The 72,089-nt window shown below is 44.7% G+C and overlaps 3 long non-coding RNA genes across 8 annotated transcripts in view; 1 reads left to right on the top strand and 2 right to left on the bottom strand.

Moving 5' to 3' along the window:
- Window positions 1-11,802: 11,802 nt before the first annotated feature.
- LOC120968070 (uncharacterized) lies at window positions 11,803-15,257 on the bottom strand. The gene is made up of 3 exons (XR_006666260.2): window positions 15,053-15,257; window positions 12,767-13,396; window positions 11,803-12,682 (listed from the first exon to the last, which is right to left on the bottom strand). It is a non-coding gene; the product is annotated as an uncharacterized lncRNA (long non-coding RNA).
- Window positions 15,258-27,996: 12,739 nt separating this feature from the next.
- LOC109735007 (uncharacterized) lies at window positions 27,997-49,955 on the top strand. Of its 6 annotated transcripts, XR_012189524.1 has the most exons (8): window positions 27,997-28,446; window positions 30,457-30,584; window positions 36,682-36,805; window positions 37,949-38,037; window positions 40,880-41,003; window positions 45,963-46,086; window positions 49,069-49,225; window positions 49,401-49,955. It is a non-coding gene; the product is annotated as an uncharacterized lncRNA (long non-coding RNA). The 6 variants fall into 6 exon arrangements; XR_012189526.1 differs by lacking the exon at window positions 37,949-38,037 and having other exon boundaries at window positions 49,159-49,225; XR_002226015.3 differs by lacking the exon at window positions 37,949-38,037.
- Window positions 49,956-69,683: 19,728 nt separating this feature from the next.
- Window positions 69,684-72,089, bottom strand: part of LOC123494712 (uncharacterized) — a 7,876-nt gene continuing 5,470 nt past the window's right edge. The window contains exon 3 of the long non-coding RNA XR_006666259.2: window positions 69,684-70,210. This is a non-coding gene — a long non-coding RNA (uncharacterized lncRNA). The remainder of the gene's footprint in view (window positions 70,211-72,089) is intronic.

Below are 72,089 nucleotides of genomic sequence, written 5' to 3'. Positions count from 1 at the left end.
GTCAGCAAACACTATTCTGGATAATGTTGAATTAAATTAATTAAATAAAATTCTAAAATTGATTTAAAACTTTAGAAAATCATATAAAATAAACCGTAGCTCGGATGGAAAAACTTTGTACATGAAAGTTGCTCAGAACGACGAGGCGAATCCGGATACGCAACCCGTTCGTCAGCCACGCGTCCCTAGCATAGTGAACCTGCAACATTTCACCTCCGGTTCATCTGTGCGAAAACGCGAAACACCGGGAATACTTTCCCGGATGTTTCCCCCCTTCGCCGGTATCACCTACTACCGCGATTGGGCACACCTAGCATCATGCTTTGTCATGTCATGCATCGCCATGCATTTGTTTGCATTGTATTTATTGTTTCTTCCCCCTCTTCTCCCGTTAGACACCGAGACTGACGCCGATGCTGCTGCCCCGTTCGACTACGGTGTTGACGACCCCTCCTTCTCGGCTGAGCTTCCAGGCAAGCCCCCCCCCCTTGATCACCAGATATCGCCTATTCTTCTCTATACTGCTTGCATTAGAGTAGTGTAGCATGTTGCTGCTTTCCGTTAATCCTATCCTGATGCATAGCCTGTTCTTGCTATTAACGTTGTTACCCTTACCTGCAATCCTACATGCTTAGTATAGGATGCTAGTATTCCATCTGTGGCCCTACATTCTTGTCCGTCTGCCATGCTATACTATCGGGCCGTGATCACTCGGGAGGTGATCACGGGTATATACTTATATACTATACATGATACCTGTGGTGACTAAAGTCGGGTCGGCTCATAGGAGTACCCGTGAGTGGATCTTTGTGGCGGAGCGACAGGGCAGGTTGAGACCACCTAGGCGAGAGGTGGGCCTGGCCCTGGTCGGCGTTCGCGGTTACTTTAAAATAACACGCTTAACGACTTTTTGGTATTTGATCTGAGTCTGGCCATTTGGTCTATACGCACTAACCAACTACGTGGGAACAGTTATGGGCACTCAGCGTCGTGGTATCAGCCGAAGCCTTCGTGACGTCAGCGACTGAGCGGCGCGCGCCGGGTTGGACTGGAACGCCTGCTAGGCTAGGTCTGCTTCCGGCCGTGTACGCAACGTGCAGGTGAGCAATGGGCGATGGGCCCAGACCCTTGCGCGCATAGGATTTAGACCGGCGTGTTGACCTCTCTGTTGTGCCTAGGTGGGGCTGCGACGTGTTGATCTTCCGCGGCCGGGCATGACCCAGAAAAGTGTGTCCGGCCAAATGGGATCGAGCGTGTTGGGTTATGTGGTGCACCCCTGCAGGGAAGTTTATCTATTCGAATAGCCGTGTCCCTCGGTAAAAGGACGACCCGGAGTTGTACCTTGACCTTATGACAACTAGAACCGGATACTTAATAAAACATACCCTTCCAAGTGCCAGATACAACCCGGTGATCGCTCTCTCACAGGTCGACGAGGAGAGGATCGTCTGGTAGGATTATGCTATGCGATGATACTTGGTTAACTTACCATCTACTCTCTTCTACATGCTGCAAGATGGAGATGGCCAGAAGCATAGTCTTCGACAGGATTAGTTATCCCCCTCTTATTCTGGCATTCTGCAGTTCAGTCCACCAATATGGCCCTTTACACATGTACCCATGCATATGTAGTGTAGCTCCTTGCTTGCGAGTACTTTGGATGAGTACTCATGGTTGCTTTTCTCCCTCTTTTCCCCCTTTCCCTTCTACTTGGTTGTCGCAACCAGATGCCGGAGCCCAGGAGCCATACGCCACCGTCGACGACAACTCCTACTACACTGGAGGTGCCTACTACTACGTTCAGGCCGCTGACGACGACCAGGAGTAGTTTAGGAGGATCCCAGGCAGGAGGTCTGCGCCTCTTTCGATCTGTATCCCAGTTTGTGCTAGCCATCTTATGGCAACTTGTTTAACTTATGTCTGTACTCAGATATTGTTGCTTCCACTGACTCGTCTATGATCGAGCACCTGTATTCGAGCCCTCGAGGCCCCTGGCTTGTATTATGATGCTTGTATGACTTATTTATATTTTTAGAGTTGTGTTGTGATATCTTCCCGTGAGTCTCTGATCTTGATCGTACACGTTTGCGTGCATGATTAGTGTATGATTGAATCGGGGGCGTCACAAGTTGGTATCAGAGCCGACTGCCTGTAGGAATCCCCCTTCCAAACTCCTTGGCCGAAGTTGAGTCTAGACATTGCAAAACTTTTACTAACATGGTTGTGTGTCTTACGGACCCACGTCGCCATTGGGTGGTATTAGGATCTTTTACTCCTCGTCTATACTCTAGGACTCTGATCTCTCTCATATTCGGGTTAAACGATCTTGCTAACTCTAACTCTAGGTTCTCATAAATACTTTCTCCCGGAGAGCCCCTCGGTACGAACGATCGCTTGCTTCACGAGAAGATTCCGAAGACACCCTACGATGTTCTCTCGAGACTATGTGCCATCGCTTTTACAATTCCCTACCACCGATGTATCCTTATGGATAACTACCTACATTTGTCATTCATACATTCAACCCTAGTTGATCTTGTTATTACAAGATACACCGAAATTCTCTCTATTGTTCCGAGAATGCTTTGTGCCTACTGCCTTGCAGTTCTTTGCCACCTGAATACCCCTATGAGTAATTTCTCGCACTTATCGAGTATCCATTCATCCCCAGATGATTCATGTATTTCACAAAATTCTTCGAAATACCATTCGGTCTTCCGAAAATCCTGAGCAGCCTATTGCTCTTGAAATTCTTGCTTGCTTGCGTTATGGTTAATACCATAAATCTCGTAATCTTATTGGCATCCTCGTCATTTTCATTTTGAGTCTGTTGATTCAATATGTTGCGAATGCTCGCAATCCTCAACCAGATCCTAGGATTCATCCTTCCGTCTTAGACGTCATTTTAAACATGAGCTGGATCTCGACCAATCAAATTGTCGTCGATTGTACCCCTAAGCCGACTCAACTTATCCATCCTTAATCAGAGCGTTTGCTTCTGATCCCTTGAATTGGAAATCTTAATTCCTTTGCATTTGAGCTTTGAATTAGTCAATTGTTTCTTTAATCTGATGCCCTTTCGTTCCTTCTTCCTCTGATAGAGTACCGATACTCGCATCAGCTCCGTTGTAGACCACACGACCCCCTTGTTGGATTATTATCCGACAGTGTCCTTCCTATTCAATAACCTTGTGAGCCTTTCCATGGGTATATAATGCCTTTGGTAATTTGTATCCTCTACTTTGATAACCATACTGTACTTTCGAGCTTGTACTATTTACTCCGAAGTTTGTGGTATATGTTCCTAAGATGCCCCGATGGGTTGAACCAGCGCCTTCCCTAATCTGTGTGAACCCGAAAGATTTCACGGGTCAAACTTATCTGGTATTGCACCAGGTAAAACTTTCAACAACTAATGTCATTTTCTAAATATGAGAGGTGAATGGAAGGTTATGCATTGAGGAAGTGGGAGTCGACCTTGAACCTTTGTGTTCATGCCCATGGACACGATGTAGATCCTAACATGAAAGCTTCTTGTAATAATAACTATTTCCTTGAGATAATATGCTTTGGTATCGGTGAATTGATCCTTTGAAATTGTGCTTCCAACCATATGTTCTTCTTTGATCCCATTTCTCGCGCAAGTTTAAGCACTTGTCTTCTGTGGATCAATACCCCGGTCCAACCTCTACTTTGATCTGTCGTCGAGTATTACCCCCTGGTATCTCGAGATTATTACGAAACTGCATAACTTCTTATGAGTTCTTCATCAAGTACTACATTCTCACCGATTCAATTTTTCACGGGCTCTGAGTTATTAAACACTCAAAGACACCGATAACTGAATCGAGTTCGCGTTGCGATTCAGCAAGTATTAGAACTCTTCATTTCTTACAAATTTAATACTCGATCACATCATTCCTAGCCTAATTGGCTATACCATTATCGTGCCAAATTTTAACTGTGCTACCTGGTCCTTCTTCCCGGAGCACAAATTTTTGACGATGAGCTAAGCTTACATCGATCTTCCTCGTCATATCAGTTCGCCTTGAACAACAAGCTTGATTTCAAGTTTGTGTCCTACCCATGGTTCCAATAACCTTTCGCTTCATCATTCCTTTAACTTGATGTCATCGCCTATCAATTACATTTTCTTGAAATCTGTCGACAAATGTGTCTTGAACCTCATCAGCATTCTGAGCTCTTCTAGGATATCAGTCGAATTCTTGATGAGAAATACCATCCTTGCCCTTGATGATTTGTATTATCATCGGCCACTTTATTGCCTTCCCACCAACACAAGCTTGTTCGTGTCTGGTGTTATACCTTGAGTTCCTTGCTATCCAGCAATTGTTCTTATTTACCTTGGAACATTACCATCTCTTATGTCATCAATGTTGTGGGAATTACACCACCTCTTAAGAATTCGTGATACAGTGATGCTTCTCGCCATCACCATTCTTTTCTTGGTCCCCGTGTTGTGAACTCTGTTGTGCAAATTTAATATCTCTAGCAACCCTATTGCTTCAGAGTTATTGTACAATAATTCCAATTTAGTGTGTTGGTTGCTCAATCGCCATTCTGACGTTGGGCGTGCAACCCAGCCCATATTTCGGGTGCACCTTTCAACCCATGTTTAATTGTGTATGTTTTCCTCCAGCATACATCATTAAGTCATTTGATCTGGCTAATGTTATCTCCTTGTTCACATAGTTGTGGAAATCCATCCTTTTTGGAAATGTCAATGGATTGTCGCTGAGTCAATCAGTCACCTCCTCACCTCTCCTTGATTTAATGATGAACTCTTGTTTCGGAACTCGCTTCCATGGTTTAATTCCCGAGAATATTACAATGTCACCTCGACAATTTGTGTTGCGCCTTTCTTCTCAGGCATCCTGAGTCTGAGGTATCCTGACGCCCATCGGATCTGAACCTCGGTCAGATGTGATGGTTTGGACATATTTCCAAGAGTTATAACATTGGTCTTTAACCCGATAAGGTGATGTCATCCTAACACACCTGCGCGGAGGGCCTATTGTTATAGTTCTTCCTTTTAGCAATGTTAACCATTCTTCCATGAGGAATTGAAAGACTTATTCTATAAGTTGTTCATGATGAATCCATTGAGTATCCAAAGTCCGACCTTTGCTTGAAGAACATGTCGATGCTATCCCGAAGCATGTCTGTGGTACTCTGATTATCAACATGAATATTGAAGCCCAATGCTAAATGTTTCTTGCTCAATTATCCAAACACCGTTGTTTGGGTAATGTCATGAACTTCCTCTCCCCTTACCTAAATGGTTTTCTACATTAAATCCTGTCATGGATATCATGCTCTGTTTGTCCTTGGGAAGGATATACCGCAGAAATATGTGTGTATACACATTTTCCTTTCCATTGTTCTGTTTAAACCTGATAATCACTTTTCCTTTCCATTGGTTTGTGTAAACCTTCTTGTGATCTATATAATATCAGCAGTAATATTTCCCTGCTTATGTAAACACCTCGTTGTACCACTCTGTCAGTAAGACCCTGTTACTTTTGTTGATGACATTTCGGTAACCACCGATGGACGAGAACTTTGCCTATTGGTCCGCCTCGTTTCAACGAGCAGGAAATGGTTCTCTTTGTCCCTCGCCCTTGGTATCGATGTTGTTGCCGACATAACTGACAGGCTATCCTCTGACTTGCCTTGCTTACATGATCGTGCAAGATGTCAACACCGTTTCTACCTTTAACCCACATGGTGGGCCCATAACCCACAGTTTCATAGGATCGTAACCTGACTCTTCTGTACATCCCAGTTACCGAAATTATTCCTCGCACTTGGCTTCGTAGGTAATTCACGAGCCACCTTCCTTGAGATGATCTATTCTAGTTTTAGCCGCAATACTTATTCCGATGCTCTGAAACCCTTTCACCTTTTGATTAGGCATCAAACGATTGCCTACCCGTTCGAAACTTCTCATGGTACCTTCTTATTTTGCTCTCGATATTTTCTTAAGTTTCAATTCGAGAGTTACTTTCCGCCACCTTGCCTGCTGTTATCTACCAGATAAGCAACATTTTAGCGGTCCATTTTTCCGAAGTTACCCCTTGTCGTACGTATGATGGAGTTTCCGAAGAAAGAATGCCGACTTCACCATGATGACCTGAAGCAGAGAAATAAAGACATCAACGAAAGGGATTAACTTCTTCAAGAAGAGCAGCCAAGACCGAGAAGATCCGTTAGCATTTCGTAACCAGACTTTTCCCCCTTACTCTACCTCTTAAATCTCGGGACGAGATTTCTTGTAGTGGAGGAGAATTGTGACGCCCGGATAGTTAAGCTATAGTAAACCTCTACTAATGAGGCCACGTCACCACGATTACTGTTGTTAGTTTCACGATGATTCAATCTCGTTCGAATTCAAATTCAAAATCAAGTCAAACGATAAAAGTTTTCAAATATTAAAACTAAAATGTTCGGAGTGAGCCAAATAATACATAGGTAATTGTGGTGGAGAAACCACACCTTTATAAAATGTTTAAACACTCTAAAATGAATAAAATAGTAGCAATAATAATTATTTAAATGCTTTTAAAATGATAAACAATTTCAAAACTATTTTATTTCAGTGCTAAGTTGTTTGTGGCTGTGGCATAATTTGTAACATCTATTTGGGTGCCACTTTAGTATTTTACCAAAACTAAAAATAAAAGAAAACTAAAAAGAAACAAAAGAGAAATAAAAACAGAAACCCACCTCGCCAACTAGGCCACAACCCAGCCGGCCGGCCCACCGGCCCAACTGCACCCCTGGCCTATATGGCCTGTCGACGCTCAAAACCCTAACCTCTCCCCTCCCCGATCCCCTCTCACTCCCCATCGCCCCTTGGATCTGGACGGCGCCCATCCCGTCGCCTCGCACGATCCCCCCCACTCCTCCCGCACGAAACCCCCCCCCCCCCACTCCTCGCTCTCTTCCCCCCTCGATCTGGATCGAGACCGGGGGGCTCGCCCTTCGCTCGGTGCCAAAGCCTCTCGCCGGCGCCGCCCGAAGACCACCCCGACGTCGTGCCGCCTCCCCGCCGGCCTGCCTCCTCAACGCACGTCGTCCCCGTCCCCCACCTCGCGCCCCGTTGCCATGTACCCTACGGCCTCGATGTGAGCGCCTCCCCATGCTCCCTCTCCTCCTCCTCCCCCTGCCCCGTTGGACATCATGGCCCGGCCACGCCCTGGCCGTGCGCGCGCACGCGCTCGCGCACCATCCCCCGCTCACGCCCGGCGCATCCCACGGGCGCCCCACCCGACGCTCCCTGGCCTCCACGCCCGCCCGCGGCGCGCATCGCCGCCCCTGACCGCGTCCACCCCCTGCTGCTGCTCCTCTGCCGCCCGCGGGCCTGCTCGTCGTCGGCCCCGCACTCCGTCCCCTTGCCCTGCAGCACCTGCACGCCCCGCTCTCCCACCGCCCACCGCTAGGCGCAACTCCGGCCGGCCGGCTCACTGCGCCCGCTGGTCGCAGCCAGATGCGCCCCGCCCCGCGCGCCCCTAGGCGAGCGCCGTGACGGGCGCCCACGCACCCGCATCCACCGCTCGATGCCCGCTAAGGCCCCCAGGGCCCTATGACAAACGGGGCCCAGCCTAGAACGGTTTTATAAAAAAGGAATTTAAAAAATAAACAATAATAATAAATAAAATAATAGTTAATTAAGTAATTAAAGAGTTAATTAACTTAATTAATTCTGTATTAGTTTAAACTAATCATTTTAGTTAACTAATTGAGCTTAACTAATTAAACTAAACCCTGATTAACCTAAACGGTGTATGACAGGTGGGTCCCACTGGACCCACACGTCAGTTTGACCAGTCAACACCTCTGTTGACTGCTGACGTCATGATGACGTCAGCAAACACTATTCTGGATAATGTTGAATTAAATTAATTAAATAAATTCTAAAATTGATTTAAAACTTTAGAAAATCATATAAAATAAACCGTAGCTCGGATGGAAAAACTTTGTACATGAAAGTTGCTCAGAACGACGAGGCGAATCCGGATACGCAGTCCGTTCGTCAGCCACGCGTCCTTAGCATAGTGAACCTGCAACATTTCACCTCCGGTTCATCTGTGCGAAAACGCGAAACACCGGGAATACTTTCCCGGATGTTTCCCCCCTTCGCCGGTATCACCTACTACCGCGAGTGGGCACACCTAGCATCACGCTTTGTCATGTCATGCATCGTCATGCATTTGTTTGCATTGTATTTATTGTTTCTTCCCCCTCTTCTCCCGTTAGACACCGAGACTGACGCCACTGCTGCTGCCCCGTTTGACTACGGTGTTGACGACCCCTCCTTCTCGGCTGAGCTTCCAGGCAAGCCCCCCCCCTGATCACCAGATATCGCCTATTCTTCTCTATACTGCTTGCATTAGAGTAGTGTAGCATGTTATTGCTTTCCGTTAATCCTATCCTGATGCATAGCATGTTCTTGCTATTATCGTTGTTACCCTTACCTGCAATCCTACATGCTTAGTATAGGATGCTAGTATTCCATCTGTGGCCCTACATTCTTGTCCGTCTGCCATGCTATACTATCGGGTCGTGATCACTCGGGAGGTGATCACGGGTATATACTTATATACTATACATGATACCTTTGGTGACTAAAGTCGGGTCGCCTCGTAGGAGTACCCGCGAGTGGATCTTTGTGGCGGAGCGACAGAGCAGGTTGAGACCACCTAGGCGAGAGGTGGGCCTGGCCCTGGTCGGCGTTCGCGGTTACTTTAAAATAACATGCTTAACGAGTTCTTGGTATTTGATCTGAGTCTGGCCATTTGGTCTATACGCACTAACCAACTACGTGGGAACAGTTATGGGCACTCGGCGTCGTGGTATCAGCCGAAGCCTTCGTGACGTCAGCGACTGAGCGGCGCGCGCCGGATTGGACTGGAACGCCTGCTAGGCTAGGTCTGCTTCCGGCCGCGTACGCAACATGCAGGTGAGAAATGGGAGATGGGCCCAGACCCCTGCGCGCTTAGGATTTAGACCGGCGTGCTGACCTCTCTGTTGTGCCAAGGTGGGGCTGCGACGTGTTGATCTTCCGCGGCCGGGCATGACCCAGAAAAGTGTGTCCGGCCAAATGGGATCGAGCGTGTTGGGTTATGTGGTGCACCCCTGCAGGGAAGTTTATCTATTCGAATAGCCGTGTCCCTCGGTAAAAGGACGACCAGAGTTGTACCTTGACCTTATGACAACTAGAATCGGATACTTAATGAAACACACCCTTCCAAGTGCGAGATACAACCCGGTGATCGCTCTCTCACAGGTCGACGAGGAGAGGATCGTCGGGTAGGATTATGCTATGCGATGATACTTGGTTAACTTACCATCTACTCTCTTCTACATGCTGCAAGATGGAGGTGGCCAGAAGCGTAGTCTTCGACAGGATTAGCTATCCCCCTCTTATTCTGGCATTCTGCAGTTCAGTCCACCGATATGGCCCTTTACACATATACCCATGCATATGTAGTGTAGCTCCTTGCTTGCGAGTACTTTGGATGAGTACTCACGGTTGCTTTTCTCCCTCTTTTCCCCCTTTCCCTTCTACCTGGTTGTCGCAACCAGATGCCGGAGCCCAGGAGCCAGACGCCACCGTCGACGATGACTCCTACTACACTGGAGGTGCCTACTACTACGTTCAGGCCGCTGACGACGACCAGGAGTAGTTTAGGAGGATCCCAGGCTGGAGGCCTGCGCCTCTTTCGATCTGTATCCCGGTTTGTGCTAGCCATCTTATGGCAACTTGTTTAACTTATGTCTATACTCAGATATTGTTGCTTCCGCTGACTCGTCTATGATCGAGCACTTGTATTCGAGCCCTCGAGGCCCCTGGCTTGTATTATGATGCTTGTATGACTTATTTATGTTTTTAGAGTTGTGTTGTGATATCTTCCCGTGAGTCCCTGATCTTGACCGTACACGTTTGCGTGCATGATTAGTGTACGATTGAATCGGGGGCGTCACAGCCTGGCCCACCCAAAGCCCCTCCATCGCCCACGCGCGCTTCCCGCCCGAAATGGTCAGCACCGCTCCAAAGAATCGGTGCCGCATTCATGCCCGGGCAGAGCGAACGTGACCTCTCACTGGCGCCTGCGTTGAAGGGAGAAGCGGATTCAAGAGTGATGGTTGCTTCGTCCGTCCAACTTACTGCTGGGTCTATGTGATTTGACGGCTCATTGGTCATTATTACTGAGAAGCGGATTCAAGAGTGATGGTTGCTTCGTCCGTCCAACTTACTGTTGGATGTCCCACGCTTCGGTGAAAGGAGGTATTAGATTACAATTTTCCCTATTCTTACAGCGGAGGAGTGCAAAAGTAGTGAAAACACGCAGGCTCAATGATTACATGGCCCACCTCACACTATCACCATATTTTCTGGACACCATGCGACACCTAACTCTTTACATAGTAGTATAGTACGTACTGTAATTTCCCAGCGAGATAAATTTGTACAATGCTATGAAGCTTCCAGCTTCTGTTTCATGTATCTTGCGTCCAAGGTTGCCCCGCTGCAACATTTCATCAAATACAAAGGAGACTAACATGCATGCTATTGCATCTCAATGATTGATAGATCATAGCCAATATGTACTCCCTCCGTTCCAAAATAAGTGTCTCAACTTTATGCAAACTTTAGTACAAAGTTGTAGTACTACTCAAGTTGACACTTATTTTGGAACACAGACAGCTAAAGAAAAAACGATCCATGCAGTCCCTAGCCCTTGAACCCTAAACCCTAACCAGGCTTTAATTTGCTGGCGACGTTGAAGCTTCCGAAGAAATGAAGTTTGCAACCCTTTGACCATCGAATCATTTTGTGCAGTTTCACTAAAATCATGATGAGAATCCCTGTGGCGAAGAAATTGAAGAAGCGTGACTAGAATAAGATTACTGGGACTAGCTGATGAGATATAAACTCATCACAAATACAGTAGAAGCCAGTAGAGGTATGTGCGGGGCAAAGAAGTAGAGAAATATCCACATGGAGCGGTGTGGGTAGCTGGGGCAGTGGTGCAAGCCGGCTGTAAGGAAGTTGTACCTGAGGGATGTCGGGACGTAGCTCAACCTAGAGTTGGACGGCGGGAGGCGGCAAATGCCCACGTCGCGGCAGTGAGCAAGGGACGAAGGCAACCTCACCGGTTTTGTGAGAGAGAATGGCGGGGACCCCTGATCGGGACGTGCCGACAGTGGGTTTTCGCCATCGGCGACGGCGACCGCACCTACACAAAGCATCCACCCCTTCCCCCGGCGGACGTGATCCGCCTGGATGTTAGAGATGTGGCCACAGTCGTTTTGTGCGAGAGAGTGTGAAGAGAGCAACCCCAGCAAGCAACCATGTAGGCTCATCCTGGCTATGTATATAGTGGAGCGGTTTCCTTTTCTCTCCATATGAACCTATTTATATTGCGTTCGTGCCACTGAAGAAAAAAACTTTATTTATAAATGACGCGGCACCGTTCATGGGTGGTTCCCGATCCTCCATTATTTATAAGTGGGTAACTACTACTAGACGCGTCAAATTATCACGCGAGTTGCATCATCTTACAGAAATGAGCTCCACCATGTCACATGTGTGGTTGGGGAAGACGCAAAAGACGCAAAGAGTGCTACTAGTACTACGTGCGTGGGTGCGTGCACCTCTTCTCTTCGAGCATGGTTATTAAAAGTACTAGATCATTGATGGCGCGCGTTGCCGCACCCGTCTATTTATACAATAAATATACAGCCCCATGAAACATATTAAATTTTGCATAAACATAAATGCATATTAGTTAGTAATCAAGGAAAATATCACAGGTACAAACTGGCTTCGCTATGACAACATATGAAACAACATACACTTAGTAAATATAGAGTATTTTCAAGACAAATAATAAGCAGCAGCACAAACAAACATGTAGTTGTTGACTTCAATTGTCATAGTAGATTTTATACATGGTGCATTGATGAAATCTTCAGACCTCCAAATGCAACATAATGCGCGGCAACCAAGAAGAATTAGGCGAGCCTGATGCACCTGGTCATTTGTAACAAGTGAGCATTAATTATACATGGACTGCCACATGTATAAAATGGGGGAAATGCCTTCAAGAAAAAGTGAGCATGTAAAACTTAAATTAGATGTTGATGTAACTGAAGCAGGAGGTTTACCTCAAGTGAGTTGTAGAAACAATTAATAGGCATTGCAATACCTTCTGAAGCAAACTCAACAGATTTTGTAATGAAACAAAACATATATCACTCAGATTTGAGATGAACTTTGAGGAAAGGATTGTACTATCAATATTAAGCAAACATCACATCTTACTACCAAAAATTGGAGATATTATGAAGGTCAGATGAACATAAGGTTCAGAACCTATGAAAATAACTTAGATTGACATTAAAATCATCCAAGAAACAACCAAAATGTTTCCGTGGATAGCTAAAAAATATGCCGAAAACGAGAAGAAATTCCTTCGGAACCTCTTTAGTTTTTTAGATAATTGAGATGTACCAAAATACCTGTTCTGGAGTTGCTGAACAAATCAAATAATTTAATTACTGGCCCCTCTTCACTACATAATTGCATTGCTAACTCATAGTTACCAGAAGAAATGGAAGGGGCAACATGGGAGGCTTTGATGAAACCTGAGATCTATAACAGGCGAGCCTCATAAGCAAATAACCAATTTCAAGATTAACAAACAAAGAAGGCCAACCATGAATCAATATGTCCTACCATGTATGCACCAACAGATTCTCCGGCCAGTCCTAAGCAAAAATTGTGACAGGAGAGAACTCAGGGCTCAAGCATAGGAACTTTTGTGAATTTATCCAATGATGGCCGATGCATTCATAGGCGGAGCAGGCTGATCTTCTAGCTTTCTTTCACCATCGATGGCTGGGTGACCCTGAGGCACCTCTGATGGACTCTCTCCTTTGTGTCCGCAGCCAACATTCATGCCTTTGATTGGCTACACCACAACCACCACATAATTTCAATTTTTTGCAACATAAAAAATTGAGATATGGTATGAAAAATAATAATTACAAAAACTGAACTAAAATTTGAAAATCTAACTAAGTAAATTTCCAAGTATGTCATTTTTTCTCGGATGAACATTTTAACATATACATGCCCAAGACATAGAGAGATCTAAAACAGGGGCAAGAAACACATCCATGGAGTTGAATAAAATAGTTAAGCATACATCCATTATGTCTTCAAACCAGTGCCAGCAAGCACATCACCAATAGGAGTACATGTACATTTAGTGACCTGGCCATTAGCTATTGGAAATCGAAAACTATATAGGATTCCTTCAGCCAATCGAGTAGAACCAGTTGCCACTTCGTACACTAACACCACCTGCATCAAATTGGGAAGAAACTATAACAAAAGTCAGAACCCATAATTAACTGGGCAAAAGATGGGAGGAACATAGGAAGAAGGGTGAATCTGAGGCAAGGGAGAAGTCAACCAAATTGAACTGAGCACGAATAATAACAATATCTAAGGCATTGATTCCGTATGTACAGGTGGCCATGAGTGATTGAGTTGATGAGCATCAGCTACAAGCCTACAACTGAAACCAAAACTTCTATGTGCACAGTCACACCCAAACATAAGCGTTCTGGAAACATAGTACATAATCTGAACCACAAAACTACACGCAGACATACTCATTCCGGTCGACCATCTTTACTTAAACATGCCACTACTTCCACACATACAATTGCTGTATCATGAACTAATCAAGGGCGGCCAGCGCAACCCCCATGACAACCCGTGGTATATCCACCTCAGAACATCCAATTTGTGTATGTAATCACAAGCCTGTAGCAGCAAGTCACGGTGAACTCAGTGAAAACCTGGGAATCAAAGAATTGGGGTTAGAAGTATTCCTAAATTCTTTTTTTTATGGAGTAGAAGTGTTTCTACATTCCCTGGAGAAAGAATTGAGTTAAGAGGGTAGGTAGGAGGGAGCGGAGACAGGCATAGCTCACAAGATGGAGTGGTGACCTAAGCATCAACGATGTCTGTCGGAGACTGTCATAGAATTAAGAAGCCAAAGAGGGGAGTGGGGAACGAACAGCGACACGGGAGAGCCTATATAGACGCGCGTGGAGTGAAGTAGGAACACACAGCCGACATAGTAACTGACTTGCAATAATCGTCCTTCGGCGAGTTAGCGTATATCAATCACCATTAAAGGTGTGTAGCAAGAGCGATTTATTTTCTCAATATAGCGAGTCGACTCCAATCGACAGGAGATGATTCGTTGCAATCCGTGATACATCTTCTGAAGGTCCCTTTTTGCCATCTTCAAACTTGTTGTCCCTATCTTGTCCATACTTTGTATAGGTCCGCCATCTAATCATGTACATTTACCCTGATCATTTTTACACACAAATGACTTAATTCGTTTCGCCAGATACAACAGACCAAAGCAAGTTATAATTAAACTTGTAATCAAGAAAAACATCTAGAATTACAATTAGATGCCCGATGCAACACAAGCTAAAAAAGACTTTCAGAACCAATCTGTAGTACTGATGATCCTTGCAGTGCAATCTGTGTTGGATATCATGAAGCAAAATACCTAAGTAGTACTCTACTGTCTACATGATAGAGGCGTTCTCCTCCTGTCCTCCTACTTTCTCCTCCTCACGCATCTAGGGGAAGATATGGTTGATGTAGGGCGGAAGCGGAGGCTCTCTTGAACAGCAGCGTGGCTGAGACACTGGTTGAATCGGCATGTAGCCGGCAAGATGACCAGTTGCATCACTCGAGGTCGAGATCGTGCAAGGTCGATGTTCCTCAAGGACGAGATCAGGGGAGCCCTAATGCCTGCGTGATATGGAGCAATAGATTGCAATTGGCAAGCCTGCTATTTCCCCCAATTTAAATCCAACCCTCACGTCCTCATCCTCTCATCTCCTCTTCCACCAACACGGATACCAGATCGAGAGTAACTGAACCTATCAAAAATAGGGGATGCATGGAAGGGGGAGAGACACATACCAGTAGAGGATTGACCTAAGATCGCTGGTGAGATTTTCTGCCTAGATCACAGGAACATCCGATGTCGCCATCGCCATGATCGCTATTTTTTCGTGCGAGATTTGGAGTTTGTAGCGATCCGGGCGGCTCGACTTCGACAGAGATGTGCTAATTGGCGACTCATTCCAGCGTCAAGCGGATGGTTGCCATTTTCCATCATCTCTCTCTCTCTCTCTGTACGGCAGTGACCTCACCCGGCGATCCACATCTCAAGGCCTAGCCGAGATTGGGAGGTGGATAGAGAGCCGTATCGCGACTGTCCGTTTGGCATCGAACGTCAACCCGCATCAATGACAAGAGACCTCCAATTTTGTTACGAGAATAGCGGCCCACACAGGAGGTGCATCGCACGGCCAGTAACGACCAGTGTATGCCATCAGACGCCCAAAATTGATGGAGGCATGAGAGAGCTGGAAAAGTGTTCGGTTATAATGTTTCTAAATAGCCCATTATTGTACCACACGGTTATTATACATGGGCAAAGAGTATAGGCAGTAATAATGACTAATAAGCCGTCAAATCACGAGGCCCACCTTTCTCTATGTTTGACTGAGGAAGTAGCCATCATTTCGCTCCTCGTTGAATATCCATCTGCTGCTACCTCCGCAAATAAATAAAAATCTGCTTCTACCTCCGTAGCATGGTTAATAATATAGCCATGTCAATCACGACGTAGAAATATCATTCACTGATACAATATGGCTGGATCTAAGGCTGGTGATTTTTTTTACTTTGTCTCTTTCTCTTTTTGTCTCATTTACTCATTTTACATAGGAGCACGTGTAGAGGATGGCTATTCCTTCCGATGGGACTTCTTCATGGGGTTTAAGACCAAGCAGCTCCGAATGATACCCGCTGCCCCCACTCTGAATCATGTCATCTATGATAGGGAGTACTCCCATTGCAACAATAAAGTCCACTAGGTCTAGCACGTCCTGTAAGAAGAGACTGTCACGCAAAGCATACATCTTGTTGCCTTCTTCCTCATACAGTACGTACCACTGGTACGTACTACTACTACTACTCGTTCTCCTATAAACATTCGCTTGGCATCTCCAAAATATTAACCTTGCGCTTGGCTCTTCGCCTCTTCGGGAAGTCGAGCAATAATGGTATTGCAGTATATATCGTTTTGGCTATCTGAGACCGGATGAACTGCTGCACGTCCACCACGTGGGCGAGGGTCGAGCGAGGGTCGAGGGGCGAGGGAGAGTGCGTACTATTACGTCTGTTTTAATATGGACTACATACGGAGCAAAATGAGTGAATATACACTCTAAAATACGTCTATATACATTAGTGTTTGGAGTATGTACTAGTAGTTCATATTGAAATCTACTAAAAGACATATATTTCAAACAATATGATAATCTCTCTAACCAAGGTAGGGACGAGGAGTAAATGGAGGGAGTAGTAAAAAAATTTCCTCGTCCTGCGAGCCACCGCGCCCGTGGGCAAGGCGGGCGTAAGGCGTAGTAAGCAAGCTTTACCTTGTCTTGCGAGCCACCGCGCCCGTGGGCGGGGGAGACGGCGTACTAAGCAAGCTTCTCCTCATTCTGTGAGTTGACGGGACACATCAAAAGTAATACGTATAGAGCATCTCTAGTGTATAGAGCCTTGCTTCTAAGGTAGGCCCCACATGGTTTGCCTCTTTTTAACATAACGCGGCAAGTTGCAATTTGTTTGTTCACCCGTGGTACACGATCCTCCATCAAGTGGACAACCAGTACACGTGTCAAATTACCACGTGGGCTGCCTTTTCGTATAGAAATGAGCTCCACCATGTACCCGTGCGGGTGTGGTTGGGAAAGAGATGGGAGTATGTGCGCGTGCGTGCACCTCTTCTCTTCGTGCACGTCCCCCACCTACGTGGGTGTGTGTGAGAGATACAAACCTAGACAGATGGCGTGTGCGTTCGTGAGTGTTTTTTGTTGGGGTATGTGATTTCGTGAATGTATTTGTGGGAATATGTGTCGATGATATCTCAAACAAAAATTTGGCACATGCAATGTGTGTGAAATAGAGGCCTATCTATATCATATATAGAGGGAGCGATCCACGAGAAGGGAGGGAGGGGTCATAGATATCGATAGAGTCGAAGAGAGGATCAAGTGGGTGGGTGCGAGATCGATGAAGAGAGCCATCGAAATTGTGTGTGTGCAAGTCAAAGATATAGGGCGACTGTGTTGGGGAACGTAGCAGAAATTCAAAATTTTCTACGCATCACCAAGATCAATCTATGGAGTAATCTAGCAACGAGGGGAAGGGGAGTGCATCTACATACCCTTGTAGATCGCGATGCGGAAGCGTTGCAAGAACGCGGATGAGGGAGTCGTACTCGTAGCGATTCAGATCGCGGTTGATTCCGATCTAAGCACCGAAGAACGGTGCCTCCGCGTTCAACACACGTGCAGCCCGATGACGTCTCCCACGCCTTGATCCAGCAAGGAGAGAGGGAGAGGTTGGGGAAGACTCCATCCAGCAGCAGCACGACGGCGTGGTGGTGATGAAGGAGCATGGCAATCCCGCAGGGCTTCGCCAAGCACCGCGAGAGAGGAGGAGGAGGGAGAGGGGTATGGCTGCGCCGAAAGAGAGACGTTCTCGTGTCTTGGGCAGCCCCAAACCTCAACTATATATAGGGGGGGCTGCGCCCCCTCTAGGGTTCCCACCCCCAAGGGATGGCGGCCAGCCCTAGATCCCATCTAGGGGGGCGGCCAAGGGGAGGAGAGGGGGGGCGCCACTAGGGTGGGCCTTAAGGCCCATCTGGACCTAGGGTTTGCCCCCTCCCACTCTCCCATGCGCCTTGGGCCTTGGTGGGGGGGCGCACCAGCCCACCTGGGGCTGGTCCCCTCCCACACTTGGCCCACGCAGCCTTCTGGGGCTGGTGGCCCCACTTGGTGGACCCCCGGGACCCTCCCGGTGGTCCCGGTACATTACCGATATCACCCGAAACTTTTCCGGTGACCAAAACAGGACTTCCTATATATAAATCTTTACCTCCAGACCATTCCGGAACTCCTCGTGACGTCCGGGATCTCATCCGGGACTCCGAACAACATTCGGTAACCACGTACATACTTTTCCATATAACCCTAGCGTCATCGAACCTTAAATGTGTAGACCCTACGGGTTCGGGAACCATGCAGACATGACCGAGACGTTCTCCGGTCAATAACCAACAGCGGGATCTGGATACCCATGTTGGCTCCCACATGTTCCACGATGATCTCATCGGATGAACCACGATGTCGGGGATTCAATCAATCCCGTATACAATTCCCTTTGTCTATCGGTATGTTACTTGCCCGAGATTCGATCGTCGGTATCCCGATACCTTGTTCAATCTCGTTACCGGCAAGTCTCTTTACTCGTTCCGTAACTCACATCATCCCGTGATCAACTCCTTGGTCACATTGTGCACATTATGATGATGTCCTACCGAGTGGGCCCAGAGATACCTCTTCGTTTACCCGGAGTGACAAATCCCAGTCTCGATTCGTGCCAACCCAACAGACACTTTCGGAGATACCTGTAGCACACCTTTATAGTCACCCAGTTACGTTGTGCCGTTTGGTACACCCAAAGCATTCCTACGGCATCCGGGAGTTGCACAATCTCATGGTCTAAGGAACTGATACTTGACATTAGAAAAGCTCTGAGCAAACAAACTACACGATCTTGTGCTAGGCTTAGGATTGGGTCTCGTCCATCACATCATTCTCCTAATGATGTGATCCCGTTATCAACGACATCCAATGTCCATGGTCAGGAAACCGTAACCATCTATTGATCAACGAGCTAGTCAACTAGAGGCTTACTAGGGACATGCTGTTGTCTATGTATCCACACATGTATCTGAGTTTCCTGTCAATACAATTCTAGCATGGATAATAAACGTTTATCATGAACAAGGAAATATAATAATAACCAATTTATTATTGCCTCTAGGGCATATTTCCAACAGACTGATCTACCGGAACGTCAGAGGCTACATGGCAAGTTTGTGTGTGGCAGGGAGACATGACTAGAGCGCTTGATGTACCGGTGTGTGTGGGGGGGAGGGGGAGGCAGAGAACTAACTAGAGAGGTAGATCGACTCGTATATGTCACTAGTAGAAAAAGGGTCAAATGTGAGACATTAGTGCCGGTTTGCATTTGAGCCGGCACTAATGTGTCCATTAGTGCCGGTTCAAACGACTAGGCGGGAGGAGATCTTTAGTACCGGTTCGGGGCGAACCTTTAGTACCGGTTCATGCCACGAACCAGTACTAAAGAGAATGGGGCCCGGCCAGCACCTTTAGTACCGGTTCGTGGCACGAACCGGTAGTAAAGAGGTTGTGGCAGGCTGTTTTTAGTCCCACCTCGCTCCCCTAGCAAAAAATTTACCACCTTAAATATGTTACTTCTCAAACTATCACAAGCACTTGGTCTTCATTGAACTCTATGTGTAGAATTTGTGGTCGCAATATGAGTCTTCACCGGTTTCTAAACCGTTGACGACTCATATTGACAATTCAGATTGTACACAAAAAGATCATTGATAATCAATGTATTTTTTATGATAATCAATGTTTTTTAAACTTATTTGAACTCCAGCCTATTTTTGCGTTCAGTATGCATCATTCAAAGCGACCTCATAAATTTCCAACATGTTCTGACATCATTTGCTGTTTTTCAGTCATTTACCGATTTGTTTAGAGAGCTAAATGACGATGAAATTGAAAATCACTACAAAATGAACTCTGGAAATGTTGGAACTTGGCATGGTATCATCGTTTCACCCGCATAGCATGTGCAAAAGAGTAGAGAGGGTCACGGCGAAAACTGGACACACCTCGTGTACAAACTGGACAATCTCTTTCGGAGTATCAGGGTTTCGGACGAGAACTCATCTGTTACACGGGCACTTCAATGTTTTTTAAAGTTATTTGAACTCCAGCCTATTTTTGCGTTCAGTATGCATCATAATAAAACAGAAAATAAATAAAACAGAAAAGACAAAAAACTATATTAAAAAATTACTCAAAAATAAATAGCAGAAAATAAATAATGCAGAAAAGAAAAACTATATAAAAATTGTTATATTCACAAAGAAACTAAATACAGCAAAAAACTACTCAGAAATAAATAGAAGAAATTATATAAAAAATTGTTGGTGCGCTGCCCAGTGGGCCTGCCAGACCTAGGGTTTGCAAATACAGGCCCAGAAGGGCTAGCAGGCTCACGGGGCAGCGCGCCGAAGTTAGGCCCAGAAGCCTGCTATATAGAGAAGTTCGAAGGAGCAGCCACGGCTGGGTTTATAAACCAGTGCGGCTGCCCTTCGCTCGGCGAGGTGGGACTAAACATTGTGCACCCCTGGTGGCAGCGCACAACCATTAGTATCGGTTGGTGGCTCCAACCGGTACTAATGCGTGGGCCTTTAGTACTAAAGGGGGCCGTTTCCCGCCGCTTGACCTGACAAAATTGGCCTTTAGTACCGGTTGATGACTCCAACCGGTACTAAAGGCCCCTCCTATATATATGGCACTTACGAAAAAATCAGTTTCATCGACCCACTTCTTCTCCAACTTCATCACGCGACATCGCCGCCGCCGCCGCGCCGTCACCCATCGCGCGCCACCCTCGTCGGCCCCGCCGCCCTCGCCGCCCCCGCCGCCCGTCGTCGCCGTCACCCCCGCCGCCCGTCGTACGCCGTCACCGCCGTCGCCCCCGCCGCCCGTCGCCGCCGCCCCATACTACGTCGCCGTCTCGATCGCGCCGTCGCCCCCGGCCCGCCGCCCGTCGTCGCGCCGTCCCCGTCGCATCGCCGTCTCGCGCCGCCGCCCGTACGCCACCGCCCCCCGCTCGTACACACATACACACACACACACATATTTTTTTACTTATTTTCTGTTTACTGTTGTTTAGATTAATGTTAGATGAATTACGTAGATAAGAATATTAGAATGTTAATGTTAGATGAATTATATGGAAAAGATGTTAAATATTAATGTCAATTTTAGATGAATTAGCTAAATATTAATTAGGTATATATATGAGATTTGAACTAGTTGAATTAATATAACTAGTTTATTTTTAGTATGAAAATTAATAGAACAAGTTTATTTTTAGTATGAAAATTTAGGTATATGAGATTATTTGAACTAGTTGAATTAATATAACTAGTTTATTTTTAGTAAATGCTTAGTTGAACTAGTTGAATTAGTAGAACTAGTTTATTTTTAGTATGAAAATTAGTAGAACAAGTTTATTTTTAGTAAGAAAACTGAGGTATATGAGATTATTTGAACTAGTTGAATTAATATAACTAGTTTATTTTTAGTAAATGCTTAGTTGAACTAGTTGACTTAGTAGAACTAGTTTATTTTTAGTAAGAAAATTTATGTATATGAGATTTGATGATCTAATTAAAATATTACTATATATAGCTACTATATATATATTTTAGTAAGAAAATTAATAGAACTAGTTTATTTTTAATAAATTCTTAGTTGAATTAGTTGAATTAATAGAACTAGTTTATTTTTAGTAAGAAAATTTAGATATCTGAGATTTGATGATCTAATTAAAATATTACTATATAGAACTAGCTACTTTATTTTAGTAAGAAAATTAATAGAACAAGTTTATTTTTATTAAATGCTTAGTTGAATTAATAGAACTAGTTGAACTAATAGAAGTAGTTGAATTAATAGAACTAGTAAGTGTTTAATGTTTCACCTATATGAACATAGGAAATGTCGTCTAACGACGAAAAAGATTTCATTAAGTGCGAATACTGTGAAGACCAGCGCCGTCTGTGCGACAGAAATTTCCTTGTTGATGATAGGCGCTTCAGCATCAAGCTGGATGAGACCTTCGAAGTGGATACAGTAAGTCACAACGACAAGTCTTTTTTCGTAATTAAGCATGACTTATATATGCTTCATTTGCTTCAACTTATATTTTTAAATTTTCACTATTCTACTAGCGCATCCCCTGCCATGCAAGAATTTTTGTCTTGGATAAGATAGGTTTCAGTGCTATGGAAACTATGGAGGTAAAGAGAGTTTACCTGAAGACCGAGCATGGTTATACTTTCAACGTCAAATTATACAATGCAGACACGTACACCTATTTTGAATGCAAAACTTGGCAAGCACTATGCAAGGCTTATGCATTTGAGCCTGATATGGTTATCACCTTTGATATTCGTCCGGAAGATGATATTGAAGGTAATAGAGACATCTGGGTCGATGTGCAGACGCCTCTAGTTCTACCATTATGTGAGTTTCTCAACCATATTTATGTCTTTGATATTGTTTATTCAAAAATAGTTGACAACTAATTTCTATTGACAGCTTATTTCCATTCAAGCAAACATGTCCGGCGCTTGGTAGACAGGACCTACTACTGTCCCGGAGCTGAACTAAACTGCGAGGAGATAAGTCATTATGTTTCATGGCTTGAGGATCTTCATACTGTTAAGACAAATTTTCTTCCTGCACTTAGAAATGTTAGTACTCAAAACGTGCGACCAATAGTGATCGTATTGAACTACGGTCACATCTATTTACGAAAGATGGTAAGATTTTTACTATTTGTCCTCAGTGCATCTTTTGCATACATTATTTTTTTGCTAAACTTTCATTGCTAAGTATATTTATTACTATACGATGTTCTTCAACAGGGACTCCCGATGATAGTTGTGCCTGAGTGGATCGAGACTAAAGGTCACATGTCAATGGTTAGCTTACGGCCAAGATATCCTACATTGCACATGAGTGCATTCAGGATTTCTAAAAGCGATGAATGCTTAATAGTGAAAGATTGGAGCAAAATTGTTAACGATCCCAGAGAAGTACTAGGGGGCAGCAATGAGAAGCGCAGCCCACGATTAGGAGACAGGTTCATCTGCATGCTCCAGTATGATGAATCAGGAGAGCTATACATGTTCTATGCTATTTTACCTGAGAGAGAGCAGCAGGAGTGATTTAGCTAGTTCATGCTCTTAGTACTTTTGTCCTCTCATGTCCGTGTTCTTCGTCCTGAACTTAATCTCAAAGGGTGATTTGCTTTTGTGGTGTTATGAACGCTTATAATATGATGACCATGTTGAACTCGATGATATCTTTGCTTCTGGTACAAGTGAATGTTTTTTCTTTAAGATAGTGTTGGTGCTGATTAGATAGCGGTAATGACTATGATGATTAAACAGTGGTAATGACAGCTATGATGATTTTTAGCTAGCTAATTTACTGTTGTTGATGATATGATGCAAGAATTTTTATATTATACTTGATCACTTAATTATAGGTGATCAAGTATAATATGGATATGGCATATACTTAATCACTTAGCTAGGATCCACATGCATCCAGTAAAAACTAATCTGCGGTACTTTCACCTAATGATTTAACAACTAAAATAATCACTAAATTAAATTGAAAACACAAAATTAAAGGAAAACTAAAAAATAATACCAAAACACCCCCAAACATTTAGTACCGGTTGGTGTTACCAACCGGTACTAATGTCCTGCACGCACCCGGGCCTGGCTCGTGCCACGTGGTGGCACTTTAGCGCCGGTTCGTGATAAACCGGTACTAAAGAAGGGGGACCTTTAGTCCCCACTCTTTAGTGCCGGTTGTGGAACCGGCACTAAAGGCCCTTACGAACCGGCGCTAAAGCCCGGTTCTGCACTAGTGTGTGTTCAGAAGGAGAGACCCAACTATGTCTTAAGGGAGATCGGTCGACATCCATACATAAGTGAAGGACGGGAAATAGGTTGGGACACACACACACTCACAGAGAGAGAGAAAGGGAGGGAGGGAGAGGGGTAGAGTGCTGGATGGGTGATGGAGTTGCTTCTCGAAGATGGTGGGAGAGGCCTACTAGACAAACTGAGTGTAGAACTGCAATATTACCAATAAGAGTGGGGATGTGTTTCTGTGTGTGCGTTTGCGTGATAGATGTGTCGGGATGCATGCATGGATAATGAAGGGGGACCATGTGTTTGGTAAGCAGACCTAACTAGATCGGTAGATCAATTGTTGTTTGTCGGAGGGAGAGACATAACTAATGAGTTAGATCGGTCGACGCGTGGGGAAAACGAGTTATAACGACCTAGCATATGTATAGCGGGAGATCGGTCGGTGTACATCCATTTCTTAGAGGTAAATAAGGCCCAGCGAGACGGATAGACAGAGAGAATGGAGCTAGGAGGTGGTGCGAGAGGCCTACTAGCTAGATAGGGGGAGGAGTGTGCGATTGTGAGATCGATGAAAAGAGGGGCGAGAGTTTACACGTGCGTGGGACCGTGTGAGAGACACGAGGCATGGACACAGAAAGGAGGAGATGGAAGATACATGTGTATGTTGTAGGCAGACATCGCTGGAAAGGTTTATCGATCGATGTGTGTCGGAAAGGAGTTGTGAAAACCGTGGGAGAACGACCTAACGAAAAAAATGAATGTGCGCGATGGATAGAATGCTGAGGGAGGGGAGGGCGAGGAGGGCATGTGCATGCACGAGAGAAAGTTAGTGCTAGCTATAAAGGTTGGCGGACGGCAAAGGCCTTTGCCGTCAGCCAGCAGACGGCAAAGAGATGGCTGATGGCAAAGCCTACCATTGCCGTCCGCTGCCTCTTTGCCATCTGCTTTCTGGTGGCTGATGGCAAAGCTCATCTTTGCCGTCCGCTGGCTGACGGCAAAGATCCTGGTTCCAGCAGTGTGTAATGCATATTGAAATGATGGGTTTTCCGCAATTTTGTCTTGAAAATACTTGAGCATGCTATCTGCTTGGCCATATGTCATCTCTCGTTGTTTCTTCGTCCACAAATAGTTCTTCCGATCATGAAAGGTGTACCTAAGATTGAGATGTCCGTCAACTTGGCGACTAGTCAACTCATGTGCAACTTTTGGTCCAATTCCCGCATCGTCCGCCGTTTCAATTTCAAAAGCTTGTAGCTTTGAATTTTTCCTTTGTGACACCATCAAAGGTAAGGTCTCCGGTAGGACACTTTCAGATTTCCCTTCTTTCTGTCCATTTTCAGATTTATGTAGACTTGACATTCAGTTCTAGTTTCAGCGCGAGGACACTTGGTTAAATGATCCCTTTTGTCTTGCGATCGAAGTCCCTCATTTGCACGGACAAATCTACATGATATAATCTTGCCATCGGATGATCTTCTGTTTGTGTACCTTTTCCTGACCTCAAAGCCTTTTTGTCCACTATAGCTAAGCCAAAGTGCCCAAGCCTCATCCAAACTACCCAATTCCATGCCGACATGAGGTACCAAACCAGACGGTATAGTTCTATGATAGAAAAATAATATGAGCAGTTGACACGAACAATGTAGAGAAGATATTAGAACCAATAATACTGGAAAAAAAGATGGCACACAAGAAGTAACAATAATACTGGAAATATTAGAACCAAGAATGCTGAAAGTAGTAATACTTGGGACAGCTAAAATCTATATTTTTTAGAAATGGAGGAGACCCCAGACCTTTGCATCTGGACGATACATGTAGCCACTTTATTAATTATTCATACAAGACCTTACAAAGTCATATAACAGTAAGACTAAAGCCACCGTCTAGGCAACATCTGTCGCTACTCCTATCCAGTTGATGTACGGATGCTGATAGTCTGGGTCTAATACCAAACAGACCTCGCAGCCAAACCTAACATCTAAGACCTGAGGTTCCAAAACGTCTGCCGGGTATGGGGCACCCACCAGTCCGGTGCACTCCTCAACCGGGACGCCTGCTGGGTATGAGGCCGCCGCAGCCACCTGCCACCAATCCATCTTCAGTGATGTACTGCTGCATCTACCTTGCCCGGTCTAGCTGCCGTCAACGCCACCACGACGCCAGACAACGCCACCATCCTGCGCTCGTCCATCATCACACGCCCACCGGCGAGACCCTGCTGCTCCATGCCGCCGAGACCCGCCGTCATCGACGCGAGAGAAGGCACGCCACACCACCTCACGCCTCTTCCATCCGGCGCTGCTCCACAAACGATGCCCCCAATAGGGAACACGACACCGCATCGCCGCCATCATCCAATCCGGATATCTTAGGATTTCTCCCGGAGCGGCACGAGCAGGTTGACGATAGTTGCTTGACGATGCCTTCATCAAGGTAACGACGTAGACGCCGCTGTCGCCTGCCATGACCGGAGTCAGCTCGGTTTTCACCGGCGACTACGTCTCCCCAACTCGCCGCCGATGCTAATAGTGGGATCCAAGATATGTCACTACCAGCCTGGCCAACCGCCTTCGGTGGAGAAGGCTGCCACCACCACCATGCCCGGGCCAAAAGACCCGGACGTCCTCGTGCCGCGAAGATTACCCGGGGGGATCTCCTCTTGCCGTTGTTGAGACGAGGCGCAACCGCAGTGGATCTGGATCTAAACCCCTCGGGCCCAGATCAGATCTCACCGCAGCCAAATCTCATCCACCAAACGGCCGCCAAAGATCTCCTGGCCACCGCCAACCCACTGCGCACTGTCATTGGAGGAGGAGGGAGATGGACGCCGCTGCCCCCACGCGTTACCACTGGTCGAGGACTGCGCCGCCGCCGCTGCCTCACCACAGGGGCTTCGCCCCCCGGCGTCATCAGCGACGGCGGCGGTAATGGGAGGCGATGGAGGGAGAGGTCTAAGGGGCGGTGTGGACGGGGACTCCCCGAGGGCGGCGCGGCGCCGCCGCCTCGGGGGAGAAAGGTCACGAGGGGCAATGCAAGTAAGAAAGTGATTTTGTGATACTTACATATTGGAATCAAGGCGCCCTGTGTAGCCTTTTCTCTGTCAGCCTCTTCTTCCATCTGAGTTATATAAAATAGATTTCAACCGATAGTTTCTTTCATGACAAAAGGGACAATTTGATCGAGTTCAAAGCAATCTGATGATAAAAAATCGATTAATTTCAATGGTCCTTCATTAAGAAGACTGCAACAGAAGGATAAAATATAGAGACGCACGAACAAGATTGAAGAGCAGGCAGCTTGTCACCTCCAAGATCGATTCCCTCACCAAGGCTGCCTTTTCTGGTATGGCATCGGTTGTACATCAAATTTCAACCATCAATTTCTTTCATGACAAAAGGGAAAGCTTGAAAGATTGATCTAATTGTATGAGCCCTTCATGAGGAAGACATCAGAGAGGAAGACAAAATACTGAGACATACGCACAAAATCGAAGAGAAGGGTAGCTCTTCCTGATGGCGTTCGTTACCTTCATCGAAGGGAAGGTGGCCTTTTCCGTCGTGATCTCGCGCCGTTCTGCCTGCTTGCACGCCCTTTTTTCTATTCTCGCGCCTTTTTCCTCTACCATCACGCTGGACTGGGCTGTATCGTCGTTTGTGGGCTGACTGGGCTCGCTCGATTCAACTGCTGGCTGTAGTTCACACTGCGCATCGTCGGATGCTAGATGAACAACGCTGGTCGTACTATCGTCCCTCGGCAGTAATTGGCTTTACGTCAGAGGATCTGGTTCCCATTTTGTGTCCAAAGATTCTGTCCGGACTGTCACGTAGCGAGGGCTCAGTTGCATCTGACAAATTATTCAATTTTCTGAAGCGTACTGTCGATTTATTCAGTTATCTGAAGCATACCGCTTGAGCTGGGTTGTAAAGATCGGACGGTCGGAAAGCTTGGACGTGGATCTGCGGCTCCTGTGCCGAGTTGGCTATAAGCATGAGGATTAACTGGTTGTAATAGTGGTTCACCAGTCCACTGATTACTGTTTATGCCACTATAACTGTAGCTGCACCATATAAGCTCTCTTCTGTGGAGTGAATCTGGATCCAGTTCTAGGATTTTACTCCCTTCGTTCGGAATTACTTGTCATAAAAATGGATGTATCCACAACTAAAATACATCTAGATACATTTATTTTTTGGACGAGTAATTCCGAACTGAGGGAGTAGTAGAACAGAAAGCTCCAACTCATCGAAGGCTCCCTGTATCCAGGGTTTGGTCTTGTGTTTCCTCGTTTCCCTTCACCGACCCCCGCCGCCCGCCGCCGCCGGCCGCAGCCACTCCTCCAGCCGTCACCACTACGCCGCTTGTCCCACCCACTTAAGCTTCTCCCCTCTCTCGCGCTGGCGTTCGCGTCCAACTGCGGCGCCCGACCGCCGTGCCTCTGTCGGGCGGGGGGTACAAACGGAAGGAATGGGCCGGGAGGAGATCCAGATGCGGCTAGCGATGGCGCCGTCCGTCAGTCCGTGCCCCTCAGCAACCGTGCTGGCGACCTGGACACTGGACAGGGAGATGGATGCACTGGAACTGGAAGGCCAAGCATACAAGTTTCTTCGCCGCCGGCCAGGAAGAGGGCCACATCGCGGAGTCGCTCTCCTGGCGCTACTAGGTGAGAACACATCCACTGAACTACTAGTCTCTAGTGAGATACAGTATTAGGTCGCAATCGACCATAACTTGTTTTCGGAAAGGATTAGTGTGGTGCAAGGTTGTGTTTCGTACTTCATGTACACAGTTACCTATTTCTTCTATCCATGCTATTTGCTGTTCCCATTTGGCCCGGAGGTTTAGATTTGTGTGTGTGTGTGTGACACACACACATACACCTGCTGTTCCCTCATCTATGTAGAAAAAATGTACTCTTTGTGCATCTACTTCTTGTTGCATTGCTCACCTGCTCAGACGGCATACACAAAATTTACATGCCAGTGGCCAGTGGCATACACAAAATTCTACTTCCTCCGTAAAGAAATAAGAGCGTTTAGATCACTAAAGTAGTGATCTAAATGCTCTTATATTTGTTTACAGAGGGAGTAGTACATTATACATGGTTTCAGTAGGCCAGTGTATAATACACAACTTTTCCATGCCAGGCACAGTAATACTCCCTCTGTAAACAAATATAAGAGCGTTTAGAACACTATTTTAGTGATCTAAACACTCTTATATTTCTTTACGGAGGGAGTACAAGTTAGAGATCACACACAAGAAAGAAAAATGAATGGCGCACACCGGAATCTCCATGTCCTACACGATAATAGGAGTTAGGGAATGTCACAGTCTTTTAATTTCTCAGTGAAGTTTCAATGGCACACGCCAAGTTTTCTCTTTTCTATTTATTCTATAGAAAGTAACTATATTTCTCATTTTATTAAAGTTTAAGTTGTGTTGCTATCTGCCTTTTCCATCTTCTTTGTGTCGCCTACTAAGTTGTAGCTCCAAACGGTCAATGCTTTCGCTTCCCAACTTGTTTGATACTCTATGTGAGTAGAATATTGTCGAAGCCTTTCTTGCCATTTAATTGCTCCTTCTTGCAGCACGACTTCTAAAGAGCCCCGCATCACCATGGTAGTATGGGAGTGAAATTTGGGAAGTTTAATTAGCTTCTTCACTCACTTGGTCACCTCTCTGTCCTTCCTCTCCATGCATTTGTTGTTCCGGTCATTCGTTCTATCATAGAAGATTTAGAAGATTCGATTGCAATGAGTCTTGTATTCTCTCTCTCAGAGATATACTCACTACCATCTTAGGGGTGGAGAGTAACAAGGGTATGATCAGTTATCTGGTCCTCACATATGTTCAAACCAGTATTTGCCATGATTTTAACCAGGTGCATATGGTGTTGATTGTAGAGCTGATCAAGTAGTCCCTCGGTTTCATGTCAAGTTAGCTATTTTTCAAGTACCAACTCAACAGGGGCAGGGGCTTCTTGCATCTCCATATGGAAAAAAGAGTTGCCCAGTTAAACCAGATACAAAGGCCACAGAGCTTCCACCGATATTCGGTTGCGTTTGTAGTTCATATATACAATTAGGTCTCTTCCATCCATGCTATTTGCTGTTCCCATTTGGTCCGGAGGCTTGAGATTTGTGTGTGCGCGCGGGCGTGCACGCATACATACCACAAATACTAGCCCATTCTGACAGTTCAGACTTCCGCCATAGTCAAACTGTTAACTGGCAGGCCTACTACAAACTAACAGGCTATAACGTAAAAACAAATCTTCCTCTGTTATTTTTAATTTATAGCTTGTTGGACTTCTTCTCTCTCCAGGTTCATATTTATTCAGAGTGGAAAGTATATTGCCTGACACATTAAGTCGGCTACGTGCAAACCATTTTGTGTGGATACAACATGTTGATTTGATATCTAAACAATGATTTATATGATTTTACTCAGCTATTAGTTTGACCTATATATCTTCTTATTTCCATTAAGTGTTTCTTGTAAATGTATGCAACTTGCATTGGTTTTTTTCTTGCACACACGACCTACATGTTCCTTGCTGCTCACTCTGCGCACATCATATATTATGACGTTATTTGGAGTGCTATTGTTTGAACTTGAAGTGCACGAGATGTATCACATATCTCATTACTTTTTAATATTATCTGCACAGATTTGAGGCTCTGCTGTTGGCACTGTCATAAGATGAGTCCGAGAAATCGCACTGGATGTTGCTAGCAATATCTTCTGGATATTGCTGCCAGATCAGAGAGTATTGTTTTCACAGTAGCTGTTAACCAGGTATATTCCATTTCTGTAATCTTTCATTGACTTTATATGGATCTTCATATGCTGTTAAGTATGTTAAAGTTTAAAACAGGAGTGCTTCTGGCTACTAGTCTGTGACTTATCACATGATCTGGGCTTCACACCTTATCCGAGGAAATCTTGGATGTCCAATAGAGTATTTTTGTAATAATAGGGCAAGGCACAAGGGTTCACTACATAAGAATATGACTGACTGGACGGCAAGTATAATGTGGATTACCATGGGTGGGAGGGAATTAACCATGCACTAATTGGTGACTAACACAGGCAGCCCTCACCTCAGTAATACCACTGTTTCCTATTCATGTGGAACATCGACGATGACGTTGGATCCATAGCTTGACCATTGTCTAGCCGTGCATGAGTGAAGGTATTGCTTGATGATAGAGGGACCGAGCCTGTATACCTGAGCTCGTTGCATGAACCTTGTTTGAGTTATGGGCCAAACACATTTACAAAAGTTAACTATAAATTGCCGGCAACTGCTGCTGACCGTGGGGCGCTTACGGAAGGATTTTGACATCGATCACTCGTTCCTTTCACGAGAATGATTTTAACCATGCGACTTTTCTGGTACTGAAGACTGAAGAGCTAACTTTGATAGCACTCAGTACAATTGACAGAGTGCAAAGTGTCAAGCTCGCCCTCCGTCACTTTCGGCTGCATGGCGAGCCAGACTACCTCCTTTAGTGTTTGATGATACACAACTAGCAACTCGTCCCTGTGCGAAGGCTCGTTCTGGGCCCAGCACTGGAAGCTTACTGAGAAGTCATGGGCGCCTAGCCCATCAAATTCTTCACCTTGCCGGCGTGCCAAAACTGCTACTAGATTGCTGCACTAGCTGGCATGTATGCTACCGGAAATGATGCAACACATCATGTCAGACTGCTCGTTCTCGTTCTCAAGGCAGACTTGGTTTTGTGTTGAACCGATGGCAATAAGGCACTCTACCTAGTCGGCGGCCTTGGTCCGCAAAGGTCCTGAGTGACACCACAATTGATTGACATTGCTGGAACAGAGGGAGTATTAGGTTGCGGCATACACAACATTCTAATACATTATATATGGTTTTAGTAGGCCATTGTGTATAATACACAACATTTCCATGCCAGACACAGTAATAAGAGTTAGAGGTCATACGCGAGAAGAAGAAAATGAATGGCGCACACAGGAATCTCCTTGTCCTACACGATAATAAGAGGTAGGGAATGTCACCGTCTTTTAATTTCTTAGTGAAGTTTGAATGGCACACACAAAGTTTACTAGTTTCCATTTATTCTGAATAAGTTGTGTTGCTATCTGCCTTTTCCAACTTCTTTGTGTCGCCCACTAAGTTGTAGCTCCAAACTTTTAATACTTTCGCTTCGTAACTTGTTTGATATGTGAGTAGACGATCTTGATGAAGCCTTTCTTGCCATTTAATTACTCCTTACAACACGACTTCTAAAGAGCCTCGCATTACCATGGTAGTATGGGAGTGTAATTTGGGAAGTTTGCTTAGCTTCTTGACTTACTTGGTCACCTTATGCCTTTCCTCTCCCTGCATTTGTTGTTCCCGTCATTCGTTCCATCATAGGAGATTTAGAAGATTCGATTGCAATGAGTCTTGTATTATCTCTCTCAGGGATATATCCACTACCATCGTTGGGGGTTGAGAGTAACAAGGGTATGATTAGTTAACTGATCCTCAGATATGTTCAACCCATTATTTACTGTGATTTTAACCATGCACATATGTTGTTGATTGTAGAGCCGATCAAGGAGTAGTCCCTCGGTTTTATGTCAAGCTAGCTATTTTTCAAGTAACAACTCGACATGGGTAGTGGGTTCCTGCATTTCCATATGGAACTAAGGAGGTTGCCCAGTTAATTAGGGGAAACCAGATAGAAAGCCCACAAACCCTCCACAAAGGCCACAAACCCTCCATTGGTCGTTAGTGTGATGGAAACCACAACAAACAAACGAACCAACGACCCACTAAATGGATGTTGTTGAAGAAAACATCTGCCGCATCGAATTCTTCTTGCCCCCTCCACCCATCAAATCCTTCTCCCCTCCACCTAGCAAACCAGATCCGGCATGACGCACCCAAGGAGGGCAGGAAGACTATCACATACTCCTAGAGGAGCACAAAAGAAGCTTCACAAAGCACCACAACACAATTACCGCCAATGTCAACGGCGAGAGAAACCAAAGTCGCGATTAGGAGTAGGTTTTAGCCGACCTGATATTTGTGGTGAATGAATGCGCGTTCATAGAACCATGTGACATTGGCAACACTCGGCACACATACGATCATCACATTATGGGGCTGCTGCCTCGGCATCCGCCTAGCTGCCAATACTAGCACCGGATTTTTTTCTCAAAATATTTCTGTAATTGGCGTAGGCAAAATAGAACATTCTGTGTTCATAATCCTGAAAAGGCTACGCCTGCTATCATCATCATCGCGAGATCTTGAAGAAGAATAAGCCCCAGCTCCAATTAAAAACTATGATCAATGAACGTGCCTTCTGCTTGATCTTTAAGGACTTGATAAAAGGTGAAATATGCTCTCATCTGGACAAGATCAAAATTTCCACCGATCCATCACATACACATACATCTATCACGCCCAGTAGCATGTAGAAACCTAAATTACGGATATAGCATTGGGAATTTGAAGTGTGAGCACGATGATATACTAGCAAACAACTAGCAAATCAAACGACCAAGGGGGAGAACAAAGACGGTGCTCAGAACGCTGAGATGTGAGACTCGTGAATCTCTTTCCTGATTTGGGACCTCTAGTCGTTGGCACCGCCAGCACCTCCTACTCCATCGAACACCACCTCCATGGCACCCAGGTTAAAACTATGGACTCCTTAAGGACTTGTGTGCCATGGAGGTGGTCTTCGATGGAGGTGGAGGTGCTGACGGTGCCAACGATTGGATGTCCTAAATCCGGAAAGAGACTCGTCAGTCTCACATCTCAATGCTATGAGAACCATCTCTATTCTCCACCCTTGGCCGTTTCATTTGCTAGTTGTTTGCTAGTGTATCATCCTTCCCACACTTCAAATTTGCATTGCTATATATGTAATTTTGGTTTCTACATGCTCTTGGGCCTCATAGATGTATGCGGATGTGATGGTTTGATGGAAAAATTTGGTGATAGCATATTTCACCTTTTGTCAAGTCCTTTAAGAGCAAGCAGAGGACATGTTCATTGATCACAACTTTTGATTGGAGCTGTGGCTTATTCTTCTTCAGGATCTTGCGTGATTTTAGTAGCAGGCATATCCTTTTCAGGATATGTTCTATTTTGCCTTTGTCAAATATAGGAATACTCTGAGCAAAAAAAATCTGGTACTTCTATTCATCGTGTGTTATGGTTATTTACTACCATATTCTCAATGAAGAAACATTATATGGTGGGAGGTATCCTACTACTGGAAGAAGATTTTGTGTTGTGAAGGGTTTATGTTTCATACCCGCGTCTGTGCTCTTCGACATTTATTTCTTTATGTTGCCGTTTTATTTTCTAAAATTACTAGCCCATTCTGAGAGTTCAGACTTCCGCCGTAGTCAAACCATTACTGGCAGGCATACTACAAACTAACAGGCTATAACTTGAAAACAAATCTTGCTCTGTTATTTTTAATTTATGGCTTGTTAGACTTCTCTCTCCAGCTTCATATTTATTTAGAGTAGAAAGTATATCGCCTGACGCATCAGGTTGGCTACCTGCAAACCATTTTGTGTGGATACAACATGTTGATTTGATATCCAAACAGTGATTTATATGATTGTACTCAGCTAACAGTGTTTTATGTCAAGCTAGCTATTTTTCAAGTAACAACTCGACAGGGGTAGTGGGTTCCTGCATTTCCATATGGAACGAAGGAGGTTGCCCAGTTAATTAGGGGAAACCAGATAGAAAGCCCACAAACCCTCCACAAAGGCCACAAACCCTCCACCGGTCGTTAGTGTGATGGAAACCACAACAAACAAACGCACCAACGACCCACAAAATGGATGTTGTTGAAGAAAACGTCTGCCGCATCGAATTCTTCTTGCCCCCTCCACCCATCAAATCCTTCTCCCCTCCACCTAGCAAACCATATCCGGCATGACCCACCCAAGGAGGGCAGGAAGACTATCACATACTCCTATAGGAGCACAAAAGATGCTTCACAAAGCACCACAACACAATTACCGCCTATGTCAATGGCGAGAGAAACCAAAGTCGTGTTTAGGAGTAGGTTTCAGCCGACCTGATATTTGTGGTGAACGAATGCGCGTTCATAGAACCATGTGACATTGGCAACACTCGGCACACATACGACCATCACAGTATGGGACTGCTGCCTCGGCATCCGCCTAGCTGCCAATACTAGAACCAGTTTTTTTTTCTCAACATATTTCTGTAATTGGCGTAGGCAAAATAGAACATTCTGTGTTCGTAATCCTGAAAAGGCTACGCCTGCTCTCATCGTCATCGCGAGATTTTGAAGAAGAATAAGCCCTAGCTCCAATTAAAAACTGTGATCAATGAACATGCCTTCTGCTTGATCTTTAAGGACTTGATAAAAGGTGAAATATGCTCTCATCTGGACAAGATCAAATTTTCCACCGATCCATCACATACACATACATCTATCACGCCCAGTAGCATGTAGAAACCAAAATTACGGACATAGCAATTGGAATTTGAAGTGTGAGCACGATGATATACTAGCAAACAACTAGCAAATCAAACGACCAAGGGGGAGAACAAAGACGATGCTCAGAACGCTGAGATGTGAGACTCGCGAATCTTTTTCCTGATTTGGGACCTCCAGTCGTTAGCACCGCCAGCACCTCCTACTCCATCGAACACCACCTCCATGGCACCCAGGTTAAAACTATGGACTCCTTAAGGACTTGTGTGCCATGGAGGTGGTCTTCGATGGAGGTGGAGGTGCTGACGGTGCCAACGATTGGATGTCCTAAATCCGGAAAGAGACTCGTCAGTCTCACATCTCAATGCTATGAGAACTATCTTTGTTCTCCACCCTTCGCCGTTTTATTTGCTAGTGTATCATCCTGCCCACACTTCAAATTTGCATCGCTATATATGTAATTTTGGTTTCTACGTGCTCTTGGGCATCATAGATGTATGCGGATGTGATGGTTTGATGGAAAAATTTGGTGATAGCATATTTCACCTTTTGTCAAGTCCTTTAAGAGCAAGCAGAGGACATGTTCATTGATCAGCACTTTTGATTGGAGCTGTGGCTTATTCTTCTTCAGGATCTTGCGTGATGTTGGTAGCAGGCATATCCTTTTCAGGACATGTTTTATTTTGCCTTTGTCAAATATAGGAATATTCTGAGCAAAAAAAAGCTGGTACTTCTATTCTTCGTGTGTTATGGTTATTTACTACCATATTCTCAATGAAGAAACATTATATGGTGGGAGGTATCCTACTACTGGAAGAAGATTTTGTGTTGTGAAGGGTTTATGTTTTCATACCCGCGTCTGTGCTCTTCGACATTTATTTCTTTATGTTGCTGTTTTATTTTCTAAAATCACTAGCCCATTCTGACAGTTCAGACCTCCGCCGTAGTCAAACCATTAACTGGCAGGCCTACTACAAACTAACAGGCTATAACTTGAAAACAAATCTTCCTTTGTTATTTTTAATTTATAGCATGTTAGAATTCTTCTCTCTCCAGGTTCATATTTATTCAGAGTAGAAAGTATATGGCCTGATGCATCAGGTTGGCTACCTGCAAACCATTTTGTGTGGATACAACATGTTGATTTGATATCCAAACAGTGATTTATATGATTGTACTCAGCTATTAGTTTGACCTATATATCTTCTTATTTCCATTAAGCGTTTCTTGTAAATGTATGCAACTTGCATTGGTTTTTTTCTTACACACACACACACACACACACACACACACACACCGTACATGCTCCTGGCTGCTCACTCGGGGCACATCATATATTATCATGTTATTTGGAGTGCTATTGTTTGAACTTGGAAGTGCATGAGATGTATCACATATCTCATTACCTTTTAATATTATCTACACAGATCAGAGGCTCTGATGCACTATGACAAGATGAGTCCGAGAAATCGCACTGGATGTTGCTAGCAATATCTTCTGGATGTTGCTGCCAGATCAGAGAGTGTTGTTTTTGCAGTAGCTGTAAACCAGGTATATTCCATTTCTGTAATCTTTCATTGACTTTTTATGGATCTTGATATGCTGTTAAGTATGTTAAAGCTTAAAACAGGAGTGCTTCTGGCTACTAGTCTGTGACTTATCACATGATCTGGGCTTCACACCTTATCCGGGGAAATCTCGGATGTCCAATAGAGTATTTATGTAATAATAGGGCAAGGCAGAAGTGTTCACTACATAAAAATATAACTGACTGGACAGCAAGTATAATGTGGATTACCATGGGTGAGAGGGAATTAACCATTCACTAATTGGTGACTACCACAGGCAGCCCTCACCTCAGTAATACCACTGTTTCCTATTCATGTGGAACATCGACGATGACATTGGATCCACAGCTTGACCACTGTCTAGCCGTGCATGAGTGAAGGTATTGCTTGATGATAGAGGGACGGAGCTTGTATAGATACCTGAGCTTGTTGCATGAACCTTGTTTGAGTTTTGGGCCCAACACATTTACAAAAGTTAACTATAAATTGCCGGCAACTGCTGTTGCCTGTGGGGAGCTTATGAAAGGATTTTGACATCAATCACTCCTTGTTCCTTCCACGAGAAGATTTTATTCTGGTACTGAAGACTGAAGAGCTAACTTTGATAGCACTCGGTATAATTTAGACAGTTCAAAGTGTCAAGCTCGCCCTCCGTCACTTTCAGCTGCATGGCGAGCCAGACTGCCTCCTTTAGTGTTTGATGATACACGACTAGCAACTCGGCCCTGTACCCAGCATTGGAAGCTTACTGATAAGTCATGGGTGCCTAGCCCATCAAATTCTTCACCTTGCCGGCGTGCCAAAACTGCTACTGGATTGCTGCACTAGCTGGCATGTATGCTACTGGAAATGATGCAACACATCATACCAGACTGCTCGTTCTCGTTCTCAAGGCAGACTTGGTTTTGTCCTGGATACACGCTATGGCATGCCTACCTTGAACCGATGGCGATAAGGCACTCTACCTAGTCGGCGGCCTTGGTCCGCGAAGGTCCTGAGTGACACCACAATTGATTGACATTGATGGAACGGAGGGAGTATTAGGTTGCGGCATACACAACATTCTAATACATTATATATGGTTTTAATAGGCCACTGTGTATAATACACAACATTTCCATGCCAGACACAGTAATAAGAGTTAGAGGTCACACGCGAGAAGAAGAAAATGAATGGCGCACACAGGAATCTCCTTGTCCTACACGATAATAAGAGGTAGGGAATGTCACCGTCTTTTAATTTCTTGGTGAAGTTTGAATGGCACACACAAAGTTTACTATTTTCCATTTATTCTGAATAAGTTGTGTTGCTATCTGCCTTTTCCAACTTCTTTGTGTCGCCCACTAAATTGTAGCTCCAAACTTTTAAAGTTTTAATACTTTCGCTTCGCAACTTGTTTGATATGTGAGTAGACGATCTTGATGAAGCCTTTCTTGCCATTTAATTACTCCTTACAACACGACTTCTAAAGAGCCTCCCATTACCATGGGAGTATGGGAGTGTAATTTGGGAAGTTTGCTTAGCTTCTTGACTTACTTGGTCACCTTATGCCTTTCCTCTCCCTGCATTTGTTGTTCCCGTCATTCGTTCCATCTTAGGAGATTTAGAAGATTCGATTGCAATGAGTCGTGTATTATCTCTCTCAGGGATATATCCACTACCATCTTTGGGGGTTGAGAGTAACAAGGGTATGATTAGTTAACTGATCCTTAGATATGTTCAACCCATTATTTGCCGTGATTTTAACCATGCACATATGTTGTTGATTGTAGAGCCGATCAAGGAGTAGTCCCTCAGTTTTATGTCAAGCTAGCTATTTTCAAGTAACAACTCGACAGGGGTAGTGGGTTCCTGCATTTCCATATGGAACTAAGGAGGTTGCCCAGTTAATTAGGGGAAACCAGATAGAAAGCCCACAAACCCTCCACAAAGGCCACAAACCCTTCACCGGTCGTTAGTGTGATGGAAACCACAACAAACAAACGCACCAACGACCCACTAAATGGATGTTGTTGAAGAAAACGTCCGCCGCATCGAATTCTTCTTGCCCCCTCCACCCATCAAATCCTTCTCCCCCCCACCTAGCAAACCAGATCCGGCATGACCCACCCAAGGAGGGCAGGAAGACTATCACATACTCCTAAAGGAGCACAAAAGATGCTTCACAAAGCACCACAACACAATTACCGCCTATGTCAACGGCGAGAGAAACCAAAGTCGTGTTTAGGTGTAGGTTTCAGCCGACCTGATATTTGTGGTGAACGAATGCGCGTTCATAGAACCATGTGACATTGGCAACACTCGGCACACATACGACCATCACAGTATGGGACTGCTGCCTCGGCATCCGCCTAGCTGCCAATACTGGAACCAGTTTTTTTTTCTCAACATATTTCTGTAATTGGCGTAGGCAAAATAGAACATTCTGTGTTCGGAATCCTGAAAAGGCTACGCCTGCTCTCATCATCATCGCGAGATTTTGAAGAAGAATAAGCCCCAGCTCCAATTAAAAACTGTGATCAATGAACATGCCTTCTGCTTGATCTTTAAGGACTTGATAAAAGGTGAAATATGCTCTCATCTGGACAAGATCAAATTTTCCACCGATCCTTCACATACACATACATCTATCACGCCCAGTATCATGTAGAAACCAAAATTACGGACATAGCAATGGGAATTTGAAGTGTGAGCACGATAATATACTAGCAAACAACTAGCAAATCAAACGACCAAGGGGGAGAACAAAGACGATGCTCAGAACGCTGAGATGTGAGACTCGTGAATCTCTTTCCTGATTTGGGACCTCCAGTCGTTAGCACCGCCAGCACCTCCTACTCCATCGAACACCACCTCCATGGCACCCAGGTTCAAACTATGGACTCCTTAAGGACTTGTGTGCCATGGAGGTGGTATTCGATGGAGGTGGAGGTGCTGACGGTGCCAACGATTGGATGTCCTAAATCCGGAAAGAGACTCGTCAGTCTCACATCTCAATGCTATGAGAACTATCTCTGTTCTCCACCCTTCGCCGTTTTATTTGCTAGTGTATCATCCTGCCCACACTTCAAATTTGCATTGCTATATATGTAATTTTGGTTTCTACGTGCTCTTGGGCATCATAGATGTATGCGGATGTGATGGTTTGATGGAAAAATTTGGTGATAGCATATTTCACCTTTTGTCAAGTCCTTTAAGAGCAAGCAGAGGACATGTTCATTGATCACAGCTTTTGATTGGAGCTGTGGCTTATTCTTCTTCAGGATCTTGCGTGATGTTGGTAGCAGGCATATCCTTTTCAGGACATGTTTTATTTTGCCTTTGTCAAATATAGGAATATTCTGAGCAAAAAAAAGCTGGTACTTCTATTCTTCGTGTGTTATGGTTATTTACTACCATATTCTCAATGAAGAAACATTATATGGTGGGAGGTATCCTACTACTGGAAGAAGATTTTGTGTTGTGAAGGGTTTATGTTTTCATACCCGCGTCTGTGCTCTTCGACATTTATTTCTTTATGTTGCTGTTTTATTTTCTAAAATCACTAGCCTATTCTGACAGTTCAGACTTCCGCCGTAGTCAAACCATTAACTGGCAGGCCTACTACAAACTAACAGGCTATAACTTGAAAACAAATCTTCCTTTGTTATTTTTAATTTATAGCATGTTAGACTTCTTCTCTCTACAGGTTCATATTTATTCAGAGTAGAAAGTATATGGCCTGATGCATCAGGTTGGCTACCTGCAAACCATTTTGTGTGGATACAACATGTTGATTTGATATCCAAACAGTGATTTATATGATTGTATTCAGCTATTAGTTTGACCTATATATCTTCTTATTTCCATTAAGCGTTTCTTGTAAATGTATGCAACTTGCATTGGTTTTTTTCTTACACACACACACACACACACACACACACACACCGTACATGCTCCTGGCTGCTCACTCGGGGCACATCATATATTATCATGTTATTTGGAGTGCTATTGTTTGAACTTGGAAGTGCATGAGATGTATCACATATCTCATTACCTTTTAATATTATCTACACAGATCAGAGGCTCTGATGCACTGTGACAAGATGAGTCCGAGAAATCGCACTGGATGTTGCTAGCAATATCTTCTGGATGTTGCTGCCAGATCAGAGAGTGTTGTTTTTGCAGTACCTCTTAACCAGGTATATTCCATTTCTGTAATCTTCCATTGACTTTTTATGGATCTTGATATGCTGTTAAGTATGTTAAAGCTTAAAACAGGAGTGCTTCTGGCTACTAGTCTGTGACTTATCACATGATCTGGGCTTCACACCTTATCCGGGGAAATCTCGGATGTCCAATAGAGTATTTATGTAATAATAGGGCAAGGCAGAAGAGTTCACTACATAAAAATATAACTGACTGGACAGCAAGTATAATGTGGATTACCATGGGTGGGAGGGAATTAACCATTCACTAATTGGTGACTACCACAGGCAGCCCTCACCTTAGTAATACCACTGTTTCCTATTCATGTGGAACATCGACGATGACATTGGATCCACAGCTTGACCACTGTCTAGCCGTGCATGAGTGAAGGTATTGCTTGATGATAGAGGGACGGAGCTTGTATAGATACCTGAGCTTGTTGCATGAACCTTGTTTGAGTTTTGGGCCCAACACATTTACAAAAGTTAACTATAAATTGCCGGCAACTGCTGTTGCCTGTGGGGAGCTTATGAAAGGATTTTGACATCAATCACTCCTTGTTCCTTCCACCAGAAGATTTTATTCTGGTACTGAAGACTGAAGAGCTAACTTTGATAGCACTCGGTATAATTTAGACAGTTCAAAGTGTCAAGCTCGCCCTCCGTCACTTTCAGCTGCATGGCGAGCCAGACTGCCTCCTTTAGTGTTTGATGATACACGACTAGCAACTCGGCCCTGTACCCAGCATTGGAAGCTTACTGATAAGTCATGGGTGCCTAGCCCATCAAATTCTTCACCTTGCCGGCGTGTCAAAACTGCTACTGGATTGCTGCACTAGCTGGCATGTATGCTACTGGAAATGATGCAACACATCATGCCAGAATGCTCGTTCTCGTTCTCAAGGCAGGCTTGGTTTTGTCCTGGATACACCCTATGGCATGCCTACCTTGAACCGATGGCGATAAGGCACTCTACCTAGTCGGCGGCCTTGGTCCGCGAAGGTCCTGAGTGACACCACAATTGATTGCAACGATTACGAGTCGAACGACTAGTCTAGACTAGTCGCTCGACTAGTCTATGAGTCGCAAACTGGCTGTCGACTCGGTTTCTCGTGTAGACTACTTGTACGAGTCGAGCCAGTCATCGACTAGTCGACGACTAGTCCAGACTAGTTGACATGTTCGAGTCGAACGACTCAAAAAACTGGGGGAGTATAAATACGATGCCTCATCCCGCGGGAGACCTAATCCTTTCTTTCCCCTCCTCACCTGGATGCGCCGCCGGCTGCTGGACGCGTCCGTCGAGCCCTCCTCGCGCCGCCGGCCGCTGGACGCCCGCCGCCGCGGATCTGAAGCTCCACCGTCGCCGGCCCCACGTCGCGGATCTGAAGCTCCACCATCGCCTTCATCTCGCGCCCCTCCTGCTCCTTCGTCTCGCGCCCCTCCTCGCGCCGCCGGCCCCTCGTGCTCTTCTCCTCTTCAGGCAGGTGAGCCTCAGTGCTGCTCTGCCTCGCTGCTGGACTGCTGGTGCTGCTCTGCCTTGCCCCTCCTTTCTCCTCCTCTTTCTTCTTGGCATGCCGCTGCTGTTGCTCTGCTCCGCTGCTGGACTGCTGGTGCTGCTCTGCTTGCTGTTGGTGCTGCTCTGCTCGCAGATAAGACTGCTGGTGCTGCTGTGCTTGCTGCTAGTTGCTGGTGCTGCTCTGCCTCAGTGACTCCACTTTGCTTGTTTCAATTGTATACTGTACTTGTATACTTATATAGTGTAATACTACATACTACTACTAGGTATTATTAGTTATGTACTGTAAGTTCAGTGCTACAGTACCATGTCGACTAGTCTCGCACTAGTCTAGACTAGTCTATGAGTCTCAACCTTGGAACGACTCGTCGACTCTTCGACTCGTAAACGTTGATTGATTGACATTGATGGAACGGAGGGAGTATTAGGTTGCGGCATACACAACATTCTAATACATTATATATGGTTTTAGTAGGCCACTGTGTATAATACACAACATTTCCATGCCAGACACAGTAATAAGAGGTAGAGGTCACACGCGAGAAGAAGAAAATGAATTGCGCACACAGGAATCTCCTTGTCCTACACGATAATAAGAGGTAGGGAATGTCACCGTCTTTTAATTTTCTTGGTGAAGTTTGAAGGGCACACACAAAGTTTACTATTTTCCATTTATTCTGAATAAGTTGTGTTGCTATCTGCCTTTTCCAACTTCTTTGTGTCGCCCACTAAGTTGTAGCTCCAAACTTTTAAAGTTTTAATACTTTCGCTTCGCAACTTGTTTGATATGTGAGTAGACGATCTTGATGAAGCCTTTCTTGCCATTTAATTACTCCTTACAACACGACTTCTAAAGAGCCTCGCATTACCATGGGAGTATGGGAGTGTAATTTGGGAAGTTTGCTTAGCTTCTTGACTTACTTGGTCACCTTATGCCTTTCCTCTCCCTGCATTTGTTGTTCCCGTCATTCGTTCCATCTTAGGAGATTTAGAAGATTCGATTGCAATGAGTCGTGTATTATCTCTCTCAGGGATATATCCACTACCATCTTTGGGGGTTGAGAGTAACAAGGGTATGATTAGTTAACTGATCCTTAGATATGTTCAACCCATTATTTGCCGTGATTTTAACCATGCACATATGTTGTTGATTGTAGAGCCGATCAAGGAGTAGTCCCTCAGTTTTATGTCAAGCTAGCTATTTTCAAGTAACAACTCGACAGGGGTAGTGGGTTCCTGCATTTCCATATGGAACTAAGGAGGTTGCCCAGTTAATTAGGGGAAACCAGATAGAAAGCCCACAAACCCTCCACAAAGGCCACAAACCCTTCACCGGTCGTTAGTGTGATGGAAACCACAACAAACAAACGCACCAACGACCCACTAAATGGATGTTGTTGAAGAAAACGTCCGCCGCATCGAATTCTTCTTGCCCCCTCCACCCATCAAATCCTTCTCCCCCCCACCTAGCAAACCAGATCCGGCATGACCCACCCAAGGAGGGCAGGAAGACTATCACATACTCCTAAAGGAGCACAAAAGATGCTTCACAAAGCACCACAACACAATTACCGCCTACGTCAACGGCGAGAGAAACCAAAGTCGCGATTAGGAGTAGGTTTCAGCCGACCTGATATTTGTGGTGAACGAATGCGCGTTCATAGAACCATGTGACATTGGCAACACTCGGCACACATACGACCATCACAGTATGGGACTGCTGCCTCGGCATCCGCCTAGCTGCCAATACTAGAACCAGTTTTTTTTTCTCTAACATATTTCTGTAATTGGCGTAGGCAAAATAGAACATTCTGTGTTCGTAATCCTGAAAAGGCTACGCCTGCTCTCATCATCATCGCGAGATTTTGAAGAAGAATAAGCCCTAGCTCCAATTAAAAACTGTGATCAATGAACATGTCTTCTGCTTGATCTTTAAGGACTTGATAAAAGGTGAAATATGCTCTCATCTGGACAAGATCAAATTTTCCACCGATCCATCACATACACATACATCTATCACGCCCAGTAACATGTAGAAACCAAAATTACGGACATAGCAATGGGAATTTGAAGTGTGAGCACGATGATATACTAGCAAACAACTAGCAAATCAAACGACCAAGGGGGAGAACAAAGACGGTGCTCAGAACGCTGAGATGTGAGACTCGTGAATCTCTTTCCTGATTTGGGACCTCCAGTCGTTGGCACCGCCAGCACCTCCTACTCCATCGAACACCACCTCCATGGCACCCAGGTTAAAACTATGGACTCCTTAAGGACTTGTGTGCCATGGAGGTGGTCTTCGATGGAGGTGGAGGTGCTGACGGTGCCAACGATTGGATGTCCTAAATCCGGAAAGCGACTCGTCAGTCTCACATCTCAATGCTATGAGAACTATCTCTATTCTCCACCCTTGGCCATTTCATTTGCTAGTTGTTTGCTAGCGTATCATCCTGCCCGCACTTCAAATTTGCATTGCTATATATGTAATTTTGGTTTCTACATGCTCTTGGGCATCATAGATGTATGCGGATGTGATGGTTTGATGGACAAATTTGGTGATAGCATATTTCACCTTTTGTCAAGTCCTTTAAGAGCAAGTAGAGGACATGTTCATTGATCACAGCTTTTGATTGGAGCTGTGGCTTACTTTCTTCAGGATCTTGCGTGATGTTGGTAGAAGGCATATCCTTTTCAGGACATGTTCTATTTTGCCTTTGTCAAATATAGGAATATTGTGAGCAAAAAAAAAGCCGGTACTTCTATTCTTTGTGTGTTATGGTTATTTACTACCATATTCTCAATGAAGAAACATTATATGGTGGGAGGTATCCTACTGGAAGAAGATTTTTGTGTTGTGAAGGGTTTATGTTTTCATACCCGCGTTTGTGCTCTTCGGCATTTATTTCTTTATGTTGCCGTTTTATTTTCTAAAATCACTAGCCCATTCGGACAGTTCAGACTTCCGCCGTAGTCAAACCATTAACTGGCAGGCCTACTACGCACTAACAGACTATAACTTGAAATCAAATCTTCCTCTGTTATTTTTAATTTATAGCATGTTAGACTTCTTCTCTCTCCAGGTTCATATTTATTCAGAGTATAAAGTATATGGCCTGACGCATCAGGTTGGCTACCTGCAAACCATTTTGTGTGGATACAACATGTTGATTTGATATCCAAACAGTGATTTATTTGATTGTACTCAGCTATTAGTTTGACCTATATATCTTCTTATTTCCATTAAGCATTTCTTGTAAATGTATGCAACTTGCATTGGTTTTTTTCTTACACACACACACACCGTACATGCTCCTGGCTGCTCACTCGGCGCACATCATATATTATCATGTTATTTGGAGTGCTATTGTTTGAACTTGGAAGTGCATGAGATGTATCACATATCTCATTACCTTTTAATATTATGTGCACAGATCAGAGGCTCTGATGCACTGTGACAAGATGACTCCAAGAAATCGCACTGGATGTTGCTAGCAATATCTTCTGGATGTTGCTGCCAGATCAGAGAGTGTTGTTTTCGCAGTAGCTGTTAACCAGGTATATTCCATTTCTGTAATCTATCATTGACTTTTTATGGATCTTGATATGCTGTTAAGTATGTTATTAAAGCTTAAAACAGGAGTGCTTCTGGCTACTAGTCTGTGACTTATTACATGATCTGGGCTTCACACCTTATCCGGGGAAATCTCGGATGTCCAATAGAGTATTTATGTAATAATAGGGCAAGGCACAAGAGTTCACTACATAAAAATATAACTGACTGGACGGCAAGTATAATGTGGATTACCATGGGTGGGAGGGAATTAACCATTCACTAATTGGTGACTACCACAGGCAGCCCTCACCTCAGTAATACCACTGTTTCCTATTCATGTGGGACATCGACGATGACACTGGATCCACAGCTTGACCACTGTCTAGCCGTGCATGAGTGAAGGTATTGGTTGATGATGGAGGGACCGAGCTTGTATAGATACCTGAGCTCGTTGCTTGAACCTTGTTTGAGTTCTGGGCCAATCAAAGATTGTGGTCAATGAACATGTCTTTTGCTTGATCTTTAAGGTCTTCACAAAAGGTGAAATAGGCTCTCATCTGGACAATAGCAAAATTTCCACCAATCCATCACACCCACATACATCTATCAAGCCCAGTAGCATGTAAAAGCCAAAATTACGGACATAACAATGAGAATTTAAAGTGCGAGCAGTATGTTATACTACCAAACAACTAGCAAATCAAACGACCAAGGGGAGAAGAGAGACGGTGCTCACAACGCTGAGATGTGAGACTCGTGAATCTCTTTCCTGATTTGGGACCTCTGGTCATTGTTATCGCCAGCAACTTCTCCATCGAAGACCACCTCCATGGCAACCAGGTTCGAACTATGGCTTCCTTCCGGACTGGTGGACCAAAAGGAGAAGCTGGATGTGACTATTATGGGCTGGCTCAGGGTCGGCATGTATAACATGTGTAGCAAGGTTGTATGGCCACGCCAATGACGGTTATTTCTCAGCGGAAAAGTACAAACATTACGTACAGTTCACAGTATTCCACACTTGTTTGTCGCCTTTTTCCTTATAATGGGGAGATTCCAAAGTTGGCTTCACGAGCATTATTTGGCAAGGTGGTTGGCAAATTGTCAACTTCTCCACATCATTCAGGGCAGTAAACCGCACATATTAGACATTGAGCAAAAAATGGAAACCTCTGTTTTCCACCCCCCCACCCCTCTACTTCTGTTTTTTCATGTTGTTCCTAGCTTGATATGGATGCCATGTCACACAAAACCTTCTAACACAGAATGTGGTGGGCGAAACACTTGCCACGTCAGACCAAACCATGCACAAATACTTCCCTTCCCTGGAATGTAATCAGATCGGGAAGAAACATAATTAGAGTTAAGTGGCGGTGGGAAAAACGTAGGTTTTCATATTTTTTTCTCAAAATCTAATACGTGCGGTGGGGTCTACTGCCCAGTGGAGAATGAAGGGGACTGCCACCCACCTCGCCAAATAACGCTCGGGAAGCCAGCTTTGCAACCTTCACATTATAAGGGAAAAGGCGACAAAGTAGTGTGAAGCAGTGTGAATTGTTCATAATGAACTTTTGTACTTTTTCGCTGACAAGTGTCATTCGCGTGGCCATACGACCTTGCTCTACATGTCATACATGCCAACCCCTGAGGCAGCCCATAATATTCGCATCCAGCTTCTCTTGGACCACTAGTCCTGAAGGAATCCATAGTTTGAACCTGGGTGCCATGGAGGTGGTCTTTGTTGGAGGAGGTGCTGGTGGTGCCAATGACTGGATGTCCCAAATCAGGAAACAGACTCGTGAGTCTCACATGTCAACACTATGAGAACCGTCTCTCCCCGCCCCCTGGCTGTTCCATTCGCTAGTTGTTTGCTAGTGTATCATCCTGCTCACGCTTCAAATTCGCATTGCCATATTTGTAATTTTGGTTTCTACATGCTCCTGGGCGTCATAGATGTATATGGATGTGATGGATTGATGGAAAATTTTGGTGTTGTCAAGATGAGAACATAATTCACCTTTTGTGAAGTCCTTTAAGATCAAGCAGAGGACATGTTCACTGATCACTGCTTTTGATTGGAGCTGTGGCTTATTCTTCTTCAGGATGTTGCGATGATGTTGATAGCAGGCATAGCCTTTTCAGGACTTATTTGCGGAAACAGAATGTTCCTTTTGCCTTTGTCAAATATAGAAATATTCTGATCGAAAAAAAGCTGGTACTTCTATTTTTGTGTGTTATGGTTATTTACTACCATATTCTGAATAAAGAAACGTCATATGGTGGGAGGTATCATACTACTGGAAGAAGAATTTTGTGTTGTGAAGGCTTTATGTTTTCATACCTGCGTCTGTGCTCTTCGACATTTATTTCGTTATGTCGCTGTTTTATTTTCTAAAAATACTGCCAGGCCTAATACAAACTAAAGCCAGGTATAATCACAAAAACAATTAGATTTCTGAAAACAAATCTTCCTCGTCATTTTTAATTTATAGCTTGTTAGACTTCTTCTCTCTCCTAGTTCATATTTATTAACAGTGGAAAGTATCTAGTGCAAACTATCAACGACGATGCGCAGACATGGAGCAGACTGGGGATGAAAGGGGTGTACGGGGTTCTCCCTGGGGTTTAGTGTGTGCGTGCTACCGCTTGGACGAGCGATCCTGTGTGCATTCATGTGCACGAATTTTTCTTTATCGACCCTATCTATCAATGAAATGATACACAAGCCTTCTGCATATTTGCGAAAATATTTTGAAGTACTCGCCGCAAGTACAACTCATTCTTCAGTCAACTTTCATTCCATTATTATGTCTTCTAAAGCATGGTATCTAGTATGCTTTCTGCATACCTTGTGAATACTGATATTGCATTTCACAGAATGGGAGGAAGGTTTATTTCTTTTAATGTTCTTTTTCCTTGAGCTGTTGAAAGCATATCTATTTAGGCTGCAAGCTAAAAGATTTGGTGTGTGTTTTTATTTTCAGGCTGATTATGATTATAAGCTGTACAATAGGTTGCGTTGTTTTTATCAAATGTTTGAACTCAGCTGTGATGTTTCTGCAACGAATTTGTAGTAGTCAAATCATTCAGGCACGGAGTAATCTTCAGGGGGTGCTATCTAGTGGTAATCAATAGCAACATGTATGTCCTTCCATGATTTTAGTTCTTGCTTACATCATTCACATTTTGCTGTCATTGGGTCCTTCAAATGCATTTTCAAAAAGATATTTGTTTCCTGGAGTCGAATGCCTCATCATTCATGCAGCTAATAGCAAACTTGTGATGCATGTCTAATCTACCCTTTTGTTTGATCAAGATCCTATAGGAAATGAAGAGAAGCCTTGCTGTGATGACAGGATTACCGTCCTTCATGAGAGCATACTCCATCATATCATGTCCTTTATGCCAGCACAGGAGGTTGTACGCACAAGCATGATATCCCGAACATGCTGTCCATTATGGACTTCAGTGCCATGCCTTGATATGGATATGTATCACTTTGATATGGACAGATTAAAGTTCAGCAAGTTTGCAGAAAGTTTGTTTGAGCAGCGGGTTGAAGGCTATACTGCTTGCCGATGCAAGATCTCTCGGGCATATCGTGTCTACGTCAGGACAGACTAGACCGTTCCTGCTTTCCATAGGAAGCTGAGCTCATCGTTCTTCTACATATGGAATGCATCTTAGCATAAGCTTTTGCTCTGGACATGCGTGGGACTTAATCTAGCTAGACATTTGGTTGTTGAATGTCGTACTGAATCCCTGCCCTCTGTCCTGACATGGACCTGTTAGCATGTACTACTACTTGTGTGTGACTTGTGAGAAACTTGCTCCCATTTTATCTTGGCTGATGGATGAACATTGCAACTCATTCTGTGTTCCTTTTGGTTTCGTGATGTTAGCTGAACTGGTCAAGCCAGTGCCGGTAATACCATGCGTCTTTGGGAAATATTGAAGGCTTGGCTGCCGGAGCTATCTAATCCTAGTGGAAGAATTTAGCTAGCCACAAGCTGAGTTGATGGAACATTTACAACCATGCACTTAATCAGAATGAACCGGCAAAGTGAAAAAAATAATACAGATCTGTCCCCCCTATCAATCTGCCAAGAGAAAAGGACAGGAAAACCAGCCGCCGGCGTGCCAGTCCGGTTGCTCCATGCTGCTTCTGTCCTGCCACCCTGCTCTCCGGTGACCTTTCTGCCTCCGGTAGGCGGGGAACCAAGGATTATCATGGACATGCACTAGGTTCTGGCAAAGAAGTTCTGTAAATGCAACAAGGCCGCGTTCCTGGTTCAAATAGACTTGGAAGTTCAGTTCAGTTTCTTGCTGAAACTGCTGGCGAAAGGCACAGTTCAGTTTTCGCGAGAAGAGGGAAGGCCCCGAGTCAACTTGTACACCGGTTCCCCCGGCCAACTGCCTACCACGCTGCACCGGCACTAAGCTGGGACACCAAGGCACAGGCTCAGTCTCAGTCTCAGTCTCAGATCGAGAGACCGACGATGGTGTTAATGGAGGAAACGGCGACGACGATGTGGACGTACGGCAATGGAGGAAGCGCACGCCATGTCTGCCATCCAACCACCGACCGACGGTGTCAGTGTCAACGAGAACACAAACCAAACCAAATTCATATACAGTAGTACGTACGTACTAAACATTACAAGAGATAGAAAGATGATGAGGCATGCACGCACAGGGAGCCCTAAAAGATACGTAGCTGTGTGTCGTGTTCACTGTATATTTGTTAATGGAAAAGGTCCCTTTGCTGGCATTACAACTGCCAGATCAAACTGCAACTTGCTGAAAATAATTAAACCGGTGAGATGATAGTGTTGTGCCTTTCGGAGAAGTCCATAAGGTTCAGTCAACCTGTTATGGCCATCCAGGTATGTAAAATAAAACGTCATATAGTTCATGCAGAGAAGCTGACTGACTCTACAGATTAATTTCAGGGATTGATCTATGATAATACCCCTCCGATCCATATGACTTGTCTCAGCTCAAATGGATGTATCTAATCCGTTTGAGAGACAAGTAATATGGATCAGAGAGAGTAATTTCCTTTTTCTTTTTGGAAGAATGGCTCAATTATTTCTAGTCCTCTGATATTATTCTTTTGCTTGCTAGTACAGTATATTTTCACATGGTTAGTACAGTATATAGTACCTCTCGAACAAACATCAGTCAACGAGTCTACTTATGAACAGACATAAGCAGGCACCACCACATCAACGGCTAACAGCAGCACACATCAACACACATCATTCTCTTGTACACTTAATTATGGACACTGAGAAATGAACACAACGATACAGCTGGGAGGGAATGGATAGGAATAGGATAGGTAACAAAGGGTACAAAAAATAAGTTGCTCATAATATAATAAATACGTAGTAAATAAACAAGCTAGAACCGAGTCTTTGATTGAAGAGACATAAAATCGGGTGGCGCAATAGTCTTTTGATATTCACGGTAATGCTAAGTGGGCTAACTAGTGAGTGCACTCACTGCTATCAGTGCCGCTGCTGCACTAAGCTAGCTCCCACCCCAAGCTCGAGTACGCCAGCCAGCACCCAACGCACGGTTAATAATCAAACAAGAAAACTGTTGCACATCCAGGCAAAACCAGCATCAGTGCATGCAAAACCATGCGCAGGTATCAGTTGCACTAAGTCAACTGTGGATTTAGTTTTATTTTCCACTACCGCTAGTGACTGAAAATTGGTTGATTGAACTCACTGATATTATGGAGATAAAATACGCAGAGGTGCCCATCTCTGCTGCACAGTAGCGGATCTAGCCCAATGGGCCAGGATGGGCCAACAATAGTACTGTTCGTAAAAAAAATATTTTTTCTAATATGTTTTTACCATTTTTCCTATGCTATAAAGCTATCCAAAAAATCCCACTGCTGCTGCAGGTAATCGGCTGTATTGATGCGAGCAGGTCAATAACAGGTCTTAGCGTTTTCCTGGCACTGGCAGCGCGGGCACACGTCATCCTACACAGGTGATTCCTCGGTTTCAGTCGAATTGGTTGGAGCCGTTAGATTAAAATCCAACGGCCATAGGGTCTTCTTCCTCCTCCTGATCTCTCTTCCTCTAACGTCTTCCTCCTCGCGCGCTAGCCCCTCCCCCGTACCGCCGGCCGGACCATTAGATCATGGCCAGTACGTTTGGTTTATGTCCAGCCGATCAGGTAGGTCAGTTTCCTTGCCGCGCCTGCCCCGTCTCCATGAATTTCGCCTGAATTTTGCAGAGCATGTAAAACAGTTCAGTCTCCCGACTCCCGTGGCCGATCGTGCCTAGTGCCGCACTAAGATCTCAGATGCATAGGGTGCTCTGTCTCGGACGGAGAGTCGATGCTAGTGTCCCGGAAAGGCGACGATGTAGACGGCAGTGGGGAGCATGCACGATGCTTGCCGTCCAACGACCGACGGTGCAGTCACAGGAAACCATGTATACCAAACCAAATGTATACTTAATGTGCTCCAAAAGATGGGTTGATAGATGGTGAGGTATGCACGCATCACATATATCTAAGCTCCCAAATTAGGTGAAAAGGTTCATGATGAGATTGATGTATGTTGTTTGCAGTATTTGTTGACGGAAAAAGTTTATGGCATCGTCACCCAACTATTGATCGAACTTCAGATTTCTTTTGAGAAAAAAAGACTCCGATCTATTATAAAGGTTTATAAGAAGTAGTCCAAACATAATAAGAATTACATAGAGGGCCATGCACCACCGAACGACCACTATCACCATGCCACTGTCGCCGCTCCACTTCGGGGCCGGCTTGCTTGACCTTATCGATAACAACCGAGAAGTCTTCAGGACATGCCCCTAAGGATCAACACTTTAGAGCCGCAGTCGTAGCCATTGAACACCTAAATCGATCTAAAACGCCCGACTCCAAATCTTATAACGCCCGCACATCGAGCAACTCTAACCTTTACGCCCCAAGAAGATAGCAGGAATCAACGCCGAAGCTCCGTCGACTCTGCCGTGATGGATGAACTTGAGGAGGATCGACCAGCTTGAAGATGAAGCGCCGCCCCTAAACAACAGCATCAACAGCACCAACAATACAACTTTTCAGTCACAAACAGGTTGTGGTAGGCTAGAGTGAAACCTATAAGACCTCGATACCAAGTCACATGGTTCTGGCACCTAGATAGCTAACTTCCACACAACCTTGTATATGGCTAGTTTTTTGGTGTATTTCAGTCATTTAGACATCTGTTTACAAACTTCTTCAATGTAAAGCTTGGTCTACCCCGACCCTGTGTTGACATTTTCACATATGCCATAAATAGTGTATTTTAGCTAAAATTAATTAAGAAGACTATAATATCACAACATTCATGTGTCTATGATTTTTCCACATATTTCTAATACTCTGAATGTGAAACCAGTTTGAAAGACTTGAGGAAGTTGGTGATTTAACATAGAGTGTCTCATAGCTCATGGCTTTCGTAAAGACCAATCACCATAGTTGCCTAGGCTTCAAAGTGGACGTTTCAAAACTTTAAACATTCCGTTAAAAAACTGTTTGTCTAAAAGTGCATTTTCTTACTGTTACAGCATTTTCAGTATTTATAGAGGGTTGAGGGGTTTAGGGCTTAGGTTTTGTAGAGGCACTGTGCAGTTGTGCACACAATGTTGATTGAATCCCAGAAAACTGCAGGGGAGGGCGTGTGTGTAATTTCAGCTTCACCGCCATTCGACGGCCACTGGCGGAGGATCCCCTAGGCTCGAGGTCGACCAATCGTCGAACTAAAACAGCAGCGGAGCATCTGTACGTAACGTAGGTATCGCCCACTCATCACTCAGTTCTGAGGCCGTAATGCGCGCGTCTGCCTTTACCGTAAAAGAAACCTCATTTGTTTCCAAATCTTGGCCAGCAGCAGCTAGTGCATCGCCAAAGCAGCCTCCTAAGTAAGCCACGCATGTGACTAAGCACTCGAATGATACTGCACCAGATGATACCTAATCAAATTTTATTCTCGACATGCGCCGGCCTTTGCTTTATTTTCTGGTGGTCAGGTCACTGCGAGCGAGCATGCGAAATAAAGAATCAAATCGCTGGCTTGAACTATATGTCGCGACAAACAAAGCAGCTGGCTGCGATCGATGTGCGTCCATATGCAAGGGCAGCCTCGTCGATGCTACACCGTGTACTATCTTGGACGGACGCATGTCGTCTCTAAGAATAATATATGATGTGACTCTTATTTGATATAAAGAAAGAGATCACTAGTAGAAAAAGAGGTTTTCATACGCCCCCATTAGTTCCCAAAACAATCGAACCGCAACAAAAGGGGTCTTTAGTCGCGGTTCGGGAGGAGACCCGCGACCAACTATCTGGGCCCAGCGCGCTCGGTCGACAGCTGGCGGACGGGAGGGGCTTTAGTCCCGGTTGGCCTGGCCAACCGGGACTAAAGGTCCCCGAAGGCCTTTAGTCGCGGTTGGCCAGGCCAACCGGGACTAAAGGCCCATCCAGCTGGCGGAAGACCTTTAGTCCCGGTTGGCCAGGCCAACCGGGACTAAAGGCCCATCCCTATATATAGGACTCAGCTCACTTCACTTCACTCAGCTCACTTCACAATTTTCAGAAGGGGGTGGTGGGTTTGCTTTTGGTTCCTCCTATGCACACAAGGTGTTCGATGAAATGCCCGAGAGCCTGAAACAAACATGATATGAAGTGTCCGAGCCACACTTGAGCTTTCTCATTTATTTTTCCTCCGCGATCACGGTTAGCAACTTGAACCTTTCATGTGTCATTGATAAAATATGCATGTGTGTAGTTCATTGTTTAATTTGTATTATTTCTAGCTAGCTAGTTTAACAAATGCATGATGGTTAATTATATACTTTATATAATAATAATGCAGATGAATTGGCAATGGATGTACGGTCCCCGACTCTCCGGCGAGTTCACTACGGGTTTGAAAGATTTCCTCGTAGTGGCAAATGCGAACAAGCAGCAAGGTTTTATTATCTGTCCATGTGCTGTCTGTAAGAATCAGAAGGGTTACTCCTCCTCAAGAGACGTTCACATGCACCTGCTTCGGCACGGTTTCATGCGAAGCTATAATTGTTGGACCAAGCATGGAGAAAGAGGGGTTAGAATGGAAGAAGATGAAGAAGGGGATGATATCGATGACAACTATCATGATCATTTCGGTGATACTTTCATGGAGGATGATGCTGAAGGTGGGGAAGGGTTAGGTGAAGGTGAAGAAGAGGCACATGATGAGCCCGCTGATGATCTTGGTCGGACCATTGCTGATGCACGGAGACGCTGCAAAACTGACAAGGATAGGGAGAATTTGGATCGCATGTTAGAAGATCACAAAAAGTCGTTGTATCCAGGATGCGATAATAGTCTGAAAAAGCTGGGCTGCACACTGGATTTGCTAAAATGGAAGGCACAGGAAGGTGTAGGTGACTCATCATTTGAAAATTTGCTGAAAATGTTGAAGAATATGTTTCCGAAGAATAACGAGTTGCCCGCCAGTACGTACGAAGCAAAGAAGGTTGTCTGCCCTCTAGGTTTAGAGGTTCTGAAGATACATGCATGCATTAACGACTGCATCCTCTACCGCGGTGAATACGAGAATTTGAATGAATGCCCTGTATGCACTGCATTGCGTTATAAGATCAGAGGCGATGACCCTGGTGACGATGTTGAGGGCGAGAAACCCAGGAAGAGGGTTCCCGCCAAGGTGATGTGGTATGCTCCTATAATACCACGGTTGAAACGTCTGTTCATGAACAAAAAGCATGCCAAGTCGTTGCGATGGCACAAAGAGGACCGTAAGTCCGACGGGGAGTTGAGACACCCCGCTGATGGAACGCAATGGAGAAAGATCGACAGAGTGTTCAAAGATTTTGCAGCTGACGCAAGGAACATAAGATTTGGTCTAAGTACTGATGGCATGAATCCTTTTGGCGAGCAGAGCTCCAGCCATAGCACCTGGCCCGTGACTCTATGCATCTACAACCTTCCTCCTTGGTTGTGCATGAAGCGGAAGTTCATTATGATGCCAGTGCTCATCCAAGGTCCAAAGCAACCCGGGAACGACATCGATGTGTACCTAAGGCCATTAGTTGATGAACTTTTACAGTTGTGGGCCAGACCTGGTGTACGTGTCTGGGATGAGCACAAAGGAGAGGAATTTGACCTACGAGCGTTGCTTTTTGTAACCATCAACGATTGGCCTGCTCTCAGTAACCTTTCAGGACAGACAAATAAGGGATACAATGCATGCACGCACTGCTTACATGAGACTGAAAGTGTACGTTTGGTTAATTGTAAGAAGAACGTGTACCTGGGTCATCGTCGATTTCTTCCCCGAAATCATAACGTAAGAAAGAAAGGCAAGCATTTCAACGGCAAGGCAGATCACCGGCCGAAGCCTGCGGAACGTACTGGTGCTGAGATATTTGATATGGTCAAGGATTTGAAAGTCATCTTTGGAAAGGGTCCTAGCGGACAATCAGTTCCGCGGGGAGTTGACGGGCACGCACCCATGTGGAAGAAGAAATCTATATTTTGGGAGCTAGAATATTGGAAAGTCCTAGATGTCCGCTCTGCAATCGATGTGATGCATGTTACGAAGAATATTTGCGTGAACCTGCTAAGCTTCTTGGGCGTGTATGGGAAGACAAATGATACAAAGGAAGCACGGCAGGACCAGCAACTTTTGAAAGACCCAGATGACCGGCATCCGGAATGGTTTCAAGGTCGTGCCAGCTACGCTCTTACCAAAGAAGAGAAGGTCATTTTTTTGAATGCCTGAGCAGTATGAAGGCCCCGTCTGACTTCTCGTCGAATATAAAGGGAATAATAAACATGGCGGAGAAAAAGTTCCAAAACCTGAAGTCTCACGACTGCCACGTGATTATGACGCAATTGCTTCCGATTGCTTTGAGGGGGCTCCTACCGGAAAATGTTCGAGTAGCCATTGTGAAGCTATGTGCATTCCTCAATGCAATCTCTCAGAAGGTAATCAATCCAGAAGATCTACCACGGTTACAGAACGATGTGGTCCAATGCCTTGTCAGTTTCGAGTTGGTGTTCCCACCATCCTTCTTCGATATTATGACGCACCTCCTGCTCCACCTAGTCGAAGAGATTTCCATTCTCGGTCCTGTATTTCTACACAATATGTTCCCCTTTGAGAGGTTCATGGAAGTATTAAAGAAATATGTTCGTAACCGTGCTAGGCCAGAAGGAAGCATCGTCAAGGGCTATGGAAATGAGGAGGTAATTGAGTTCTGTATTGACTATGTTCCTGACCTTAAGCCGATTGGTATTCCTCAATCGCGGCACGAGGGGAGACTAAGTGGAAAAGGCAAGATCGGAAGGAAATCCACGATATGTATGGACGGTCATTCTATGACTGAAGCACACCACACAGTTCTGCAAAATTCCAGCTTGGTGGCTCCGTACTTCGAGCAACACAAGAATATTTTACGCTCGGACAACCCGGGGAAGCCTGAATCCTGGATTAGAAAGGCCCACATGGAGACTTTCGGCAGTTGGTTGCGAAAACATTTAATGAATGACAATGATGATGTTGGAGATCAGCTGTACATGTTGGCCAAGAAACCATCTTCGACTATAACGATTTTCCAAGGGTACGAGATAAATGGGAATACATTTTACACCATCGCCCAAGATAAAAAGAGCACCAACCAAAACAATGGTGTCCGCTTTGATGCAGTAACCGAGAATGGGTGAAAGGTCACATATTATGGTTACATAGAGGAGATATGGGAACTTGACTATGGACCCTCCTTTAAGGTCCCTTTGTTCCGGTGCAAATGGTTCAAGCTAACAGGAGGTGGGGTAAAGGTGGACGAGCAATACGGAATGACAATGGTGGATTTCAACAATCTTGGTTACCTTGACGAACCATTCGTCCTTGCCAAAGATGTCACTCAGGTTTTTTATTTGAAGGACATGAGTAGCAAACCGAGGAAACGAAAAGATAAGAAAACGATCAGTACATCATGCGATGATCCAAAGCGCCACATTGTTCTTTCAGGGAAAAGAAACATCGTGGGAGTGGAGGACAAGACAGACATGTCAGAAGATTATAATATGTTTGGTGAAATTCCGCCCTTCAAAGTGAACACTGACCCAAGCATTAAGTTAAATGATGAGGATGCTCCATGGATACGGCACAATCGTAAGCAAGCAGGGACACAAGGGAAGAATTGATGTGTAATAATTTATTGTACCAAACTTTGTTGAATGGATCATGTGAATTAAAACGTACGATGGCGAATCCGAATGATTTGTATTTGGTCGATGAACTGAATAATGTATCAAACCTTTTGTCAAACCTTCAAGGAATCGATGAACTGAATTTTTTGATATATTATTTGTATTTTTAAGATTTTCAAATGAATTAGTTTTATTTTTCTGATTTTTTGATATATTATTTGTATTTTTAAGATTTTAAAATGAATTAGTTTTATTTTTCTGATTTTTTTGATATATAATTGTATTTTTAAGATTTTAAAATGAATTAGTTTTATTTTTCTGATTTTTTTGATATATTATTTGTATTTTTAAGATTTTAAAATGAATTAGTTTTATTTTTCTGATTTTTTGATATATAATTGTATTTTTAAGATTTTAAAATGAATTAGTTTTATTTTTCTGTTTTTTGATATATTATTTGTATTTTCAAGATTTTAAAATGAATTAGTTTTATTTTTCTGATTTTTTGATATATTATTTGTATTTTTAAGATTTTAAAATGAATTAGGTTTATTTTTCTGATTTTTTGATATATAATTGTATTTTTAAGATTTTAAAATGAATTAGTTTTATTTTTCTGATTTTTTTGATATATTATTTGTATTTTTAAGATTTTAAAATGAATTAGTTTTATTTTTCTGATTTTTTTGATATATAATTGTATTTTTAAGATTTTAAAATGAATTAGTTTTATTTTTCTGTTTTTTGATATATTATTTGTATTTTCAAGATTTTAAAATGAATTAGTTTTATTTTTCTGATTTTTTTGATATATTATTTGTATTTTTAAGATTTTAAAATGAATTAGTTTTATTTTTCTGATTTTTTGATATATAATTGTATTTTTAAGATTTTAAAATGAATTAGTTTTATTTTTCTGATTTTTTTGATATATTATTTGTATTTTCAAGATGTTAAAATGAATTAGTTTATTTTTCTGATTTTTTTATATATAATTGTATTTTTAAGATTTTAAAATGAATTAGTTTTATTTTATATGAAAAAGGACCTTTAGTCGCGGTTGGGGAGGCGGACCGCGACTAAAGGTACCCTTTAGTCGCGGTTGGTGTCCCCAACCGCGACTAAAGGCTCTTTCTGCGCGGGAACGAAAGCGGCGCCAAAAACCTTTAGTCCCGGTTGGGGAGGCGGACCGCGACTAAAGGTACCCTTTAGTCGCGGTTGGCCACGCCAACCGCGACTAAAGGGTACCTTTAGTCGCGGTCCGCCTCCCCAACCGGGACTAAAGGTCTGTCTATATATACAGCACTTAGCAGTTTCCGCCACCTCCCATTCTCCTCTCGACGCCGAAGCCCTGCCCCGACGCCGATCGACGCCGAAGCCCTGCCCTGACGCCGATCGACGCCGACGCCGACGCCCTGCCCCGACGCCGACGCCCTGCCCCCAGTGAGCTCCGCCGGCCCCCACTTCCCCTGCCCTGCGCGCCCCCGCCCCCGCCCCCAGTGAGCGCCGCCGCCGCCCGTGCCCTGCCCTAGCGCGCCGCCACCGCCGCCGCCCCTGCCCTGCCCTGCCCGCCGCCCACCGCCCGCCGCCCGCCGCCCCTGGCCCTGCCCCTGCCCGCCGCCCGCCGCCCCTGGCCCTGCCCCTGGCCCTGCCCCTGCCCGCCGCCCGCCGCCCGCTGCCCCTGCCAAAGAAACCAAAAAGAAAAAGGAAGAAGAAGAAAGAAAAAGGAAGAAGAAGAAAGAAAGAAGAAAGAAACCAAATGAAAAAAGAAGAAAAGAAAGAAGAAAGAAAGAAGAAAGAAAAAGGAAGACGAAAAAAGGAAGAAGAAAGAAAAAGGAAGAAGAAAAAAAAAAAAACAAAACAAAAGAAACCAAATGAAAACCAAAAAGAAAGAAGAAAGAAAACCAAATGAAAACCAAAAGAAAGAAGAAAAAAAAGGAAGAAGAAAAAAAAGGAAGAAGAAAAAAAGGAAGAAGAAAAAAAGAAAGAAGAAAGAAAGAAGAAAGAAAAAGGAAGAAGAAAAAAAGAAGAAAGAAAAAGGAAGAAGAAAAAAATGAAAATCAAAAGAAAGAAGAAAGAAAAAGGAAGAAGAAAAAAAGAAGAAAAAAGGAAGAAGAAAGAAACCAAATGAAAACCAAAAAGAAAAACAAAGAAAACAAAACAAAAGAAACCAATGCAAAAGAAACCAAAACAGAAGAAAAGGAAAAACAAAATAAGAAAATGTTAAATGAAGAAAAAAAGAAGAAAAAAGGAAGAAGAAAGAAACCAAATGAAAACCAAAAACAAAAACAAAGAAAACAAAACAAAAGAAACCAATGCAAAAGAAACCAAAACAGAAGAAAAGGAAAAACAAAATAAGAAAAGGAAGAAGAAAAGGAAGAAGAAAAGGAAAAAGAAAAGGAAGAAGAAAAGGAAGAAGAAAAGGAAAAAGAAAAGGAAGAAGAAAAGGAAAAATAAAAGGAAAAAGAAAAGGAAAAACAAAATACTTGGCAGTGCTCAATAATCTTATTTTTTAATTCCTCCTCCTCTATGTCCCCTTAATCTTATTTTTTAATTCCTTTATACTTAAAGAATTTTTACTACATGCAGGAGTGACATATGGCGGACGATAGAGCCGAGCCGCTTAGGGATCCGGAGGCTGAACGTTATTTAATGGGCATCATCAACAACGAGATTCCTTATGTGCCGGGCTCAGAATATGAGCAAGAAGAGGATGTAGTCTCTTCTTTTCTGAACCTTGACGGTGATCAAGAAGGCGATAATCAAGAAGGTGAAGGAACGGACATTGTTGACGGAGGTCAACCGTCAACAAACGACGATCTCGAATTGCAAGTAGCAACCACCTCCGGCGAGGTATATATATACATTGAGCCTCTCGTGATACAAACTTACTGAAATGTGAATACATATGTATTAACGCGCGCGACTCTCTTTCTTTTTTTAGCCCTCGGCCGGATCGTGTACGACAAAGCGTGGCAAATCCAAGGCGATGAAAACAGGAGAAACATATGCCATTGAGTTTGTCAGTGAAACCGGCAAGCCCCTAGAGCACACCTCAAAGTTTATCAACCAATGCGGAGTCGTTGTTAGAGACAACGTCCCGATCACCGTCCAGGAATGGAAGGAGCCAAAGAAGGCACGTCTTGGTTTCAGTTTTGTCGACAAGAGAACGAAAAAGGATTGCTGGAGAAAGCTTATGGAACATTTCATTCTACCTCCGGAATACAACAAAGTCGATGAATTCGGTAATGAGGTTCCGGGTGGACGTGAGAGGAGGAGGCTAGTTAAAGAGTTCGCTCTTCAGAAGATGGGCGAAGCATTCCGGAACTTCAAGAAAAATTTAACCCGTGATTATGTCAACAAGGGCAAGACTCCGGATTTCAATGGACAACACGAGAAACTGAAAGATGATTGGCCAGAATTTGTGAGGCAAAAGCAATCGGAGCATTTCAAGGAAATATCGAAAAAAAATAAGGATAATGCGAGTAAGAAAAAGTTCCATCATATTATGGGGCCAGGAGGATACCGCCTTTCGGAGCCTAGGTGGCAGAAGATGGAGGAGGACCTGAGGGTGCGAGGAATCCCTCTAGGTACAAAGGGATGGGACCCAAGGGCCAAAAGCTGGTGGTACGGGCATGGGGGATCGCTAGACCCGGAGACAGGGGTGTGTGTTCACCGGCAGAAAAAGTTTGCTCCCACCCAAGCCCTTATTGACGCAATGACCCAAGCTCAAGAGGGCTTGATCAAGTTCAACAGAGAGAAAGACGCACTGACAACAGCCCTCGGGAATGATGAACACGGAGGACGTGTACGAGGCAAAGGCAAAGTTCCGTGGAAAGTAGGGTTTTCCCAGGACAATGACCCGTACTGTTACAGAAGCCGTAAGAGAAAGACGTACCGGGATGCAGATCTTATGGCGAAGTTTGCATCAGAACTCCATGAGTTGAAGCAGACTGTGCATGAACTAGTAAAAGAAAAATCGGCTGCAGGGCCGCATGAAGATCATGAAGCGGATCGCGGAAGCCAGCAGCGGAGAAGCAGCGTGGCTTCCACGGATGCCCCGCCTGGTGCTAGTGCACCGATGATCGAGATTCGTGCATCGGAGCCTCACTACCCCGTGGATGATGTAAAGGAGATGAAAGAATGTGATCTGCATTATCCCGTGGGGAACGTTTCCACGAAGGTAGCTAGCGGCAGTGCTTTACCCTGTACACCTGGAGCACTCCACCACAACAACCCCATTGCATATGGCTATGCTCGTGTCACGGTGGAAGACATAGTCCAAGGGTTTGAGGACCTGGAGATTGACAAACCTACACCCGAAGGGGAGAGAAGACTTGGAGATGTCAAGCGCCAGATCATTCTATGGAAAAAGAAGTACATAGTGTTTCCAGGCGAGGCACCAAGGCTAGCAAGTCCACCCCCCTCCGATGGTGGTGGTGGTGGTGGTGGTGGTGGCGGCGGTGGTGGCGGTGGTGGTGGTCGTGGTGGTTCACCTACACCTCCTTCACGCCATTCGACGCCGTCCCCCGATCCACAACCTCCGACGGGTACGACGCCCCCCAATCCTCCTCCGGCGGGTACGACGCCCCCCAATCCTCCTCCGGCGGGTACGACGCCCCCCAATCCACCTCCGGCGAAGAAGCAGAAGCAGGCGGACAGCAAGGAAACCCGCTCCTGGACTATTAACCCGGACCCTTATGTACCTAAGACCACAAGGGTACCGGAGCCATCACTGAAGCCTCTCCTCCCAAGGCCTTGGGAACTTAGTGAAGCTGAAACCAAATTGGCCGCGTCTGCTGATTATGAGAAATGGAAGGCGGATATGAAGGCGATAAAAGAGCCTGAGCCCAAGCAAGTATTCACTGAGAAGCAAAAGAAGTGGGCTAAGGATTTTTTGACGACACCGTCCCAAGCCGAGCTGAATATGCCTGACGACTATGGACATGAACTTCGTAGGCAAGCAAAAATATTGAAGGAGGAGAAAGAAGAAAGTAAAAAAAAGCGGGAAACAAGTTGACCAGCTCGGGATGCAGAAGAAACAATCGATCCCCCCGCTCATAGTGAAAGCCGGTCCGGAAGAGGACCCCGAGATCATAGCAGCTGCGGCAGCACTTGGATTGACTGTAGCGAGTGCCATGAAACAAGCGTCCGAGATGGGTTTGACTCTTCGTGCCTTCTTAGGCCTTGAGGATGCGCCAGTATGTGAGATAGCATTACAATATGTGCGGAATGGGCCTCTCGTCGAGCCTGCGCGGGAAAAGAGTCTACCACCACAAATGCGAAATCTGCTACGTTGGTACAAGCAATTCATAACATGGGCCGACAAAGAATATGTTTATGCGGATGTTACAGATGAGCATCACACCAAACGGTTGTACAAGTTCATATGAGTGAATTGTTCCAGCTGTTCAATCTGCGCGACCTCGACAAATCTACGCTGAGTTGCTACGTTCTGTAAGTGATTTATTTCTACCTCATCTCGTTCTTCATTGCCTGCACTATATATATATATATATTGTCCTAACTATATTGTTGCGTACGCTATTATGCAGATTGAAGATTTGGGAATGCAAAATAAGAAACATCCATGATGTTGGGTTCATTGACCCACATATCGTTAATGGACATGTGTTACAAAATCACACCGAAGACGTGGAGAAAGACTTGTACAAGTTTCTTAGAAAGCATCAACTCAAAAGTCATATTCTATTTCCTTACCATTTTGGGTGAGTGTTTCTCTCTTGTGCCCATTCTCTTTTGTTTACTCCATGCATGGTATGTCTAATCGATGAGTTATGCATGACTGTGCATGTAACGTGTCCGCAGGTTCCACTGGATTCTGCTAAATATTGAACTTCACACCTCCAGAGTTCTAATCATGGACTCTATGGATTCGGATCCAAAGCGTTGGGCCGACATGAGAAAAATGCTGCAAAAGTAATTATTTTCAATCATTTGAGCTCTATATCGATCGGTCTCTTTCGTTCATTTCCTAATATCAAGTAACTAATAACTCCCTTGTTCATTTAATTTTCTTTGCCCTGTAGGGTTTGGAGACGGTTCTCAGAAGAAATTGTCGGTGAATTCAAACATGAGCTAGATTTCAGAAGGTTAGTTAATGTGGATAAGCAGCCACCGGGGACCAATCTATGTGGATACTATGTTTGTGAGAATATCCGGAGACACACCTCTGAGCGGAAGGCATCGGATAGCGTGCGGAACGCGACGGATAACTTGTGGAGGAGGCTTAGTCCAGAAGCTCGCTTCCGACCAATTCAAGAAGAATTAGCAGGATTTTTCATGAGGGAAGTCATCAATCCTAAAGGAGAACACTATACCGAGGACGAAGAAATTTATATGCATACCCGAGATTGAAACTTGTTCGAAGTTGTATATGGTCATCCATCCTAATTGTGTATGGAAACTTGTTCGAAGTTGTATATGGTCACCCGAGATTGAATATATATTATATATTCCTCTTGAATTCTTCTTGTTTGAAATTTCATATGCATGTATATAGTAGCGTAGAATATGTGTACTGAAACTTCATCAAAATTAAAATAAAACACAAAATAAAATATAAAAGAAATAAAACACTACAAATTAAAAAGAAACCAGGTTTAGGGGGGCTAAAACCCTAAACCTGCGGAGGAGGCCTTTAGTCCCGGTTAGCCACGAGAACCGGGACTAAAGGTCCTCCGCCCCGACGGACCCCTGGCGTCCACGTGGACGGGCCTTTAGTCCCGGCCAGCCACAAGAACCGGGACTAAAGCCTTTAGTCGCGGTTCGTAAGAGGCGCGACTAAAGGGGGGGGTCTTTAGTCGCGCATATTTAGTCCCGGTTGCACAGCCGGGACTAAAGACTGTTGCGAACCGGGACTAAAGGGCTTTTTTCTACCAGTGGATATCATATCTTAATCTAGATACACTTCTTAGCAGCAAAATCAAAACAATCCATACTTTCTCTCTCACAAATACATTAAATCACAAATACATTAAATGAAAAACCTTTAGATACAACAATGAAATACTCCATCCTCCTCATTTTCTTTCCTGCCTTCGCCGCCGCTCCACCACCCCTGTCGGAACTCTACGTTCCCGTCACCTCCAGTGTTCCATCCGGGCTCCACCCTGCTTCTCCTCCGCTGCCATTTCACCCCTCTCCTCCGACCGCCCCGCAAGGCACCATCCGCTACTGCTATACTCACCATGCCCGACAACTGTTGTTGAATTGCCGGAGTTAAAAAAATTGTCCCTTCTTCTTTCAAGCAATGGATTCGGATTTGGTGTACATATTCAAGCACTATGTTGAGTCGTCGACGACTCGTTTGACGAGGAGGACTATATGGATGAGACAGCGATGATGCAGGCAGTTCTTGAGGTCGTGGAACGTGCGAAGGAGCATGTTCTCAATTTCAAGGGTTCCACCAAGGGTCATCAAATGCTCAACCATAACAGGGCACGCGGCCATTTGACACGGATGGACAACTACTTTGCCCCCAATGCACTCTTCGCTGACCATTTTTGCGGCATTTACGGATGCGCAAGACTATCTTCGATCGTTTGTACCATGGCATCCGGTCCTATGATGACTACTTCATCTTGAAGAAAGGGCACCGCGGGAACGATTGGGTTCTCTGGTTACAGAAGTGCACAGTTGCACTGCGGATGCTTGCATATGGCACGCCCGCTGATTCGTGGGACGAGTACATACGGATGTCTGAGAGCACATGTGGAGGTGCAATGGTCAGGTTTGCAACTACCGTGGTCGAGGTGTTTGGACCTCAGTACTTGAGAGAACCAACTATGGCAGACATCAAGAGGCTCTTGGCAATATCATAAGTAAGAGGATGGTCAGGTTTGCTTGGATCTCTTGACTACATGCATTAAAAATGAAAGAATTGCCCAAAAGCTTTACAAGTGCAATATCAGGGTCATGTTAAGAAGTCCACCATCATTTTTGAAGCAGTTGCACCACATGATCTTTAGATTTGGCACGCTTTCTTTGGCATGCCCGGGTCTCACAATGACATCAATGTGATGCAGCGATCACCATTGTTTGCGAGGCTAATTAAAAGAAAAACTTCTTGCCACTATACTGTCAATGGACATGAGTACAACATGGGCTACTATCTGGTTGACGGTATCTATCCTCCGTGGGTTACCTTTGGAAACACCATTTTAACCCAGTTAGCCAGAAAAAGTTTCACTTTGCCCAAAGACAAGAATCAGCTAGAGGATGTCGAGAGGGCATTTGGAGTTCCGCATGCCCGTTTTGTAGGTGTTTGTGGACCTGCTAAACAATGGGATCTGGAGGCCCTGTGTAAGGTGATGACATGTTGTGTGATCGTGCACAACATGATCGTGGAGGATGAGACTGAGGATGTTGCCGCAACTCTAAAATTTGAGAACATGAGTGATCCTATTGAATTTCAAGACCAAAATCTGCCCACATTTGAAGAGTTTATTCAAACGCGTCAACAAATTCGGCATCGAGTAACTCACGAGCAGATGAAAGAAAATCTGATTGAACATATGTGGACGGTTGAAGGGAACAATAATCTTGGAATGTAATATTTGAACTTTTTAAAATTTAAACTACCGCTGTATTCAAACATTTGAATGTGTGTAGTCTATGTATACGGCTATTGAACGTGTGGACTTTTAAAATAATTAGGGAGACCAGATATATGCCGACAACATTGAATGGCCGGCTTCCGCATTCGTGTTTGTAGACTGGTCTCCTTATTCGCAGACGGATGCGGAAGGAAATTTGTGCATGGGCGTTGGAGATGCTCTAAAGCTGGTATGCTGCTTTTGAAAAGCATCTATGTCACCCGCAAAAAAGAAAAGAAAAAGAATAGCATCTATGTGCACAAGCTACGAGAGTTCACTGAGTGTGTATTTTTTTACAGCGATCCATCGAATTTAGACCATGTCCCTACATATAAAAGCTACAACAGTTCAGAATTTCAATCTTTTAGGTGACATGTGGGTGGTTCTCGCACACATGAAAACCAAATTCAGCATATCCGGCAGCTGAGAAATAAGATACTCCCTCCGTTGCATAATGTAAGACGTTTTTTGCTTGGACTTTGAAGGGCTGAGAAGACCACACGTTAGTGAACCCGCACACATCCCTCCCGCGCTGCCACCCGCGAGGCGGCCGGGGAGGGCGCCCCGATCTCCTCCGCTCGGCCCCCTCTCCCTCCCTACTCCCCCTCGCCGCCGCTGGAGGCGCAGCCGGGCGAAGCCTGGTCTGCGCAGGCGGCGGCGGGGCTTCCTTCGTCCCCTCGCGCGGGTGGTCAGGCGCGGGCCAGATCCGCCGGGCCTGGGCGCCGGACTGGTTGGCGGGTGCGGCGGCACGGCGTGCTGCGGAGTGGTCGGCGACGAGCTCCTGGCGGCGGTGCGGCGGGCGTCATGGTGGTGGTTCTCGCCTCTTGGCGCGCGGGGCTGACTCCGGGGCGGCGGCGCGGGCATGGACTCATCATCTGTTCCTGTGGGCGCGGCCTCGGCCTCCCCTGCTCGGCCGGCGGGTCTCGGTGTGGGGGGGGGGGGCTTCTCCCTACTGAGATGGGGGGGCGGGTCTCCAGATCCCGGCAAGGATGGCGGCGACCCGTGCACGAGAGATGGAGGTCTTCGATCAGATCTGGGTGAAAACCTGCTATTGGCTATTGCCAAGGCCGGCGATGGCGACGCTGTCTGCGTCGTTCCCTTCCTGAAGGCATCGTTGTGGAGAAGTTCAAGGCCACTCTCTGCTACCTCCGGGGGAAACCCTAGATTAGTAGATCGGATGACGGCGGCTCTCTGTTGTCGTTTCCCCCTGGGGGCGTCATTCTTGGAGGTTCACACGGGCTCGAGGGACTAGAGGACGGCGACTTTGGTGGAGCGGTGCTTCATCTTTCACATTGATGGTGGCGGATCTCGGCGGCATGGTGCTATGGAGACTCGGCGTCTGATGCGCGGAGATGGACTCGTGCAGGAGGAGGAAGCTGTCTGGCGTCATGGGGACGTCGATGGCAGAGTGGCCAGACAAGGTAGAAGCCTCAATATGATCTGAAGACGGACCTGTGAAAGATGGCGACGACGACACACGAGTGCGTCTGACCGGATTGTGCCCCAGACCCGGTATGTGGCTCGGCTGGGGCTTCCGAATGAGTTTTGGCTTCTGGCTTTTGATGTTAGGCTTAGGTGAGTGGTTTGGGTAGTGACCCAGCTAGCACCCCCTCATCATGTTGGATAGGAGTAGCGGCATATGTTGCCAAGATGGTGGATTCAGACACATTGTTGTAATACTTTGTACGGTCCTCGAGAATAATCAATAAAGTGGCCGTATGCATCTCCCAGATGCAGAGGCCGGGGGTCATCCTCCTTTTCTAAAACTAGTGCATTATGAGACGAAGGGAGTAGTAAAATGGTTAGTGTCCTCCATGGCGATAATAAAATGGTTAGCATTCCTTAATCTACGATTTTTCACAAAATTTACACGTTATCGTTTCATAGCAGTCTCTTGACCTATGGAATGTTTGATCACACCTTTGTTTCACATGATCAGCTATTCAAGGGCCAGAGGAAGCACTTCGGAATAAGTTTTTTGTTTCCATACCGGAGGATAAGATTTTCCAATTCAGTGGCCACTCTTGAAATCCTAGGAGCAATTGAAGTAGACATGCAGTTGGATCGAACAAGTGCGTGTAATTCAACCGCAATACCGTACTCATCGTATATATACTAGGGTTGTCAAAGTGACTGATGTGGAGACACATAGGACTGATGGCATGCATCACCATTCAGTTGACATTTGCAGTTAATGGGCAAAGCTTACGACATATAGTTCAGTAATGACCAAAGGAAAACTTTAATTATAACCCCGCGCCGAGGTAAACCATTTATTTTCTACAAAAGCAAAGTAAAAATATCTACATACAATATTTTAGCAGCTTAGGACATCACACACTAGCTGCTCTCCCCCACAGAAAAGCAGCATGGTATTGCTGAACACAGTTGATGGAGATTCCAACAGATCTGGAAAACATTAAAAAACAAACAAGATGTGTTATAAATAAGCTATCACAACTCCCACATGCCTTAATCAGGAAATAACCTTCTCTGACACTACCAGTTGCTGGTCAATTTTTAGCAACAACTAGGTTTCCTTTTGCAAAAGTGATGAGATGCGTTAGCATGCAGTACTACCTAGTACCCTGTGATTTGTTTAAAAACTGGGACCATTGAGTGATCTGTGCACTTCCTTCATATTCTAACATCATAGTACCACTTGCTGCTGCATGCATGCTTTGGCCCTAAACCAATGGATGTGATGAGAGAGAAAACAAGTGTATAACAAAGCCAAGATCTTTAGAGGGTATACAGTACAATAAAAGACCCAACTTCACAAGTGTATAATACCAGCATTTTTTTAGAACAGAGGCTCGAGATGAGCTCAGCTATAAATTAACAAAGCCATCAACCAGCCAGGTTTACAACGACCAACAACTTACGAAGAAGCAAACATGACGGCCAAAAGATACGAAGTGTTGTGCAAACTGCTAGTACTCCTTCCGTAAAGAAAAATAAGAGCGTTTAGATCACTAAAGTAGTGATCTAAACGCTCTTATATTTGTTTACAGGGGGAGTAACAAACAACAATCAGACAAGCAGCAAAAATCTGAAGGCTAGAGGACAAGCCCAGCTTGAAGTCAATGAAGCCTTCCACCGCGAACAGACCGCCGCGCAAAGACGGAAGCCGGGTCTTGAGGAGAAGAAACAACCAGCAGGTGAAGAAACGCCCTCGTCAGATCCATGGGCTCAAGCCGACTCAGTAATAACCTTCTCCATCTCCAAAGTCGGCTCTGGCATGAAGGGCGCCGATCCGTCTATGTGTCTGTACAGAGTTGTATAACTCAGACTAGTCTTTTAGAGTTGTATACAATCACTCTATAAGTACAGAAAAAATTGTATAATCCAGGCAAATCCTTTAGAAGTGTAATTCAGTACAACACAGACTTCCAGAAAAAAGATAGCCTTGGCAGAAAGATATCTTATGCAGCGGTCAGACAACTTTTTCTTTGAACATGATCAGACCACTTTGAAATGAACATACTAGCTGGCTGTCTTATTCAAGTTTATGCAACACCAACTGAACATTAATAATGCATATAAAACAATATGATATGTTAATGCTTGACTACTAGGGTGGGAAAATATCAGGCAATTTACAGCCATAAACTGCTACAAGAGCTGTCACCAAAAATTTGATACATGACGCCGCGGTTTTTAGTAGCAATACAATAGAGTTGCATTAGCATGGACTACTACCTAGTACCCTGTGATTTGATTATGAACTGGGACCAGCAAGTGATCTGTGCACATAGTTGGCTGAAGTATTTTAAGAACATAGTACAGCTGCTGCTGCATGCTTTGGCCCTGAACCAAAGAGAAAAAGGTGTACAGCATAACAAAGTTCTTTAGAATTGTACGACAACCAACTTGTCTCTCTCACACAGAGAATGCAACTCAGTACAAGAAAAGAGACATCTATAAAATATAAAAGAGAGACCCTGGGCAACAATATTGACTATACTATGATTCTTTTAAATCCTTTGTGGCATGAATTTTCAGGGTAATTGCAAATGAAAACACTCGGTGAGGCAAAATAATTGTGGAAAGATCAGCTCACTTCGCAACAGGAATACAGCCATAAGAATGAAGTTAGGAAAATAGATGGTCGAGTACATAGAGCTCCAAGGGAAGTAAGAAACCAAACAATTTACAAACCTGTGTTGTTCTTTTTTGAGGGGGAAATGGCAGGTGCTCTGCCTTTGCATCATAGATTAGGAATGTACAAGAGGAAAACACAATGGAGAAAGAGAGGGAGGAAGCATAAGAAAAACGAAGAAGCAGTCACCCCAGGCGCTGCCTGTACATGGATGTTCAGCTAATGTTCCGCTACATTCAGCCGGATCAGCTGCAGATCACTGATAAGACCACCAACAACAAAGGCTGGGCATGACGCCTTGTTTGTGTATCTGTTCCTTCAGCAAAGTATGCCCCTATATTCTAAGGGCTTGCTTAACAATTATTTTAGCCTTGACCAATTTACACAAACTTAATGTTTATATTGAAGGTATTGTGCAACGGTTACATAGATGGATCCAGTAGACCAGTACCGAGCTAAGCTGTTCCATTTAGATGGGAAACCAAAGTGCCATTCACAATGGATCTCTTTCAACTTTACGTCATCATTGCAGGAAAACTTTCAACAAGCTCACATACACCTCCTCAAGTTTACAACATAGGAAGAGTAAAAAAAATCTAAAAGCAAACTGCTACAGATCAATAGGCCCTCCTCAGAGAACGGTAAGCAAAAGTTTTTCACGTAAGAGTGAAAGAAAATGCAGGCACAAGTTTCACTGGTGACAAAACAAATATAAGGGAAATAAAATCTCCCCTAGCGTCGATCGCATGCCTTATGCCTTTCGTAACAAACACACAGAGAATACACCAAAGGAGTATCATATACCAAGCTGCAAAGTCCTGGTATGGAACGAAGCAGCAGCTGGCCATCTCAGTTTGGTGGACTATTATGGCCAATGCTAGGGCTATGACCTGGAGTTGTCGACTCGACTTGCTCCGCAGGCGCCCCCAGAGTGCTCCTTCCAGTGCAGGGAGGACGCACGCTGACGATAGGCGCCTTCACTTCTAGCCTCCTTGCATCAGCTGGCACAGGAAGCTGCATGAAGGCAGTACTGAGCAGCAACATG

The sequence above is a fragment of the Aegilops tauschii genome, chromosome 7, assembly GCF_002575655.3.
Source record: "Aegilops tauschii subsp. strangulata cultivar AL8/78 chromosome 7, Aet v6.0, whole genome shotgun sequence".
Taxonomy (NCBI): domain Eukaryota; kingdom Viridiplantae; phylum Streptophyta; class Magnoliopsida; order Poales; family Poaceae; genus Aegilops; species Aegilops tauschii.
Note: the sequence above shows the minus strand (reverse complement) of the source record. Positions and strands in the feature narration are given on the sequence as shown.